This window comes from Mesoplodon bidens (genome assembly GCF_964165515.1).
Source record: "Mesoplodon bidens genome assembly, contig: HAP1_SCAFFOLD_117, whole genome shotgun sequence".
NCBI lineage: Eukaryota > Metazoa > Chordata > Mammalia > Artiodactyla > Ziphiidae > Mesoplodon > Mesoplodon bidens.
Window position 1 is genome coordinate 178365 of NW_027671384.1, and position 72089 is coordinate 250453.

Below are 72089 nucleotides of genomic sequence, written 5' to 3' on the forward strand. Positions count from 1 at the left end.
TTCTAACAGGTGTGAGGTGATACCTCATTGTAGTTTTGATTTGCATTTCTCTAATAATTAGTGATGTTGAGCAGCTTTTCATGTGCGTCTTGGCCATCTCTGTGTCTTCTTTAAAGAAACGTCTCTTTAGATCTTCTGCCCATTTTTGTATTGGGTTGTTTGTTTTTTTAATATTAAGCTGCATGAGCTGTTTATATATATTGGACATTAAACCTTTGTCCATTGATTCGTTTGCAACTATTTTCGCCCCTTCTGAGGGATGCCTTTTTCCATTCCCGTTTTTTTAACCAAAAAAGAAAGAAAGAAAAAGAAGCAGAAAACTAATGTGCATAAAATATGCCTTTTGAAACGGTCGTTTTGAAATATGGACGTCCTTTGAATTTTTTGGTCGATATGTGACCCCAGGATTTGTTTTCAGGGCAGGTGTCATTTACAGGCCTGCAATGATTTTGAATATCCACTGACCATTAGCGCTGGGATTAAAGCTGCTGCTGTGTGAAACGGCCACAAGGTGGCAGCAGTTCTCCCTTACCAATTCTGGTTACTAGGGCAACAGAGCCTCAATGGAAGTCGTGTTCTAGATTGGAATTTAGAATGGAATGTGCCAGGAGAAAGCCCCTCAAGTTTGTCTCCCTACTTCTGGTTCGTGTTTTTAATTTAATTTTTATTTTTTATTACAGCAAGTTTGAGTACAATGTTTGGCTTGTTGGAGGTGTGGAAGATGTGGTTCTTTTACACATATACAGATGTCTGTTTTTCCTGGGATCCTTTTCCCATGTACGTTATGACAGAATGTTGAGTAGTCTTTTGGTATTCCGTAGGTGTTTGGTGATTATATATGTCACCTGTGTTTGTATAAGTCTGTTAACCCCGATATCGTAATGAAACCAATCCTCACACCTTTCCATTGCTGAACCATAAGTTTGTTTAATGAATCTGTGATTGCCCTTCTCCGTGGAAATATCTGCCCTGGTATCCATTTTTAGGTAACACCTATAAGTGATATGATATGATATGTGTCTTTCACTTTCTGACTTACTACATGTCACGTGATTACGTCTAGACTCATCTACGGTGCTGCAAATGGCATTGTGTCCTTTTTTTCCTTGCCTTCTATTCTGACTTAGCGAGGTCCATTTTCAACAATGTGATTCCCTGAGGGTTGTGGATTAGCTGACGTGGGCAGCCTTATCCTGCCGGCCGGCCCTCCCCAGGTGTGCATAATTGAGGTCAATATAAACAGCGCTCCAGGCAGCAATGGCCCCTGAACCTGTGCCTGACTCCATATTCTCTGTCCCGTTAGCAGTCTCGGGTCTGTGCTGGTGGGAGGGAGAGAGGGGCCACAGCTTTGTTGGTGGCCCGGTGTGAGTGGGGTTCTGCTGACCTTTCTGCAGGAGTTGCCAGGCTGCCTCCTGTAAAGAAGAGGATGTGTCACCCATACCTTCCGCTGGAATTTCTCTCCGGACAGAGGTGAGGAAGGAAAAAAGCAGTGGGGGCCGGGACAGGTGGGGTATCTCAGGCAGGACAATGGAAAGCTTCCGGAAGAGCGCCCGGGGCCAGGACCACCCTGGCTGGCCTGCAGGCACCAAGTTGGCCTGCGTGCTGCCGCTGGTGTGGCTCCACAGCCCTTCCTCTAGTCTTTCAAGCCCTTGTACATATTCAGGTGTTTTACCTGGGAAGGGTGGGAACAGTTCAGCAGCAGCTGGCCTGGGGCTCAGCTCACCTTTATTCAGAGATGCCTCGGCACGGTCTCCCAGCTTTGCAATGAGGACGCTCCTTGTGTGGGGGGTGGGTTGCTGGCTGTATGGGTGATGTTTCCCCACCTCTGACCAATTTCAGAATTGTTTACCGCTGGAGCAAGTGCCCTGATAGCGTTTTCCTCTGTATAACTGGTGGGTTCAGGTTTTTCTTCTTTTATGGTTCAAGTTAGCTTTTATTCCTCTTTTATGTATTTATAGATATAAGCATGGAAATAATTCATTCCTATAAATACATCTGTGTGAAGGGAAGAACTTTTTTCTCTTTTATTTTTAAATTTTATTTTTTATAATTTTGAAACATAATTTTATTTATTTTTTATACAGCAGGTTATTATTTGTTATGTATTTTATGCATATACATGTATACAGGTCAATCTCAATCTCCCAACTCATCCCACCACCACCACCCCATGGCTTCCGACACTTGGTGTCCATACGTTTGTTCTCTACCTGTGTGTCTCTATTTCTTCCCTGCAAACCAGTTCATCTGTACCATCTTTTAGGTTCCACATATATGCATTAATATACAATATTTGTTTTCCTCTTTCTGACTTACTTCATTCTGTATGACAGTCTCCAAATCCATCGATGTCTCTACAAATGACCCAGTTTCATTCCTTTTTATGGCCGAGTAATATTCCATTTTATATATGTACCCCAATTTTATCCATTCATCTGTCTGTGGGCATTTAGGTTGCTTCCATTACCTGGCTATTGTAAATAGTGCTGCAATGAACATTGTGGTGAATGTGCCTTTTTGATTTATGGTTTTCTCTGGGTATATGCCCAGAAGTGGGATTGCCGGATCAGATGGTAATTCTATTTCTAGTTTTTTTAAGGAAACTCCATAGTGTTCTCCATAGTGACTGTATAAATTTACATTCCCCCCAATAGTGGAAGAGGGCTCCTTTTGTCCACACCCTCCCCAGAATTTGTTGTTTGTAGATTTTCTGACGATGCCGATTCTAACAGGTGTGAGGTGATACCACATTGTAGTTTTGATTTGCATTTCTCTAATAATTAGTGCTGTTGAGCAGCTTTTCATGTCCGTCTTGGCCATCTCTGTGTCTTCTTTAAAGAAACGTCTCTTTAGATCTTCTGCCCAATTTTGTATTGGGCTGTTTGTTTTTTTAATATTAAGCTGCATGAGCTGTTTATATATATTGGAGATTAAACCTTTGTCCATTGATTCGTTTGCAACTATTTTCGCCCCTTCTGAGGGATGCCTTTTTCCACTTCCGTTTTTTAACCAAAAAAGAAAGAACGAAAAAGAAGCAGAACACTAATGTGCATAAAATATGCCTTTTGAAGCGGTCGTTTTGAAATATGGACGTCCTTTGAATTTTTTGGTCGATATGTGACCCCAGGATTTGCTTCCAGGGCAGGTGTCATTTACAGGCCTGCAATGATTTTGAATATCAACTGACCATTATCGCTGGGATTATAGCTGCTGTTGTGTGAAACGGCCACAAGGTGGCAGCAGTTCTCCCTTACCAAATCTGGTTACTAGGGCAGCAGAGCCTCAATGGAAGTCGTGTTCTAGATTGGAATTTAGAATGGAATGTGCCAGGAGAAAGCCCCTCAAGTTTGTCTCCCTACTTCTTGTTCGTGTTTTTAATTTAATTTTTATTTTTTATTACAGCAAGTTTGATTACAATGTTTGGCTTGTTGGAGTTGTGGAAGATGTGGTTCTTTTACACATATACAGATGTCTGTTTTTCCTGGGATCCTTTTCCCATGTACGTTATGACAGAATGTTGAGTACTCTTTTGGTATTCCGTAGGTGTTTGGTGATTATATATGTCACCTGTGTTTGTATAAGTCTGTTAACCCCGATATCGTAATGAAACCAATCCTCACACCTTTCCATTGGTGAACCGTAAGTTTGTTTAATGAAGCTGTGCTTGCCCTTCTCCGTGGAAATATCTGCCCTGGTATCCATTTTTAGGTAACACCTATAAGTGATATGATATGATATGTGTCTTTCACTTTCTGACTTACTACATGTCACGTGATTACCTCTAGACTCATCTACGGTGCTGCAAATGGCATTGTGTCCTTATTTTCCTTGGCTTCTATTCTGCCTTAGCGAGGTCCATTTTCAACAATGTGATTCCCTGAGGGTTGTGGATTAGCTGACCTGGGCAGCCTTACCCTGCCGGCCGGCCCTCCCAAGGTGTGCCTGGTTGAGGTCAATATAAACAGCGCTCCAGGCAGCAATAGCCCCTGAACCTGTGCCTGACTCCATATTCTCTGCCCCGTCAGTAGTCTCGGGGCTGAGCTGGTGGGAGGGAATGAGGGGCCACAGCTTTGTTGGCGGCCCAGTGTGAGTGGGGCACTGCTGGCCTTTCTGCAGGAGTTGCCAGGCTGCCACCTGTAAAGAAGAGGATGTGTCACCCATACCTTCCACTGGAATTTCTCTCCTGACAGAGGTGAGGAAGGAAAAAAGCAGTGGGGGCCGGGACAGGAGTTGTACCACAGGCAGGACAATGGAAAGCTTCCGGAAGAGTACCCGGGGCCAGGACCACCCTGGCTGGCCTGCAGGCACCAAGTTGGCCTGCGTGCTGTCGCTAGTGTGGCTCCACGGCCCTTCCTCTAGGCTTTCAAGCCCTTGTACATATTCAGGTGTTTTACCTGCGAAGGGTGGGAACAGTTCAGCAGCAGCTGGCCTGGGGCTCAGCTCACCTTTATTCAGAGATGCCTCGGCACGGTCTCCCAGCTTTGCAATGAGGACGCTCCTTGCGTGGGGTGTGGGTGCTAGCTGGATGGGAGATGATTCCACACCTCTGACCAATTTCAGAATTGTTTACCGCTGGAGCAAGTGCCCTGATAGGGTTTTCCTCTGTATTACTGGTGGGTTCAGGTTTTTTTTCGTTTATGGTTCAAGTTAGATTTTATTCCTCTTTTATGTATTTGTAGATATAAGCATGGAAATAATTCATTCCTATAAATACATGTGTGTGAAGGGAAGAACTTTTTTCTGTTTTATTTTTAAATTTTATTTTTTAAAATTTTGAAATTTAATTTTATTTACTTTTTTATACAGCAGGTTATTATCAGTTATGTATTTTATGCATATACATGTATACAGGTCAATCCCAATATCCCAAGTCATCCCACCACCACCAACGTATGCCTTCCCACACTTGGTGTCCATACGTTTGTTCTCTACCTCTGTGTCTCTATTTCTTCCCTGCAAACCAGTTCATCTGTACCATCTTTTAGGTTCCACATATATGCATTAATATACAATATTTGTTTTCCTCTTTCTGACTTACTTCATTCTATATGACAGTCTCTAGATCCATCGATGTCTCTACAAATGACCCAGTTTCATTCCTTTTTATGGCCGAGTAATATTCCATTTTATATATGTACCCCATCTTTATCCATTCATCTGTCTGTGGGCATTTAGGTTGCTTCCATTACCTGGCTATTGTAAATAGTGCTGCAATGAACATTGTGGTGAATGTGCCTTTTTGATTTATGGTTTTCTCTGGGTATATGCCCAGAAGTGGGATTGCTGGATCAGATGGTAATTCTATTTCTAGTTTTTTAAAGGAAACTCCATACTGTTCTCCATAGTGACGGTATCAATTTACATTCCCACCAATAGTGGAAGAGGGCTCCTTTTGTCCACACCCTCCCCAGAATTTGTTGTTTGTAGATTTTCTGATGATGCCGATCCTAACAGGTGTGAGGTGATACCTCATTGTAGTTTTGATTTGCATTTCTCTAATAATTAGTGCTCTTGAGCAGCTTTTCATGTGCGTCTTGGCCATCTCTGGGTCTTCTTTGAAGAAACGTCTCTTTAGAACTTCTGCCCATTTTTGTATTGGGTTGTTTGTTTTTTTACTATTAAGCTGCATGAGCTGTTTATATATATTGGAGATTAAACATTTGTAAATTGATTCGTTTGCAACGATTTTCGCCCAGTCTGAGGGATGCCTTTTTCCATTCCCGTCTTTTTAACCAAAAAAGAAAGAAAGACAAAGAAGCAGAACACTAATGTGCATAAAATATGCCTTTTGAAACGGTCGTTTTGAAATATGGACGTCCTTTGAATTTTTTGGTCGATATGTGACCCCAGGATTTGCTTCCAGGGCAGGTGTCATTTACAGTCCTGCAATGATTTGGAATATCCACTGACCATTAGCGCTGGGATTAAAGCTGCTGTTGTGTGAAACGGCCACAAGGTGGCAGCAGTTCTCCCTTACCAAATCTGGTTACTAGGGCAGCAGAGCCTCAATGGAAGTCGTGTTCTAGATTGGAATTTAGAATGGAATGTGCCAGGAGAAAGCCCCTCAAGTTTGTCTCCCTACTTCTTGTTCGTATTTTTAATTTAAATTTTTATTTTTTATTACAGCAAGTTTGATTACAATGTTTGGCTTATTGTAGGTGTCGAAGATGTGGTTCTTTTACATATATACAGATGTCTCTTCTTCCTGGGATCCTTTTCCCAGGTACGTTATGACAGAATGTTGAGTACTCTTCTCTTGGTATTCCGTAGGTCTTTGGTGATTATATATGTCACCTGTGTTTGTATATGTCTGTTAACACCGATATCGTAATGAAACCAATCCTTACACCTTTCCATTGGTGAACCATAAGTTTGTTTAATGAATCTGTGATTGCCCTTCTCCGTGGAAATATCTGCCCTGGTATCCATTTTTAGGTAACACCTATAAGTGATATGATATGATATGTGTCTTTCACTTTCTGACTTACTACAAGTCACGTGATTACCTCTAGACTCATCTACGGTGCTGCAAATGGCATTGTGTCCTTATTTTCCTTGGCTTCTATTCTGCCTTAGCGAGGTCCATTTTCAACAATGTGATTCCCTGAGGGTTGTGGATTAGCTGACCTGGGCAGCCTTACCCTGCCGGCCGGCCCTCCCCAGATGTGCCTGGTTGAGGTCAATATAAACAGCGCTCCAGTCAGCAATAGCCCCTGAAGCTGTGCCTGACTCCATATTCTCTGCCCCGTCAGCAGTCTCGGGGCTGAGCTGGTGGGAGGGAATGAGGGGCCACAGCTTTGTTGGCGGCCCGGTGTGAGTGGGGCACTGCTGGCCTTTCTGCAGGAGTTGCCAGGCTGCCACCTGTAAAGAAGAGGATGTGTCACCCATACCTTCCGCTGGAATTTCTCTCCGGACAGAGGTGAGGAAGGAAAAAAGCAGTGGGGGCCGGGACAGGAGGGGTATCACAGGCAGGACAAAGGAAAGCTTCCGGAAGAGTACCCGGGGCCAGGACCACCCTGGCTGGCCAGCAGGCACCAAGTAGGCCTGCGTGCTGTCGCTAGTGTGGCTCCACGGCCCTTCCTCTAGGCTTTCAAGCCCTTGTACATATTCAGGTGTTTCACCTGGGAAGGGTGGGAACAGTTCAGCAGCAGCTGGCCTGGGGCTCAGCTCACCTTTATTCAGAGATGCCTCGGCACGGTCTCCCAGCTTTGCAATGAGGACGCTCCTTGCGTGGGGGGTGGGTGCTAGCTGGATGGGAGATGATTCCACACCTCTGACCAATTTCAGAATTGTTTACCGCTGGAGCAAGTGCCCTGATAGGGTTTTCCTCTGTATAACTGGTGGGTTCAGGTTTTTTTTCGTTTATGGTTCAAGTTAGATTTTATTCCTCTTTTATGTATTTATAGATATAAGCATGGAAATAATTCATTCCTATAAATACATGTGTGTGAAGGGAAGAACGTTTTTCTGTTTTATTTTTAAATTTTATTTTTTAAAATTTTGAAATTTAATTTTATTTACTTTTTTATACAGCAGGTTATTATCAGTTATGTATTTTATGCATATACATGTATACAGGTCAATCCCAATCTCCCAACTCATCCCACCACCACCACCGTATGCCTTCCCACACTTGGTGTCCATACGTTTGTTCTCTACCTCTGTGTCTCTATTTCTTCCCTGCAAACCAGTTCATCTGTACCATCTTTTAGGTTCCACATATATGCATTAATATACAATATTTGTTTTCCTCTTTCTGACTTACTTCATTCTATATGACAGTCTCTAGATCCATCGATGTCTCTACAAATGACCCAGTTTCATTCCTTTTTATGGCCGAGTAATATTCCATTTTATATATGTACACCATCTTTATCCATTCATCTGTCTGTGGGCATTTAGGTTGCTTCCATTACCTGGCTATTGTAAATAGTGCTGCAATGAACATTGTGGTGAATGTGCCTTTTTGATTTATGGTTTTCTCTGGGTATATGCCCAGAAGTGGGATTGCTGGATCAGATGGTAATTCTATTTCTAGTTTTTTAAAGGAAACTCCATACTGTTCTCCATAGTGACGGTATCAATTTACATTCCCACCAATAGTGGAAGAGGGCTCCTTTTGTCCACACCCTCCCCAGAATTTGTTGTTTGTAGATTTTCTGATGATGCCGATCCTAACAGGTGTGAGGTGATACCTCATTGTAGTTTTGATTTGCATTTCTCTAATAATTAGTGCCCTTGAGCAGCTTTTCATGTGCGTCTTGGCCATCTCTGTGTCTTCTTTGAAGAAACGTCTCTTTAGAACTTCTGCCCATTTTTGTATTGGGTTGTTTGTTTTTTTACTATTAAGCTGCATGAGCTGTTTATATATATTGGAGATTAAACCTTTGTAAATTGATTCGTTTGCAACGATTTTCGCCCAGTCTGAGGGATGCCTTTTTCCATTCCCGTCTTTTTAACCAAAAAAGAAAGAAAGACAAAGAAGCAGAACACTAATGTGCATAAAATATGCCTTTTGAAACGGTCGTTTTGAAATATGGACGTCCTTTGAATTTTTTGGTCGATATGTGACCCCAGGATTTGCTTCCAGGGCAGGTGTCATTTACAGGCCTGCAATGATTTGGAATATCCACTGACCATTAGCGCTGGGATTAAAGCTGCTGTTGTGTGAAACGGCCACAAGGTGGCAGCAGTTCTCCCTTACCAAATCTGGTTACTAGGGCAGCAGAGCCTCAATGGAAGTCGTGTTCTAGATTGGAATTTAGAATGGAATGTGCCAGGAGAAAGCCCCTCAAGTTTGTCTCCCTACTTCTTGTTCGTATTTTTAATTTAAATTTTTATTTTTTATTACAGCAAGTTTGATTACAATGTTTGGCTTATTGTAGGTGTCGAAGATGTGGTTCTTTTACACATATACAGATGTCTCTTCTTCCTGGGATCCTTTTCCCAGGTACGTTATGACAGAATGTTGAGTAGTCTTCTCTTGGTATTCCGTAGGTCTTTGGTGATTATATATGTCACCTGTGTTTGTATATGTCTGTTAACCCCGATATCGTAATGAAACCAATCCTCACACCTTTCCATTGGTGAACCATAAGTTTGTTTAATGAATCTGTGATTGCCCTTCTCCGTGGAAATATCTGCCCTGGTATCCATTTTTAGGTAACACCTATAAGTGATATGATATGATATGTGTCTTTCACTTTCTGACTTACTACAAGTCACGTGATTACCTCTAGACTCATCTACGATGCTGCAAATGGCATTGTGTCCTTATTTTCCTTGGCTTCTATTCTGCCTTAGCGAGGTCCATTTTCAACAATGTGATTCCCTGAGGGTTGTGGATTAGCTGACCTGGGCAGCCTTACCCTGCCGGCCGGCCCTCCCCAGATGTGCCTGGTTGAGGTCAATATAAACAGCGCTCCAGGCAGCAATAGCCCCTGAAGCTGTGCCTGACTCCATATTCTCTGCCCCGTCAGCAGTCTCGGGGCTGAGCTGGTGGGAGGGAATGAGGGGCCACAGCTTTGTTGGCGGCCCGGTGTGAGTGGGGCACTGCTGGCCTTTCTGCAGGAGTTGCCAGGCTGCCACCTGTAAAGAAGAGGATGTGTCACCCATACCTTCCGCTGGAATTTCTCTCCGGACAGAGGTGAGGAAGGAAAAAAGCAGTGGGGGCCGGGACAGGAGGGGTATCACAGGCAGGACAAAGGAAAGCTTCCGGAAGAGTACCCGGGGCCAGGACCACCCTGGCTGGCCAGCAGGCACCAAGTTGGCCTGCGTGCTGTCGCTAGTGTGGCTCCACGGCCCTTCCTCTAGGCTTTCAAGCCCTTGTACATATTCAGGTGTTTCACCTGGGAAGGGTGGGAACAGTTCAGCAGCAGCTGGCCTGGGGCTCAGCTCACCTTTATTCAGAGATGCCTCGGCACGGTCTCCCAGCTTTGCAATGAGGACGCTCCTTGCGTGGGGGGTGGGTGCTAGCTGGATGGGAGATGATTCCACACCTCTGACCAATTTCAGAATTGTTTACCGCTGGAGCAAGTGCCCTGATAGGGTTTTCCTCTGTATAACTGGTGGGTTCAGGTTTTTTTTCGTTTATGGTTCAAGTTAGATTTTATTCCTCTTTTATGTATTTATAGATATAAGCATGGAAATAATTCATTCCTATAAATACATGTGTGTGAAGGGAAGAACTTTTTTCTGTTTTATTTTTAAATTTTATTTTTTAAAATTTTGAAATTTAATTTTATTTACTTTTTTATACAGCAGGTTATTATCAGTTATGTATTTTATGCATATACATGTATACAGGTCAATCCCAATCTCCCAACTCATCCCACCACCACCACCGTATGCCTTCCCACACTTGGTGTCCATACGTTTGTTCTCTACCTCTGTGTCTCTATTTCTTCCCTGCAAACCAGTTCATCTGTACCATCTTTTAGGTTCCACATATATGCATTAATATACAATATTTGTTTTCCTCTTTCTGACTTACTTCATTCTATATGACAGTCTCTAGATCCATCGATGTCTCTACAAATGACCCAGTTTCATTCCTTTTTATGGCCGAGTAATATTCCATTTTATATATGTACCCCATCTTTATCCATTCATCTGTCTGTGGGCATTTAGGTTGCTTCCATTACCTGGCTATTGTAAATAGTGCTGCAATGAACATTGTGGTGAATGTGCCTTTTTGATTTATGGTTTTCTCTGGGTATATGCCCAGAAGTGGGATTGCTGGATCAGATGGTAATTCTATTTCTAGTTTTTTAAAGGAAACTCCATACTGTTCTCCATAGTGACGGTATCAATTTACATTCCCACCAATAGTGGAAGAGGGCTCCTTTTGTCCACACCCTCCCCAGAATTTGTTGTTTGTAGATTTTCTGATGATGCCGATCCTAACAGGTGTGAGGTGATACCTCATTGTAGTTTTGATTTGCATTTCTCTAATAATTAGTGCCCTTGAGCAGCTTTTCATGTGCGTCTTGGCCATCTCTGTGTCTTCTTTGAAGAAACGTCTCTTTAGATCTTCTGCCCATTTTTGTATTGGGTTGTTTGTTTTTTTAATATTAAGCTGCATGAGCTGTTTATATATATTGGAGATTAAACCTTTGTCCATTGATTCGTTTGCAACGATTTCCGCCCAGTCTGAGGGATGCCTTTTTCCATTCCCGTCTTTTTAACCAAAAAAGAAAGAAAGACAAAGAAGCAGAACACTAATGTGCATAAAATATGCCTTTTGAAACGGTCGTTTTGAAATATGGACGTCCTTTGAATTTTTTGGTCGATATGTGACCCCAGGATTTGCTTCCAGGGCAGGTGTCATTTACAGGCCTGCAATGATTTTGAATATCCTCTGACCATTAGCGCTGGGATTAAAGCTGCTGTTGTGTGAAACGGCCACAAGGTGGCAGCAGTTCTCCCTTACCAAATCTGGTTACTAGGGCAGCAGAGCCTCAATGGAAGTCGTGTTCTAGATTGGAATTTAGAATGGAATGTGCCAGGAGAAAGCCCCTCAAGTTTGTCTCCCTACTTCTTGTTCGTATTTTTAATTTAAATTTTTATTTTTTATTACAGCAAGTTTGATTACAATGTTTGGCTTATTGTAGGTGTCGAAGATGCGGTTCTTTTACACATATACAGATGTCTCTTCTTCCTGGGATCCTTTTCCCAGGTACGTTATGACAGAATGTTGAGTAGTCTTCTCTTGGTATTCCGTAGGTCTTTGGTGATTATATATGTCACCTGTGTTTGTATATGTCTGTTAACCCTGATATCGTAATGAAACCAATCCTCACACCTTTCCATTGGTGAACCATAAGTGTGTTTAATGAATCTGTGATTGCCCTTCTCCGTGGATATATCTGCCCTGGTATCCATTTTTACGTAACACCTATAAGTGATATGATATGATATGTGTCTTTCACTTTCTGACTTACTACAAGTCACATGATTACCTCTAGACTCATCTACGGTGCTGCAAATGGCATTGTGTCCTTATTTTCCTTGGCTTCTACTCTGCCTTAGCGAGGTCCATTTTCAACAATGTGATTCCCTGAGGGTTGTGGATTAGCTGACCTGGGCAGCCTTACCCTGCCGGCCGGCCCTCCCCAGGTGTGCCTGGTTGAGGTCAATATAAACAGCACTCCAGGCAGCAATAGCCCCTGAAGCTGTGCCTGACTCCATACTCTCTGCCCCGTCAGCAGTCTCGGGGCTGAGCTGGTGGGAGGGAATGAGGGGCCACAGTTTTGTTGGCGGCCCGGTGTGAGTGGGGCACTGCTGGCCTTTCTGCAGGAGTTGCCAGGCTGCCACCTGTAAAGAAGAGGATGTGTCACCCATACCTTCCGCTGGAAATTCTCTCCGGGCAGAGGTGAGGAAGGAAAAAAGCAGTGGGGGCCGGGACAGTAGGGGTATCACAGGCAGGACAATGGAAAGCTTCCGGAAGAGTATCCGGGGCCAGGACCACCCTGGCTGGCCTGCAGGCACCAAGTTGGCCTGTGTGCTGTCACTAGTGTGGCTCCACGGCCCTTCCTCTAGGCTTTCAAGCCCTTGTACATATTCAGGTGTTTTACCTGCGAAGGGTGGGAATAGTTCAGCAGCAGCTGGCCTGGGGCTCAGCTCACCTTTATTCAGAGATGCCTCGGCACGGTCTCCCAGCTTTGCAATGAGGACGCTCCTTGCGTGGGGGGTGGGTGCTAGCTGGATGGGAGATGATTCCACACCTCTGACCAATTTCAGAATTGTTTACCGCTGGAGCAAGTGCCCTGATAGGGTTTTCCTCTGTATAACTGGTGGGTTCAGTTTTTTTTCATTTATGGTTCAAGTTAGATTTTATTCCTCTTTTATGTATTTATAGATATAAGCATGGAAATAATTCATTCCTATAACTATATGTGTGTGAAAGGAAGAACTTTTTTCTGTTTTATTTTTAAATTTTATTTTTTAAAATTTTGAAATTTAATTTTATTTACTTTTTTATACAGCAGGTTATTATCAGTTATGTATTTTATGCATATACATGTATACAGGTCAATCCCAATCTCCCAACTCATCCCACCACCACCACCGCATGCCTTCCCACACTTGGTGTCCATACGTTTGTTCTCTACCTCTGTGTCTCTATTTCTTCCCTGCAAACCAGTTCATCTGTACCATCTTTTAGGTTCCACATATATGCATTAATATACAATATTTGTTTTCCTCTTTCTGACATACTTCATTCTATATGACAGTCTCTAGATCCATCGATGTCTCTACAAATGACCCAGTTTCATTCCTTTTTATGGCCGAGTAATATTCCATTTTATATATGTACCCCATCTTTATCCATTCATCTGTCTGTGGGCATTTAGGTTGCTTCCATTACCTGGCTATTGTAAATAGTGCTGCAATGAACATTGTGGTGAATGTGCCTTTTTGATTTATGGTTTTCTCTGGGTATATGCCCAGAAGTGGAATTGCTGGATCAGATGGTAATTCTATTTCTAGTTTTTTAAAGGAAACTCCATACTGTTCTCCATAGTGACGGTATCAATTTACATTCCCACCAATAGTGGAAGAGGGCTCCTTTTGTCCACACCCTCCCCAGAATTTGTTGTTTGTAGATTTTCTGATGATGCCGATCCTAACAGGTGTGAGGTGATACCTCATTGTAGTTTTGATTTGCATTTCTCTAATAATTAGTGCCCTTGAGCAGCTTTTCATGTGCGTCTTGGCCATCTCTGTGTCTTCTTTGAAGAAACGTCTCTTTAGAACTTCTGCCCATTTTTGTATTGGGTTGTTTGTTTTTTTAATATTAAGCTGCATGAGCTGTTTATATATCTTGGAGATTAAACCTTAGTCCATTGATTCGTTTGCAATGATTTTCGCCCAGTCTGAGGTATGCCTTTTTCCATTCCCGTCTTTTTAACCAAAAAAGAAAGAAAGACAAAGAAGCAGAACACTAATGTGCATAAAATATGCCTTTTGAAACGGTCGTTTTGAAATATGGACGTCCTTTGAATTTTTTGTTCGATATGTGACCCCAGGATTTGCTTCCAGGGCAGGTGTCATTTACAGGCCTGCAATGATTTTGAATATCCAATGACCATTAGCGCTGGGATTAAAGCTGCTGTTGTGTGAAACGGCCACAAGGTGGCAGCAGTTCTCCCTTACCAAATCTGGTTACTATGGCAGCAGAGCCTCAATGGAAGTCGTGTTCTAGATTGGAATTTAGAATGGAATGTGCCAGGAGAAAGCCCCTCAAGTTTGTCTCCCTACTTCTTGTTCGTATTTTTAATTTAAATTTTTATTTTTTATTACAGCAAGTTTGATTACAATGTTTGGCTTATTGTAGGTGTAGAAGATGCGGTTCTTTTACACATATACAGATGTCTCTTCTTCCTGGGATCCTTTTCCCAGGTACGTTATGACAGAATGTTGAGTAGTCTTCTCTTGGTATTCCGTAGGTCTTTGGTGATTATATATGTCACCTGTGTTTGTATATGTCTGTTAACCCCGATATCGTAATGAAACCAATCCTCACACCTTTCCATTGGTGAACCATAAGTTTGTTTAATGAATCTGTGATTGCCCTTCTCCGTGGATATATCTGCCCTGGTATCCATTTTTAGGTAACACCTATAAGTGATATGATATGATATGTGTCTTTCACTTTCTGACTTACTACAAGTCACATGATTACCTCTAGACTCATCTACGGTGCTGCAAATGGCATTGTGTCCTTATTTTCCTTGGCTTCTATTCTGCCTTAGCGAGGTCCATTTTCAACAATGTGATTCTCTGAGGGTTGTGGATTAGCTGACCTGGGCAGCCTTACCCTGCCGGCCGGCCCTCCCCAGGTGTGCTGGTTGAGGTCAATATAAACAGCGCTCCAGGCAGCAATAGCCCCTGAAGCTGTGCCTGACTCCATACTCTCTGCCCCGTCAGCAGTCTCGGGGCTGAGCTGGTGGGAGGGAATGAGGGGCCACAGCTTTGTTGGCGGCCCGGTGTGAGTGGGGCACTGCTGGCCTTTCTGCAGGAGTTGCCAGGCTGCCACCTGTAAAGAAGAGGATGTGTCACCCATACCTTCCGCTGGAATTTCTCTCCGGACAGAGGTGAGGAAGGAAAAAAGCAGTGGGGGCCGGGACAGGAGTTGTACCACAGGCAGGACAATGGAAAGCTTCCGGAAGAGTACCCGGGGCCAGGACCACCCTGGCTGGCCTGCAGGCACCAAGTTGTCCTGCGTGCTGTCGATAGTGTGGCTCCACGGCCCTTCCTCTAGGCTTTCAAGCCCTTGTACATATTCAGGTGTTTTACCTGGGAAGGGTGGGAACCGTTCAGCAGCAGCTGGCCTGGGGCTCAGCTCACCTTTATTCTGAGATGCCTCGGCACGGTCCCCCAGCTTTGCAATGAGGACGCTCCTTGTGTGGGGTGTGGGTTGCTGGCTGTATGGGAGATGATTCCCCACCTCTGACCAATTTCAGAATTGTTTACCGCTGGAGCAAGTGCCCTGATGGGGTTTTCCTCTGTATAACTGGTGGGTTCAGGTTTTTTTTCGTTTATGGTTCAAGTTAGATTTTATTCCTCTTTTATGTATTTATAGATATAAGCATGGAAATAATTCATTCCTATAAATACATGTGTGTGAAGGGAAGAACTTTTTTCTGTTTTATTTTTAAATTTTATTTTTTAAAATTTTGAAATTTAATTTTATTTACTTTTTTATATAGCAGGTTATTATCAGTTATGTATTTTATGCATATACATGTATACAGGTCAATCCCAATCTCCCAACTCATCCCACCACCACCACCCTATGCCTTCCCACACTTGGTGTCCATACGTTTGTTCTCTACCTCTGTGTCTCTATTTCTTCCCTGCAAACCAGTTCATCTGTACCATCTTTTAGGTTCCACATATATGCATTAATATACAATATTTGTTTTCCTCTTTCTGACTTACTTCATTCTATATGACAGTCTCTAGATCCATCGATGTCTCTACAAATGACCCAGTTTCATTCCTTTTTATGGCCGAGTAATATTCCATTTTATATATGTACCCCATCTTTATCCATTCATCTGTCTGTGGGCTTTTAGGTTGCTTCCATTACCTGGCTATTGTAAATAGTGCTGCAATGAACATTGTGGTGAATGTGCCTTTTTGATTTATGGTTTTCTCTGGGTATATGCCCAGAAGTGGGATTGCTGGATCAGATGGTAATTCTATTTCTAGTTTTTTAAAGGAAACTCCATACTGTTCTCCATAGTGACGGTATCAATTTACATTCCCACCAATAGTGGAAGAGGTCTCCTTTTGTCCACACCCTCCCCAGAATTTGTTGTTTGTAGATTTTCTGATGATGCCGATCCTAACAGGTGTGAGGTGATACCTCATTGTAGTTTTGATTTGCATTTCTCTAATAATTCGTGCCCTTGAGCAGCTTTTCATGTGCGTCTTGGCCATCTCTGTGTCTTCTTTGAAGAAACGTCTCTTTAGAACTTCTGCCCATTTTTGTATTGGGTTGTTTGTTTTTTTAATATTAAGCTGCATGAGCTGTTTATATATATTGGAGATTAAACCTTTGTCCATTGATTCGTTTGCAACGATTTTCGCCCAGTCTGAGGGATGCCTTTTTCCATTCCCGTCTTTTTAACCAAAAAAGAAAGAAAGACAAAGAAGCAGAACACTAATGTGCATAAAATATGCCTTTTGAAACGGTCGTTTTGAAATATGGACGTCCTTTGAATTTTTTGGTCGATATGTGACCCCAGGATTTGTTTTCAGGGCAGGTGTCATTTACAGGCCTGCAATGATTTTGAATATCCACTGACCATTAGCGCTGGGATTAAAGCTGCTGTTGTGTGAAACGGCCACAAGGTGGCAGCAGTTCTCCCTTACCAAATCTGGTTACTAGGGCAGCAGAGCCTCAATGGAAGTCGTGTTCTAGATTGGAATTTAGAATGGAATGTGCCAGGAGAAAGCCCCTCAAGTTTGTCTCCCTACTTCTTGTTCGTATGTTTAATTTAAATTTTTATTTTTTATTACAGCAAGATTGATTACAATGTTTGGCTTATTGTAGGTGTCGAAGATGTGGTTCTTTTACACATATACAGATGTCTCTTCTTCCTGGGATCCTTTTCCCAGTACATTATGACAGAATGTTTAGTAGTCTTCTCTTGGTATTCCGTAGGTCTTTGGTGATTATATATGTCACCTGTGTTTGTATATGTCTGTTAACCCCGATATCATAATGAAACCAATCCTCACACCTTTCCATTGTTGAACCATAAGTTTGTTTAATGAATCTGTGATTGCCCTTCTCCGTGGAAATATCTGCCCTGGTATCCATTTTTAGGTAACACCTATAAGTGATATGATATGATATGTGTCTTTCACTTTCTGACTTACTACAAGTCACATGATTACCTCTAGACTCATCTACGGTGCTGCAAATGGCATTGTGTCCTTATTTTCCTTGGCTTCTATTCTGCCTTAGCGAGGTCCATTTTCAACAATGTGATTCCCTGAGGGTTGTGGATTACCTGACCTGGGCAGCCTTACCCTGCCGGCCGGCCCTCCCCAGGTGTGCCTGGTTGAGGTCAATATAAACAGCGCTCCAGGCAGCAATAGCCCCTGAAGCTGTGCCTGACTCTATACTCTCTGCCCCGTCAGCAGTCTCGGGGCTGAGCTGGTGGGAGGGAATGAGGGGCCACAGCTCTGTTGGCGGCCCGGTGTGAGTGGGGCACTGCTGGCCTTTCTGCAGGAGTTGCCAGCCTGCCACCTGTAAAGAAGAGGATGTGTCACCCATACCTTCCGCTGGAATTTCTCTCCGGGCAGAGGTGAGGAAGGAAAAAAGCAGTGGGGTCCGGGACAGGAGGGGTATCACAGGCAGGACAATGGAAAGCTTCCGGAAGAGTACCCGGGGCCAGGACCACACTGGCTGGCCTGCAGGCACCAAGTTGGCCTGTGTGCTGTCGCTAGTGTGGCTCCACGGCCCTTCCTCTAGGCTTTCAAGCCCTTGTACATATTCAGGTGTTTTACCTGCGAAGGGTGGGAACAGTTCAGCAGCAGCTGGCCTGGGGCTCAGCTCTCCTTTATTCAGAGATGCCTCGGCACGGTCTCCCAGCTTTGCAATGAGGACGCTCCTTGCGTGGGGGGTGGGTGCTAGCTGGATGGGAGATGATTCCACACCTCTGACCAATTTCAGAATTGTTTACCGCTGGAGCAAGAGCCCTGATAGGGTTTTCCTCTGTATAACTGGTGGGTTCGGTTTTTTTTTTTCTTTTATGGTTCAAGTTAGATTTTATTTCTCTTTTATGTATTTATAGACATAAGCATGGAAATAATTCATTCCTATAAATACATCTGTGTGAAGGGAAAAACTTTTTTCCGTATTATTTTTAAATTTTATTTTTTAAAATTTTGAAATTTAATTTTTTTAATTTTTTTATACAGCAGGTTATTATTAGTTATGTATTTTATGCATATACATGTATGCAGGTCAATCCCAATCTCCCAACTCATCCCACCACCACCACCCCATGGCTTCCCACACTTGGTGTCCATACGTTTGTTCTCTACCTCTGTGTGTCTATTTCTTCCCTGCAAACCAGTTCATCTGTACCATTTTTTAGGTTCCACATATATGCATTAATATACAATATTTGTTTTACTCTTTCTGACTTACTTCATTCTGTATGACAGTCTCTAGATCCATCGATGTCTCTACAAATGACCCAGTTTCATTCCTTTTTATGGCCGAGTAATATTCCATTTTATATATGTACCCCAATTTTATCCATTCATCTGTCTGTGGGCATTTAGGTTGCTTCCATTACCTGGCTATTGTAAATAGTGCTGCAATGAACATTGTGGTGAATGTGCCTTTTTGATTTATGGTTTTCTCTGGGTATATGCCCAGAAGTGGGATTGCTGGATCAGATGGTAATTCTATTTCTAGTTTTTTTAAGGAAACTCCATAGTGTTCTCCATAGTGACTGTATCAATTTACATTCCCACCAATAGTGGAAGAGGGCTCCTTTTGTACACACCCTCCCCAGAATTTGTTGTTTGTAGATTTTCTGATGATGCCGATTCTAACAGGTGTGAGGTGATACCTCATTGTAGTTTTGATTTGCATTTCTCTAATAATTAGTGCTGTTGAGCAGCTTTTCATGTGTGTCTTGGCCATCTCTGTGTCTTCTTTAAAGAAACGTCTCTTTAGATCTTCTGCCCATTTTTGTATTGGGTTGTTTGTTTTTTTAATATTAAGCTGCATGAGCTGTTTATATATATTGGACATTAAACCTTTGTCCATTGATTCGTTTGCAACGATTTTCGCCCCTTCTGAGGGATGCCTTTTTCCATTCCCGTTTTTTTAACGAAAAAAGAAAGAAAGAAAAAGAAGCATAACACTAATGTGCATAAAATATGCCTTTTGAAACGGTCGTTTTGAAATATGGACGTCCTTTGAATTTTTTGGTCGATATGTGACCCCAGGATTTGCTTCCAGGGCAGGTGTCATTTACAGGCCTGCAATGATTTTGAATATCCACTGACCATTAGCGCTGGGATTAAAGCTGCTGTTGTGTGAAACGGCCACAAGTTGGCAGCAGTTCTCCCTTACCAAATCTGGTTACTAGTTCAGCAGAGCCTCAATGGAAGTCGTGTTCTAGATTGGAATTTAGAATGGAATGTGCCAGGAGAAAGCCCCTCAAGTTTGTCTCCCTACTTCTTGTTCGTGTTTTTAATTTAATTTTTATTTTTTATGACAGCAAGTTTGATTACAATGTTTGGCTTGTTGGAGGTGTGGAAGATGTGGTTCTTTTACACATATACAGATGTCTGTTTTTCCTGGGATCCTTTTCCCATGTACGTTATGACAGAATGTTGAGTAGTCTTTTGGTATTCCGTAGGTGTTTGGTGATTATATATGTCACCTGTGTTTGTATAAGTCTGTTAACCCCGATATCGTAATGAAACCAATCCTCACACCTTTCCATTGCTGAACCATAAGTTTGTTTAATGAATCTGTGATTGCCCTTCTCCGTGGAAATATCTGCCCTGGTATCCATTTTTAGGTAACACCTATAAGTGATATGATATGATATGTGTCTTTCACTTTCTGACTTACTACAAGTCACGTGATTACCTCTAGACTCATCTACGGTGCTGCAAATGGCATTGTGTCCTTATTTTCCTTGGCTTCTATTCTGCCTTAGCGAGGTCCATTTTCAACAATGTGATTCCCTGAGGGTTGTGAATTAGCTGACCTGGGCAGCCTTACCCTGCCGGCCGGCCCTCCCCAGGTGTGCCTGGTTGAGGTCAATATAAACAGCGCTCCAGGCAGCAATAGCCCCGGAAGCTGTGCCTGACTCCATATTCTCTGCCCCGTCAGCAGTCTCGGGGCTGAGCTGGTGGGAGGGAATGAGGGTCCACAGGTTTGTTGGCGGCCCAGTGTGAGTGGGGCACTGCTGGCCTTTTGCAGGAGTTGCCAGGCTGCCACCTGTAAAGAAGAGGATGTGTCACGCATACATTCCGCTGGAATTTCTCTCCGGACAGAGGTGAGGAAGGAAAAAAGCAGTGGGGCCCGGGACAAGAGGGGTATCACAGGCAGGACAAAGGAAAGCTTCCGGAAGAGTACCCGGGGCCAGGACCACACTGGCTGGCCTGCAGGCACCAAGTTGGCCTGTGTGCTGTCGCTAGTGTGGCTCCACGGCCCTTCCTCTAGGCTTTCAAGCCCTTGTACATATTCAGGTGTTTTACCTGCGAAGGGTGGGAACAGTTCAGCAGCAGCTGGCCTGGGGCTCAGCTCACCTTTATTCAGAGATGCCTCGGCACGGTCTCCCAGCTTTGCAATGAGGACGCTCCTTGCGTGGGGGGTGGGTGCTAGCTGGATGGGAGATGATTCCACACCTCTGACCAATTTCAGAATTGTTTACCGCTGGAGCAAGTGCCGTGATAGGGTTTTCCTCTGTATAACTGGTGGGTTCAGGTTTTTCTTCTTTTATGGTTCAAGTTAGCTTTTATTCCTCTTTTATGTATTTATAGATATAAGCATGGAAATAATTCATTCCTATAAATACATCTGTGTGAAGGGAAGAACTTTTTTCTGTTTTATTTTCAAATTTTATTTTTTAAAATTTTGAAATTTAATTTTATTTACTTTTTTATACAGCAGGTTATTATCAGTTATGTATTTTATGCATATACATGTATACAGGTCAATCCCAATCTCCCAACTCATACCACCACCACCACCCTATGCCTTCCCACACTTGGTGTCCATACGTTTGTTCTCTAGCTCTGTGTCTCTATTTCTTCCCTGCAAACCAGTTCATCTGTACCATCTTTTAGGTTCCACATATATGCATTAATATACAATATTTGTTTTCCTCTTTCTGACTTACTTCATTCTATATGACAGTCTCTAGATCCATCGATGTCTCTACAAATGACCCAGTTTCATTCCTTTTTATGGCCGAGTAATATTCCATTTTATATATGTTCCCCATCTTTATCCATTCATCTGTCTGTGGGCATTTAGGTTGCTTCCATTACCTGGCTATTGTAAATAGTGCTGCAATGAACATTGTGGTGAATGTGCCTTTTTGATTTATGGTTTTCTCTGGGTATATGCCCAGAAGTGGGATTGCTGGATCAGATGGTAATTCTATTTCTAGTTTTTTAAAGGAAACTCCATAGTGTTCTCCATAGTGACTGTATCAATTTACATTCCCACCAATAGTGGTAGAGGGCTCCTTTTGTCCACACCCTCCCCAGAATTTGTTGTTTGTAGATTTTCTGATGATGCCGATCCTAACAGGTGTGAGGTGATACCTCATTGTAGTTTTGATTTGCATTTCTCTAATAATTAGTGCCCTTGAGCAACTTTTCATGTGCGTCTTGGCCATCTCTGTGTCTTCTTTGAAGAAACGTCTCTTTAGAACTTCTGCCCATTTTTGTATTGGGTTGTTTGTTTTTTTAATATTAAGCTGCATGAGCTGTTTATATATATTGGAGATTAAACCTTAGTCCATTGATTCGTTTGCAAAGATTTTCGCCCAGTCTGAGGGATGCCTTTTTCCATTCCCGTCTTTTTAACCAAAAAAGAAAGAAAGACAAAGAAGCAGAACACTAATGTGCATAAAATATGCCTTTTGAAACGGTCGTTTTGAAATATGGACTTCCTTTGAATTTTTTGGTCGATATGTGACCCCAGGATTTGTTTTCAGGGCAGGTGTCATTTACAGGCCTGCAATGATTTTGAATATCAACTGACCATTAGCGCTGGGATTAAAGCTGCTGTTGTGTGAAACGCCCACAAGGTGGCAGCAGTTCTCCCTTACCAAATCTGGTTACTAGGGCAGCAGAGCCTCAATGGAAGTCGTGTTCTAGATTGGAATTTAGATTGGAATGTGCCAGGAGAAAGCCCCTCAAGTTTGTCTCCCTACTTCTTGTTCGTATTTTTAATTTAAATTTTTATTTTTTATGACAGCAAGTTTGATTACAATGTTTGGCTTATTGTAGGTGTCGAAGATGCGGTTCTTTTACACATATACAGATGTCTCTTCTTCCTGGGATCCTTTTCCCAGTACATTATGACAGAATGTTTAGTAGTCTTCTCTTGGTATTCCGTAGGTCTTTGGTGATTATATATGTCACCTGTGTTTGTATATGTCTGTTAACCCCGATATCATAATGAAACCAATCCTCACACCTTTCCATTGTTGAACCATAAGTTTGTTTAATGAATCTGTGATTGCCCTTCTCCGTGGAAATATCTGCCCTGGTATCCATTTTTAGGTAACACCTATAAGTGATATGATATGATATGTGTCTTTCACTTTCTGACTTACTACATGTCACATGATTACCTCTAGACTCATCTACGGTGCTGCAAATGGCATTGTGTCCTTATTTTCCTTGGCTTCTATTCTGCCTTAGCGAGGTCCATTTTCAACAATGTGATTCCCTGAGGGTTGTGGATTAGCTGACCTGGGCAGCCTTACCCTGCCGGCCGGCCCTCCCCAGGTGTGCCTGGTTGAGGTCAATATAAACAGCACTCCAGGCAGCAATAGCCCCTGAAGCTGTGCCTGACTCCATACTCTCTGCCCCGTCAGCAGTCTCGGGGCTGAGCTGGTGGGAGGGAATGAGGGGCCACAGCTTTGTTGGCGGCCCGGTGTGAGTGGGGCACTGCTGGCCTTTCTGCAGGAGTTGCCAGGCTGCCACCTGTAAAGAAGAGGATGTGTCACTCATACCTTCCGCTGGAATTTCTCTCCGGACAGAGGTGAGGAAGGAAAAAAGCAGTGGGGGCCGGGACAGGAGTTGTACCACAGGCAGGACAAAGGAAAGCTTCCGGAAGAGTACCCGGGGCCAGGACCACCCTGGCTGGCCTGCAGGCACCAAGATGGCCTGCGTGCTGTTGCTAGTGTGGCTCCACGGCCCTTCCTCTAGGCTTTCAAGCCCTTGTACATATTCAGGTGTTTTACCTGCGAAGGGTGGGAACAGTTCATCAACAGCTGGCCTGGGGCTCAGCTCACCATTATTCAGAGATGCCTCGGCACGGTCTCCCAGCTTTGCAATGAGGACGTTCCTTGCGTGGGTTGTGTGTTCCTGGTTGTATGGGATATGATTCCCCACCTCTGACCAATTTCAGAATTGTTTACCACTGGAGCAAGAGCCCTGATAGGGTTTTCCTCTGTATAACTGGTGGGTTCGGTTTTTTTTTTTCTTTTATGGTTCAAGTTAGATTTTATTTCTCTTTTATGTATTTATAGACATAAGCATGGAAATAATTCATTCCTATAAATACATCTGTGTGAAGGGAAAAACTTTTTTCCGTATTATTTTTAAATTTTATTTTTTAAAATTTTGAAATTTAATTTTTTTAATTTTTTTATACAGCAGGTTATTATTAGTTATGTATTTTATGCATATACATGTATGCAGGTCAATCCCAATCTCCCAACTCATCCCACCACCACCACCCCATGGCTTCCCACACTTGGTGTCCATACGTTTGTTCTCTACCTCTGTGTGTCTATTTCTTCCCTGCAAACCAGTTCATCTGTACCATTTTTTAGGTTCCACATATATGCATTAATATACAATATTTGTTTTACTCTTTCTGACTTACTTCATTCTGTATGACAGTCTCTAGATCCATCGATGTCTCTACAAATGACCCAGTTTCATTCCTTTTTATGGCCGAGTAATATTCCATTTGATATGTGTTCCCCAATTTTATCCGTTCATCTGTCTGTGGGCATTTAGGTTGCTTCCATTACCTGGCTATTGTAAATAGTGCTGCAATGAACATTGTGGTGAATGTGCCTTTTTGATTTATGGTTTTCTCTGGGTATATGCCCAGAAGTGGGATTGCTGGATCAGATGGTAATTCTATTTCTAGTTTTTTTAAGGAAACTCCATAGTGTTCTCCATAGTGACTGTATCAATTTACATTCCCACCAATAGTGGAAGAGGGCTCCTTTTGTACACACCCTCCCCAGAATTTGTTGTTTGTAGATTTTCTGATGATGCCGATTCTAACAGGTGTGAGGTGATACCTCATTGTAGTTTTGATTTGCATTTCTCTAATAATTAGTGCTGTTGAGCAGCTTTTCATGTGTGTCTTGGCCATCTCTGTGTCTTCTTTAAAGAAACGTCTCTTTAGATCTTCTGCCCATTTTTGTATTGGGTTGTTTGTTTTTTTAATATTAAGCTGCATGAGCTGTTTATATATATTGGACATTAAACCTTTGTCCATTGATTCGTTTGCAACGATTTTCGCCCCTTCTGAGGGATGCCTTTTTCCATTCCCGTTTTTTTAACGAAAAAAGAAAGAAAGACAAAGAAGCAGAACACTAATGTGCATAAAATATGCCTTTTGAAACGGTCGTTTTGAAATATGGACGTCCTTTGAATTTTTTGGACGATATGTGACCCCAGGATTTGCTTCCAGGGCAGGTGTCATTTACAGGCGTGCAATGATTTTGAATATCAACTGACCATTAGCGCTGGGATTAAAGCTGCTGTTGTTTGAAACGGCCACAAGGTGGCAGCAGTTCTCCCTTAGCAATTCTGGTTACTAGGGCAACAGAGCCTCAATGGAAGTCATGTTCTAGATTGGAATTTAGAATGGAATGTGCCAGGTGAAAGCCCCTCAAGTTTGTCTCCCTACTTCTTGTTCGTGTTTTTAATTTAATTTTTATTTTTTATGACAGCAAGTTTGATTACAATGTTTGGCTTGTTGGAGGTGTGGAAGATGTGGTTCTTTTACACATATACAGATGTCTGTTTTTCCTGGGATCCTTTTCCCATGTACGTTATGACAGAATGTTGAGTAGTCTTTTGGTATTCCGTAGGTGTTTGGTGATTATATATGTCACCTGTGTTTGTATAAGTCTGTTAACCCCGATATCGTAATGAAACCAATCCTCACACCTTTCCATTGCTGAACCATAAGTTTGTTTAATGAATCTGTGATTGCCCTTCTCCGTGGAAATATCTGCCCTGGTATCCATTTTTAGGTAACACCTATAAGTGATATGATATGATATGTGTCTTTCACTTTCTGACTTACTACAAGTCACGTGATTACCTCTAGACTCATCTACGGTGCTGCAAATGGCATTGTGTCCTTATTTTCCTTGGCTTCTATTCTGCCTTAGCGAGGTCCATTTTCAACAATGTGATTCCCTGAGGGTTGTGAATTAGCTGACCTGGGCAGCCTTACCCTGCCGGCCGGCCCTCCCCAGGTGTGCCTGGTTGAGGTCAATATAAACAGCGCTCCAGGCAGCAATAGCCCCGGAAGCTGTGCCTGACTCCATATTCTCTGCCCCGTCAGCAGTCTCGGGGCTGAGCTGGTGGGAGGGAATGAGGGTCCACAGGTTTGTTGGCGGCCCAGTGTGAGTGGGGCACTGCTGGCCTTTTGCAGGAGTTGCCAGGCTGCCACCTGTAAAGAAGAGGATGTGTCACGCATACATTCCGCTGGAATTTCTCTCCGGACAGAGGTGAGGAAGGAAAAAAGCAGTGGGGCCCGGGACAAGAGGGGTATCACAGGCAGGACAAAGGAAAGCTTCCGGAAGAGTACCCGGGGCCAGGACCACACTGGCTGGCCTGCAGGCACCAAGTTGGCCTGTGTGCTGTCGCTAGTGTGGCTCCACGGCCCTTCCTCTAGGCTTTCAAGCCCTTGTACATATTCAGGTGTTTTACCTGCGAAGGGTGGGAACAGTTCAGCAGCAGCTGGCCTGGGGCTCAGCTCACCTTTATTCAGAGATGCCTCGGCACGGTCTCCCAGCTTTGCAATGAGGACGCTCCTTGCGTGGGGGGTGGGTGCTAGCTGGATGGGAGATGATTCCACACCTCTGACCAATTTCAGAATTGTTTACCGCTGGAGCAAGTGCCGTGATAGGGTTTTCCTCTGTATAACTGGTGGGTTCAGGTTTTTCTTCTTTTATGGTTCAAGTTAGCTTTTATTCCTCTTTTATGTATTTATAGATATAAGCATGGAAATAATTCATTCCTATAAATACATCTGTGTGAAGGGAAGAACTTTTTTCTGTTTTATTTTCAAATTTTATTTTTTAAAATTTTGAAATTTAATTTTATTTACTTTTTTATACAGCAGGTTATTATCAGTTATGTATTTTATGCATATACATGTATACAGGTCAATCCCAATCTCCCAACTCATACCACCACCACCACCCTATGCCTTCCCACACTTGGTGTCCATACGTTTGTTCTCTAGCTCTGTGTCTCTATTTCTTCCCTGCAAACCAGTTCATCTGTACCATCTTTTAGGTTCCACATATATGCATTAATATACAATATTTGTTTTCCTCTTTCTGACTTACTTCATTCTATATGACAGTCTCTAGATCCATCGATGTCTCTACAAATGACCCAGTTTCATTCCTTTTTATGGCCGAGTAATATTCCATTTTATATATGTTCCCCATCTTTATCCATTCATCTGTCTGTGGGCATTTAGGTTGCTTCCATTACCTGGCTATTGTAAATAGTGCTGCAATGAACATTGTGGTGAATGTGCCTTTTTGATTTATGGTTTTCTCTGGGTATATGCCCAGAAGTGGGATTGCTGGATCAGATGGTAATTCTATTTCTAGTTTTTTAAAGGAAACTCCATAGTGTTCTCCATAGTGACTGTATCAATTTACATTCCCACCAATAGTGGTAGAGGGCTCCTTTTGTCCACACCCTCCCCAGAATTTGTTGTTTGTAGATTTTCTGATGATGCCGATCCTAACAGGTGTGAGGTGATACCTCATTGTAGTTTTGATTTGCATTTCTCTAATAATTAGTGCCCTTGAGCAACTTTTCATGTGCGTCTTGGCCATCTCTGTGTCTTCTTTGAAGAAACGTCTCTTTAGAACTTCTGCCCATTTTTGTATTGGGTTGTTTGTTTTTTTAATATTAAGCTGCATGAGCTGTTTATATATATTGGAGATTAAACCTTAGTCCATTGATTCGTTTGCAAAGATTTTCGCCCAGTCTGAGGGATGCCTTTTTCCATTCCCGTCTTTTTAACCAAAAAAGAAAGAAAGACAAAGAAGCAGAACACTAATGTGCATAAAATATGCCTTTTGAAACGGTCGTTTTGAAATATGGACTTCCTTTGAATTTTTTGGTCGATATGTGACCCCAGGATTTGTTTTCAGGGCAGGTGTCATTTACAGGCCTGCAATGATTTTGAATATCAACTGACCATTAGCGCTGGGATTAAAGCTGCTGTTGTGTGAAACGCCCACAAGGTGGCAGCAGTTCTCCCTTACCAAATCTGGTTACTAGGGCAGCAGAGCCTCAATGGAAGTCGTGTTCTAGATTGGAATTTAGATTGGAATGTGCCAGGAGAAAGCCCCTCAAGTTTGTCTCCCTACTTCTTGTTCGTATTTTTAATTTAAATTTTTATTTTTTATGACAGCAAGTTTGATTACAATGTTTGGCTTATTGTAGGTGTCGAAGATGCGGTTCTTTTACACATATACAGATGTCTCTTCTTCCTGGGATCCTTTTCCCAGTACATTATGACAGAATGTTTAGTAGTCTTCTCTTGGTATTCCGTAGGTCTTTGGTGATTATATATGTCACCTGTGTTTGTATATGTCTGTTAACCCCGATATCATAATGAAACCAATCCTCACACCTTTCCATTGTTGAACCATAAGTTTGTTTAATGAATCTGTGATTGCCCTTCTCCGTGGAAATATCTGCCCTGGTATCCATTTTTAGGTAACACCTATAAGTGATATGATATGATATGTGTCTTTCACTTTCTGACTTACTACATGTCACATGATTACCTCTAGACTCATCTACGGTGCTGCAAATGGCATTGTGTCCTTATTTTCCTTGGCTTCTATTCTGCCTTAGCGAGGTCCATTTTCAACAATGTGATTCCCTGAGGGTTGTGGATTAGCTGACCTGGGCAGCCTTACCCTGCCGGCCGGCCCTCCCCAGGTGTGCCTGGTTGAGGTCAATATAAACAGCACTCCAGGCAGCAATAGCCCCTGAAGCTGTGCCTGACTCCATACTCTCTGCCCCGTCAGCAGTCTCGGGGCTGAGCTGGTGGGAGGGAATGAGGGGCCACAGCTTTGTTGGCGGCCCGGTGTGAGTGGGGCACTGCTGGCCTTTCTGCAGGAGTTGCCAGGCTGCCACCTGTAAAGAAGAGGATGTGTCACTCATACCTTCCGCTGGAATTTCTCTCCGGACAGAGGTGAGGAAGGAAAAAAGCAGTGGGGGCCGGGACAGGAGTTGTACCACAGGCAGGACAAAGGAAAGCTTCCGGAAGAGTACCCGGGGCCAGGACCACCCTGGCTGGCCTGCAGGCACCAAGATGGCCTGCGTGCTGTTGCTAGTGTGGCTCCACGGCCCTTCCTCTAGGCTTTCAAGCCCTTGTACATATTCAGGTGTTTTACCTGCGAAGGGTGGGAACAGTTCATCAACAGCTGGCCTGGGGCTCAGCTCACCATTATTCAGAGATGCCTCGGCACGGTCTCCCAGCTTTGCAATGAGGACGTTCCTTGCGTGGGTTGTGTGTTCCTGGTTGTATGGGATATGATTCCCCACCTCTGACCAATTTCAGAATTGTTTACCACTGGAGCAAGAGCCCTGATAGGGTTTTCCTCTGTATAACTGGTGGGTTCGGTTTTTTTTTTTCTTTTATGGTTCAAGTTAGATTTTATTTCTCTTTTATGTATTTATAGACATAAGCATGGAAATAATTCATTCCTATAAATACATCTGTGTGAAGGGAAAAACTTTTTTCCGTATTATTTTTAAATTTTATTTTTTAAAATTTTGAAATTTAATTTTTTTAATTTTTTTATACAGCAGGTTATTATTAGTTATGTATTTTATGCATATACATGTATGCAGGTCAATCCCAATCTCCCAACTCATCCCACCACCACCACCCCATGGCTTCCCACACTTGGTGTCCATACGTTTGTTCTCTACCTCTGTGTGTCTATTTCTTCCCTGCAAACCAGTTCATCTGTACCATTTTTTAGGTTCCACATATATGCATTAATATACAATATTTGTTTTACTCTTTCTGACTTACTTCATTCTGTATGACAGTCTCTAGATCCATCGATGTCTCTACAAATGACCCAGTTTCATTCCTTTTTATGGCCGAGTAATATTCCATTTGATATGTGTTCCCCAATTTTATCCGTTCATCTGTCTGTGGGCATTTAGGTTGCTTCCATTACCTGGCTATTGTAAATAGTGCTGCAATGAACATTGTGGTGAATGTGCCTTTTTGATTTATGGTTTTCTCTGGGTATATGCCCAGAAGTGGGATTGCTGGATCAGATGGTAATTCTATTTCTAGTTTTTTTAAGGAAACTCCATAGTGTTCTCCATAGTGACTGTATCAATTTACATTCCCACCAATAGTGGAAGAGGGCTCCTTTTGTACACACCCTCCCCAGAATTTGTTGTTTGTAGATTTTCTGATGATGCCGATTCTAACAGGTGTGAGGTGATACCTCATTGTAGTTTTGATTTGCATTTCTCTAATAATTAGTGCTGTTGAGCAGCTTTTCATGTGTGTCTTGGCCATCTCTGTGTCTTCTTTAAAGAAACGTCTCTTTAGATCTTCTGCCCATTTTTGTATTGGGTTGTTTGTTTTTTTAATATTAAGCTGCATGAGCTGTTTATATATATTGGACATTAAACCTTTGTCCATTGATTCGTTTGCAACGATTTTCGCCCCTTCTGAGGGATGCCTTTTTCCATTCCCGTTTTTTTAACGAAAAAAGAAAGAAAGACAAAGAAGCAGAACACTAATGTGCATAAAATATGCCTTTTGAAACGGTCGTTTTGAAATATGGACGTCCTTTGAATTTTTTGGACGATATGTGACCCCAGGATTTGCTTCCAGGGCAGGTGTCATTTACAGGCGTGCAATGATTTTGAATATCAACTGACCATTAGCGCTGGGATTAAAGCTGCTGTTGTTTGAAACGGCCACAAGGTGGCAGCAGTTCTCCCTTAGCAATTCTGGTTACTAGGGCAACAGAGCCTCAATGGAAGTCATGTTCTAGATTGGAATTTAGAATGGAATGTGCCAGGTGAAAGCCCCTCAAGTTTGTCTCCCTACTTCTTGTTCGTGTTTTTAATTTAATTTTTATTTTTTATTACAGCAAGTTTGATTACAATGTTTGGCTTGTTGTAGGTGTGGAAGATGTGGTTCTTTTACACATATACAGATGTCTGTTTTTCCTGGGATCCTTTTCCCATGTACGTTATGACAGAATGTTGAGTAGTCTTTTGGTATTCCGTAGGTCTTTGGTGATTATATATGTCACCTGTGTTTGTATATGTCTGTTAACCACGATATCGTAATGAAACCAATCCTCACACATTTCCATTGGTGAACCATAAGTTTGTTTAATGAATCTGTGATTGCCCGTCTCCGTGGAAATATCTGCCCTGGTATCCATTTTTAGGTAACACCTATAAGTGATATGATATGATATGTGTCTTTCACTTTCTGACTTACTTCATGTCACGTGATTACCTCTAGACTCATCTACGGTGCTGCAAATGGCATTGTGTCCTTTTTTTCCTTGCCTTCTATTCTGACTTAGCGAGGTCCATTTTCAACAATGTGATTCCCTGCGGGTTGTGGATTAGCTGACGTGGGCAGCCTTATCCTGCCGGCCGGCCCTCCCCAGGTGTGCCTGTTTGAGGTCAATATAAACAGCGCTCCAGGCAGCAATAGCCCCTGAAGATGTGCCTGACTCCGTATTCTCTGCCCCGTCAGCAGTCTCGGGGCTGTGCTGGTGGGAGGGAGTGAGGGGCCACAGCTTTGTTGGTGGCCCGGTGTGAGTGGGGTTCTGCTGACCTTTCTGCAGGAGTTGCCAGGCTGCCTCCTGTAAAGAAGAGGATGTGTCACCCATAACTTCCGCTGGAATTTCTCTCCGGACAGAGGTGAGGAAGGAAAAAAGCAGTGGGGACCGGGACAGGTGGGGTATCTCAGGCAGGACAATGGAAAGCTTCCGGAAGAGCGCCCGGGGCCAGGACCACCCTGGCTGGCCTGCAGGCACCAAGTTGGCCTGCGTGCTCTCGCTGGTGTGGCTCCACGGCCCTTCCTCCAGTCTCTCAAGCCCTTGTACATATTCAGGTGTTTTACCTGGGAACGGTGGGAACAGTTCAGCAGCAGCTGGCATAGGGCTCTGCACACCTTTATTCAGAGATGCCTCGGCACGGTCCCCCAGCTTTGCAATGAGGACGTTCCTTGTGGGGGGTGGGTTGCTGGCTGTATGGGAGATGATTCCCCACCTCTGACGAATTTCAAAATTGTTTACCGCTGGAGCAAGTGCCCTGATAGGGATTTCCTCTGTATAACTGGTGGGTTCAGGTTTTTCTTCTTTTATGGTTTAAGTTAGCTTTTATTCCTCTTTTATGTATTTATAGATATAAGCATGGAAATAATTCATTCCTCTAAATACATCTGTGTGAAGGGAAGAACTTTTTTCTCTTTTATTCTTAAATTTTATTTTTTATAATTTTGAAATTTAATTTTATTTACTTTTCTATACAGCAGGTTATTATTAGTTATGTATTTTATGCCTATACATGTATACAGGTCAATCTCAATCTCCCAACTCATCCCACCACCACCACCCCATGGCTTCCCACACTTGGTGTCCATACGTTTGTTCTCTACCTGTGTGTCACTATTTCTTCCCTGCAAACCAGTTCATCTGTACCATTTTTTAGGTTCCACATATATGCATTAATATACAATATTTGTTTTCCTCTTTCTGACTTACTTCATTCTGTATGACAGTCTCTAGATCCATCGATGTCTCTACAAATGACCCAGTTTCATTCCTTTTTATGGCCGAGTAATATTCCATTTGATATGTGTACCCCAATTTTATCCATTCATCTGTCTGTGGGCATTTAGGTTGCTTCCATTACCTGGCCATTGTAAATAGTGCTGCAATGAACATTGTGGTGAACGTGCCTTTTTGATTTATGGATTTCTCTGGGTATATGCCCAGAAGTGGGATTGCTGGATCAGATGGTAATTCTATTTCTAGTTTTTTTTAGGGAAACTCCATAGTGTTCTCCATAGTGACTGTATCAATTTACATTCCCACCAATAGTGGAAGAGGGCTCCTTTTGTCCACACCCTCCCCAGAATTTGTTGTTTCTAGATTTTCTGATGATGCCGATTCTAACAGGTGTGAGGTGATACGTCATTGTAGTTTTGATTTGCATTTCTCTAATAATTAGTGCTGTTGAGCAGCTTTTCATGTGCGTCTTGGCCATCTCTGTGTCTTCTTTGAAGAAACGTCTCTTTAGATATTCTGCCAATGTTTGTATTGGGTTGTTTGATTTTTAATATTAAGCTGCATGTGCTGTTTATATATATTGGACATTAAACCTTTGTCCACTGATTCGTTTGCAACGATTTTCGCCCCTTCTGAGGGATGCCTTTTTCCATTCCCGTTTTTTTAACCAAAAAAGAAAGAAAGAAAAAGAAGCAGAAAACTAATGTGCATAAAATATGCCTTTTGAAACGGTCGTTTTGAAATATGGACGTCCTTTGAATTATTTGGTCGATATGTGACCCCAGGATTTGTTTTCAGGGCAGGTGTCATTTACAGGCCTGCAATGATTTTGAATATCCACTGACCATTAGCGCTGGGATTAAAGCTGCTGCTGTGTGAAACGGCCACAAGGTGGCAGCAGTTCTCCCTTACCAATTCTGGTTACTAGGGCAACAGAGCCTCAATGGAAGTCGTGTTCTAGATTGGAATTTAGAATGGAATGTGCCAGGAGAAAGCCCCTCAAGTTTGTCTCCCTACTTCTGGTTCGTGTTTTTAATTTAATTTTTATTTTTTATTACAGCAAGTTTGATTACAATGTTTGGCTTGTTGGAGGTGTGGAAGATGTGGTTCTTTTACACATATACAGATGTCTGTTTTTCCTGGGATCCTTTTCCCATGTACGTTATCACAGAATGTTGAGTAGTCTTTTGGTATTCCGTAGGTGTTTGGTGATTATATATGTCACCTGTGTTTGTATAAGTCTGTTAACCCCGATATCGTAATGAAACCAATCCTCTCACCTTTCCATTGGTGAACCATAAGTTTGTTTAATGAAGCTGTGATTGCCCTTCTCCGTGGAAATATCTGCCCTGGTATCCATTTTTAGGTAACACCTATAAGTGATATGATATGATATGTGTCTTTCACTTTCTGACTTACTACAAGTCACGTGATTACCTCTAGACTCATCTACGGTGCTGCCAATGGCATTGTGTCCTTTTTTTCCTTGCCTTCTATTCTGACTTAGCGAGGTCCATTTTCAACAATGTGATTCCCTGCGGGTTGTGGATTAGCTGACGTGGGCAGCCTTATCCTGCCGGCCGGCCCTCCCCAGGTGTGCCTGGTTGAGGTCAATATAAACAGCGCTCCAGGCAGCAATAGCCCCTGAACCTGTGCCTGACTCCATATTCTCTGCCCGTCAGCAGTCTCGGGGCTGTGCTGGTGGGAGGGAGTGAGGGGCCACAGCTTTGTTGGTGGCCCGGTGTGAGTGGGGTTCTGCTGACCTTTCTGCAGGAGTTGCCAGGCTGCCTCCTGTAAAGAAGAGGATGTGTCACCCATACCTTCCGCTGGAATTTCTCTCCGGACAGAGGTGAGGAAGGAAAAAAGCATTGGGGGCCGGGACAGGTGGGGTATCTCAGGCAGGACAATGGAAAGCTTCCGGAAGAGCGCCCTGGGCCAGGACCTCCCTTGCTGGCCTGCAGGCACCAAGTTGGCCGGCGTGCTGTCGCTGGTGTGGCTCCACGGCCCTTCCTCTAGTCTTTCAAGCCCTTGTACATATTCAGGTGTTTTACCTGGGAAGGGTGGGAACAGTTCAGCAGCAGCTGGCCTGAGGCTCAGCTCACCTTTATTCAGAGATGCCTCGGCACGGTCCCCCAGCTTTGCAATGAGGACGCTCTTTGTGTGGGGGCTGGGTTGCTGGCTGTATGGGAGATGATTCCCCACCTCTGACGAATTTCAGAATTGTTTACCGCTGGAGCAAGTGCCCTGATAGCGTTTTCCTCTGTATAACTGGTGGGTTCAGGTTTTTCTTCTTTTATGGTTCAAGTTAGCTTTTATTCCTCTTTTATGTATTTATAGATATAAGCATGGAAATAGTTCATTCCTATAAATACATCTGTGTGAAGGGAAGATCTTTTTTCTCTTTTCTTTTAAATTTTACTTTTTATAATTTTGAAATTTAATTTTATTTACTTTTTTATACAGCAGGTTATTATTAGTTATGTATTTTATGCATATATATGTATACAGGTCAATCTCAATCTCCCAACTCATCCCACCACCACCACCCCATGGCTTCCCACACTTGGTGTCCATACGGTTGTTCTCTACCTGTGTGTCTCTATTTCTTCCCTGCAAACCAGTTCATCTGTACCATTTTTTAGGTTCCACATATATGCATTAATATACAATATTTGTTTTCCTCTTTCTGACTTACTTCATTCTGTATGACAGTCTCTAGATCCATCGATGTCTCTACAAATGACCCAGTTTCATTCCTTTTTATGGCCGAGTAATATTCCATTTGATATGTGTTCCCCAATTTTATCCGTTCATCTGTCTGTGGGCATTTAGGTTGCTTCCATTACCTGGCTATTGTAAATAGTGCTGCAATGAACATTGTGGTGAATGTGCCTTTTTGATTTATGGTTTTCTCTGGGTATATGCCCAGAAGTGGGATTGCTGGATCAGATGGTAATTCTATTTCTAGTTTTTTTAAGGAAACTCCATAGTGTTCTCCATAGTGACTGTATCAATTTACATTCCCACCAATAGTGGAAGAGGGCTCCGTTTGTCCACACCCTCCCCAGAATTTGTTGTTTCTAGATTTTCTGATGATGCCGATTCTAACAGGTGTGAGGTGATACCTCATTGTAGTTTTGATTTGCATTTCTCTAATAATTAGTGCTGTTGAGCAGCTTTTCATGTGCGTCTTGGCCATCTCTGTGTCTTCTTTAAAGAAAAGTCTCTTTAGATCTTCTGCCCATTTTTGTATTGGGTTGTTTGTTTTTTTAATATTAAGCTGCATGAGCTGTTTATATATATTGGAGATTAAACCTTTGTCCATTGATTCGTTTGCAACGATTTTCGCCCCTTCTGAGGGATGCCTTTTTCCATTCCCGTTTTTTTAACCAAAAAAGAAAGAAAGAAAAAGAAGCAGAAAACTAATGTGCATAAAATATGCCTTTTGAAACGGTCGTTTTGAAATATGGACGTCCTTTGAATTTTTTGGTCGATATGTGACCCCAGGATTTGTTTTCAGGGCAGGTGTCATTTACAGGCCTGCAATGATTTTGAATATCCACTGACCATTAGCGCTGGGATTAAAGCTGCTGCTGTGTGAAACGGCCACAAGGTGGCAGCAGTTCTCCCTTACCAATTCTGGTTACTAGGACAACAGAGCCTCAATGGAAGTCATGTTCTAGATTGGAATTTAGAATGGAATGTGCCAGGAGAAAGCCCCTCAAGTTTGTCTCCCTACTTCTGGTTCGTGTTTTTAATTTAATTTTTATTTTTTATTACAGCAAGTTTGATTATAATGTTTGGCTTGTTGGAGGTGTGGAAGATGTGGTTCTTTTACACATATACAGATGTCTGTTTTTCCTGGGATCCTTTTCCCATGTACGTTATCACAGAATGTTGAGTAGTCTTTTGGTATTCCGTAGGTGTTTGGTGATTATATATGTCACCTGTGTTTGTATAAGTCTGTTAACCCCGATATCGTAATGAAACCAATCCTCTCACCTTTCCATTGGTGAACCATAAGTTTGTTTAATGAAGCTGTGATTGCCCTTCTCCGTGGAAATATCTGCCCTGGTATCCACTTTTAGGTAACACCTATAAGTGATATGATATGATATGTGTCTTTCACTTTCTGACTTACTACATGTCACGTGATTACCTCTAGACTCATCTACGGTGCTGCAAATGGCATTGTGTCCTTTTTTTCCTTGCCTTCTATTCTGACTTAGCGAGGTCCATTTTCAACAATGTGATTCCCTGCGGGTTGTGGATTAGCTGACGTGGGCAGCCTTATCCTGCCGGCCGGCCCTCCCCAGGTGTGCCTGGTTGAGGTCAATATAAACAGCGCTCCAGGCAGCAATAGCCCCTGAACCTGTGCCTGACTCCATATTCTCTGCCCCGTCAGCAGTCTCGGGGCTGTGCTGGTGGGAGGGAGTGAGGGGCCACAGCTTTGTTGGTGGCCCGGTGTGAGTGGGGTTCTGCTGACCTTTCTGCAGGAGTTGCCAGGCTGCCTCCTGTAAAGAAGAGGATGTGTCACCCATACCTTCCGCTGGAATTTCTCTCCGGACAGAGGTGAGGAAGGAAAAAAGCAGTGGGGGCCGGGACAGGTGGGGTATCTCAGGCAGGACAATGGAAAGCTTCCGGAAGAGCGCCCTGGGCCAGGACCTCCCTTGCTGTCCTGCAGGCAACAAGTTGGCCAGCGTGCTGTCGCTGGTGTGGCTCCACGGCCCTTCCTCTAGTCTTTCAAGCCCTTGTACATATTCAGGTGTTTTACCTGGGAAGGGTGGGAACAGTTCAGCAGCAGCTGGCCTGGGGCTCAGCTCACCTTTATTCAGAGATGCCTCGGCACGGTCCCCCAGCTTTGCAATGAGGACGCTCTTTGTGTGGGGGCTGGGTTGCTGGCTGTATGGGAGATGATTCCCCACCTCTGACGAATTTCAGAATTGTTTACCGCTGGAGCAAGTGCCCTGATAGCGTTTTCCTCTGTATAACTGGTGGGTTCAGGTTTTTCTTCTTTTATGGTTCAAGTTAGCTTTTATTCCTCTTTTATGTATTTATACATATAAGCATGGAAATAGTTCATTCCTATAAATACATCTGTGTGAAGGGAAGAACTTTTTTCTCTTTTTAAATTTTACTTTTTATAATTTTGAAATTTAATTTTATTTACTTTTTTATACAGCAGGTTATTATTAGTTATGTATTTTATGCATATATATGTATACAGGTCAATCTCAATCTCCCAACTCATCCCACCACCACCACCCCATGGCTTCCCACACTTGGTGTCCATACGGTTGTTCTCTACCTGTGTGTCTCTATTTCTTCCCTGCAAACCAGTTCATCTGTACCATTTTTTAGGTTCCACATATATGCATTAATATACAATATTTGTTTTCCTCTTTCTGACTTACTTCATTCTGTATGACAGTCTCTAGATCCATCGATGTCTCTACAAATGACCCAGTTTCATTCCTTTTTATGGCCGAGTAATATTCCATTTGATATGTGTACCCCAATTTTATCCATTCATCTGTCTGTGGGCATTTAGGTTGCTTCCATTACCTGGCTATTGTAAATAGTGCTGCAATGAACATTGTGGTGAATGTGCCTTTTTGATTTATGGTTTTCTCTGGGTATATGCCCAGAAGTGGGATTGCTGGATCAGATGGTAATTCTATTTCTAGTTTTTTTAAGGAAACTCCATAGTGTTCTCCATAGTGACTGTATCAATTTACATTCCCACCAATAGTGGAAGAGGGCTCCTTTTGTCCACACCCTCCCCAGAATTTGTTGTTTCTAGATTTTCTGATGATGCCGATTCTAACAGGTGTGAGGTGATACCTCATTGTAGTTTTGATTTGCATTTCTCTAATAATTAGTGCTGTTGAGCAGCTTTTCATGTGCGTCTTGGCCATCTCTGTGTCTTCTTTAAAGAAACGTCTCTTTAGATCTTCTGCCCATTTTTGTATTGTCCTGTTTGTTTTTTTAATATTAAGCTGCATGAGCTGTTTATATATATTGGACATTAAACCTTTGTCCATTGATTCGTTTGCAACGATTTTCGCCCCTTCTGAGGGATGCCTTTTTCCATTCCCGGTTTTTTAACCAAAAAAGAAAGAAAGAAAAAGAAGCAGAAAACTAATGTGCATAAAATATGCCTTTTGAAACGGTCGTTTTGAAATATGGACGTCCTTTGAATTTTTTGGTCGATATGTGACCCCAGGATTTGTTTTCAGGGCAGGTGTCATTTACAGGCCTGCAATGATTTTGAATATCCACTGACCATTAGCGCTGGGATTAAAGCTGCTGCTGTGTGAAACGGCCACAAGGTGGCAGCAGTTCTCCCTTACCAATTCTGGTTACTAGGGCAACAGAGCCTCAATGGAAGTCGTGTTCTAGATTGGAATTTAGAATGGAATGTGCCAGGAGAAAGCCCCTCAAGTTTGTCTCCCTACTTCTGGTTCGTGTTTTTAATTTAATTTTTATTCTTTATTACAGCAAGTTTGATTACAATGTTTGGCTTGTTGGAGGTGTGGAAGATGTGGTTCTTTTACACATATACAGATGTCTGTTTTTCCTGGGATCCTTTTCCCATGTACGTTATCACAGAATGTTGAGTAGTCTTTTGGTATTCCGTAGTTCTTTCGTGATTATATATGTCACCTGTGTTTGTATAAGTCTGTTAACCCCGATATCGTAATGAAACCAATCCTCTCAACTTTCCATTGGTGAACCATAAGTTTGTTTAATGAATCTGTGATTGCCCTTCTCCGTGGAAATATCTGCCCTGGTATCCATTTTTAGGTAACACCTATAAGTGATATGATATGATATGTGTCTTTCACTTTCTGACTTACTACATGTCACGTGATTTCCTCTAGACTCATCTACGGTGCTGCAAATGGCATTGTGTCCTTTATTTCCTTGCCTTCTATTCTGACATAGCGAGGTCCATTTTCAACAATGTGATTCCCTGCGGGTTGTGGATTAGCTGACGTGGGCAGCCTTATCCTGCCGGCCGGCCCTCCCCAGGTGTGCCTGGTTGAGGTCAATATAAACAGCGCTCCAGGCAGCAATAGCCCCTGAACCTGTGCCTGACTCCATATTCTCTGCCCCGTCAGCAGTCTCGGGGCTGTGCTGGTGGGAGGGAGTGAGGGGCCACAGCTTTGTTGGTGGCCCGGTGTGAGTGGGGTTCTGCTGACCTTTCTGCAGGAGTTGCCAGGCTGCCTCCTGTAAAGAAGAGGATGTGTCACCCATACCTTCCGCTGGAATTTCTCTCCGGACAGAGGTGAGGAAGGAAAAAAGCAGTGGGGGCCGGGACAGGTGGGGTATCTCAGGCAGGACAATGGAAAGCTTCCGGAAGAGCGCCCTGGGCCAGGACCTCCCTTGCTGGCCTGCAGGCACCAAGTTGGCCGGCGTGCTGTCGCTGGTGTGGCTCCACGGCCCTTCCTCTAGTCTTTCAAGCCCTTGTACATATTCAGGTGTTTTACCTGGGAAGGGTGGGAACAGTTCAGCAGCAGCTGGCCTGGGGCTCAGCTCACCTTTATTCAGAGATGCCTCGGCACGGTCCCCCAGCTTTGCAATGAGGACGCTCCTTGTGTGGGGGGTGGTTTGCTGGCTGTATGGGAGATGATTCCCCTCCTCTGACCAATTTCAGAATTGTTTACCGCTGGAGCAAGTGCCCTGATAGCGTTTTCCTCTGTATAACTGGTGGGTTCAGGTTTTTCTTCTTTTATGGTTCAAGTTAGCTTTTATTCCTCTTTTATGTATTTATAGATATAAGCATGGAAATAATTCATTCCTATAAATACATCTGTGTGAAGGGAAGAACTTTTTTCTCTTTTATTTTTAAATTTTATTTTTTATAATTTTGAAATTTAATTTTATTTACTTTTTTATACAGCAGGTTATTATTAGTTATGTATTTTATGCATATACATGTATACAGGTCAATCTCAATCTCCCAACTCATCCCACCACCACCACCGTATGCCTTCCCACACTTGGTGTCCATACGTTTGTTCTCTACCTGTGTGTCACTATTTCTTCCCTGCAAACCAGTTCATCTGTACCATTTTTTAGGTTCCACATATATGCATTAATATACAATATTTGTTTTCCTCTTTCTGACTTACTTCATTCTGTATGACAGTCTCTAGATCCATCGATGTCTCTACAAATGACCCAGTTTCATTCCTTTTTATGGCCGAGTAATATTCCATTTGATATGTGTACCCCAATTTTATCCGTTCATCTGTCTGTGGGCATTTAGGTTGCTTCCATTACCTGGCTATTGTAAATAGTGCTGCAATGAACATTGTGGTGAATGTGCCTTTTTGATTTATGGTTTTCTCTGGGTATATGCCCAGAAGTGGGATTGCTGGATCAGATGGTAATTCTATTTCTAGTTTTTTTAAGGAAACTCCATAGTGTTCTCCATAGTGACTGTATCAATTTACATTCCCACCAATAGTGGAAGAGGGCTCCTTTTGTCCACACCCTAACCAGAATTTGTTGTTTCTAGATTTTCTGATGATGCCGATTCTAACAGGTGTGAGGTGATACCTCATTGTAGTTTTGATTTGCATTTCTCTAATAATTAGTGCTGTTGAGCAGCTTTTCATGTGCGTCTTGGCCATCTCTGTGTCTTCTTTAAAGAAACGTCTCTTTAGATCTTCTGCCCATTTTTGTATTGTCCTGTTTGTTTTTTTAATATTAAGCTGCATGAGCTGTTTATATATATTGGACATTAAACCTTTGTCCATTGATTCGTTTGCAACGATTTTCGCCCCTTCTGAGGGATGCCTTTTTCCATTCCCGGTTTTTTAACCAAAAAAGAAAGAAAGAAAAAGAAGCAGAAAACTAATGTGCATAAAATATGCCTTTTGAAACGGTCGTTTTGAAATATGGACGTCTTTTGAATTTTTTGGTCGATATGTGACCCCAGGATTTGTTTTCAGGGCAGGTGTCATTTACAGGCCTGCAATGATTTTGAATATCCTCTGACCATTAGCGCTGGGATTAAAGCTGCTGCTGTGTGAAACGGCCACAAGGTGGCAGCAGTTCTCCCTTACCAATTCTGGTTACTAGGGCAACAGAGCCTCAATGGAAGTCGTGTTCTAGATTGGAATTTAGAATGGAATGTGCCAGGAGAAAGCCCCTCAAGATTGTCTCCCTACTTCTGGTTCGTGTTTTTAATTTAATTTTTATTTTTTATTACAGCAAGTTTGATTACAATGTTTAGCTTGTTGGAGGTGTGGAAGATGTGGTTCTTTTACACATATACAGATGTCTGTTTTTCCTGGGATCCTTTTCCCATGTACGTTATCACAGAATGTTGAGTAGTCTTTTGGTATTCCGTAGGTGTTTGGTGATTATATATGTCACCTGTGTTTGTATAAGTCTGTTAACCCCGATATCGTAATGAAACCAATCCTCTCACCTTTCCATTGGTGAACCATAAGTTTGTTTAATGAATCTGTGCCTGCCCTTCTCCGTGGAAATATCTGCCCTGGTATCCATTTTTAGGTAATACCTATAAGTGATATGATATGATATGTGTCTTTCACTTTCTGACTTACTACATGTCACGTGATTTCCTCTAGACTCATCTATGGTGCTGCAAATGGCATTGTGTCCTTTTTTTCCTTGCCTTCTATTCTGACTTAGCGAGGTCCATTTTCAAGAATGTGATTCCCTGCGGGTTGTGGATTAGCTGACGTGGGCAGCCTTATCCTGCCGGCCGGCCCTCCCCAGGTGTGCCTGGTTGAGGTCAATATAAACAGCGCTCCAGGCAGCAATAGCCCCTGAACCTGTGCCTGACTCCATATTCTCTGCCCCGTCAGCAGTCTCGGGGCTGTGCTGGTGGGAGGGAGTGAGGGGCCACAGCTTTGTTGGTGGCCCGGTGTGAGTGGGGTTCTGCTGACCTTTCTGCAGGAGTTGCCAGGCTGCCTCCTGTAAAGAAGAGGATGTGTCACCCATACCTTCCGCTGGAATTTCTCTCCGGACAGAGGTGAGGAAGGAAAAAAGCAGTGGGGGCCGGGACAGGTGGGGTATCGCAGGCAGGACAATGGAAAGCTTCCGGAAGAGCGCCCGGGGCCAGGACCACCCTGGCTGGCCTGCAGGCACCAAGTTGGCCTGCGTGCTGTCGCTGGTGTGGCTCCACGGCCCTTCCTCTAGTCTTTCAAGCCCTTGTACATATTCAGGTGTTTTACCTGGGAAGGGTGGGAACAGTTCAGCAGCAGCTGGCCTGGGGCTCAGCTCACCTTTATTCAGAGATGCCTCGGCACGGTCCCCCAGCTTTGCAATGAGGACGCTCCTTGTGTGGGGGGTGGGTTGCTGGCTGTATGGGAGATGATTCCCCACCTCTGACGAATTTCAGAATTGTTTACCGCTGGAGCAAGTGCCCTGATAGCGTTTTCCTCTGTATAACTGGTGGGTTCAGGTTTTTCTTCTTTTATGGTCCAAGTTAGCTTTTATTCCTCTATTATGTATTTATAGATATAAGCATGGAAATAATTCATTCCTATAAATACATGTGTGTGAAGGGAAGAACTTTTTTCTGTTTTATTTTTAAATTTTAGTTTTTAAAATTTTGAAATTTAATTTTATTTACTTTTTTATACAGCAGGTTATTATTAGTTATGTATTTTATGCATATACAGGTATACAGGTCAATCTCAATCTCCCAACTCATCCCACCACCACCACCCCATGGCTTCCCATTCTTGGTGTCCATACGTTTGTTCTCTACCTGTGTGTCTCTATTTCTTCCCTGCAAACCAGTTCATCTGTACCATATTTTAGGTTCCACATATATGCATTAATATACAATATTTGTTTTCCTCTTTCTGACTTACTTCATTCTGTATGACAGTCTCTAGATCCATCGATGTCTCTACAAATGACCCAGTTTCATTCCTTTTTATGGCCGAGTAATATTCCATTTGATATGTGTACCCCAATTTTATCCGTTCATCTGTCTGTGGGCATTTAGGTTGCTTCCATTACCTGGCTATTGTAAATAGTGCTGCAATGAACATTGTGGTGAATGTGCCTTTTTGATTTATGGTTTTCTCTGGGTATATGCCCAGAAGTGGGATTGCTGGATCAGATGGTAATTCTATTTCTAGTTTTTTTAAGGAAACTCCATAGTGTTCTCCATAGTGACTGTATCAATTTACATTCCCACCAATAGAGGACGAGGGCTCCTTTTGTCCACACCCTCCCCAGAATTTGTTGTTTCTAGATTTTCTGATGATGCCGATTCTAACAGGTGTGAGGTGATACCTCATTGTAGTTTTGATTTGCATTTCTCTAATAATTAGTGCTGTTGAGCAGCTTTTCATGTGCGTCTTGGCCATCTCTGTGTCTTCTTTAAAGAAACGTCTCTTTAGATCATCTGCCCATTTTTGTATTGGGTTGTTTGTTTTTTAATATTAAGCTGCATGAGCTGTTTATATATATTGGAGATTAAACCTTTGTCCATTGATTCGTTTGCAACGATTTTCGCCCCTTCTGAGGGATGCCTTTTTCCATTCCCGTTTTTTTAACAAAAAAGGAAAGAAACAAAAATAAGCAGAACACTAATGTTCGTAAAATATGGCTTTTGAAACAGCCGTTTTGAAATATGGGCGTCCTGTGAATTTTTTGGTCGATATGTGACCCCAGGATATGTTTTCAGGGCAGGTGTCATTTACCGGCCTGCAATGATTTTGAATATCCACTGACCATTAGCGCTGGGATTAAAGCTGCTGCTGTGTGAAACGGCCACAAGGTGGCAGCAGTTCTTCCTTACCAATTCTGGTTACCTGGGCAACAGAGCCTCAATGGAAGTCATGTTCTCGATTGGAATATAGAATGGAATGTGCCAGGTGAAAGCCCCTCATGTTTGTCTCCCTACTTCTTGTTCGTGTTTTTAATTTATTTTTTATTTTTTATTACAGCAAGTTTGATTACAATGTTTGGCTTGTTGTAGGTGTGGAAGATGTGGTTCTTTTACACATATACAGATGTCTGTTTTTCCTGGGATCCTTTTCCCATGTACGTTATGACAGAATGTTGAGTAGACTTTTGGTATTCCGTAGGTCTTTGGTGATTATATATGTCACCTCTGTTTGTATAAGTCTGTTAACCCCGATATCGTAATGAAACCAATCCTCACACCTTTCCATTGGTGAACCATAAGTTTGTTTAATGAAGCTGTGATTGCCCTTCTCCGTGGAAATATTTGCCCTGGTATCCATTTTTAGGTAACACCTATAAGTGATATGATATGATATGTGTCTTTCACTTTCTGACTTACTACATGTCACGTGATTACCTCTAGACTCATCTACGGTGCTGCAAATGGCATTGTGTCCTTTTTTTCCTTGCCTTCTATTCTGACTTAGCGAGGTTCATTTTCAACAATGTGATTCCCTGTGGGTTGTGGATTAGCTGACGTGGGCAGCCTTATCCTGCCGGCCGGCCCTCCCCAGGTGTGCCTGGTTGAGGTCAATATAAACAGCGCTCCAGGCAACAATAGCCCCTGAACCTGTGCCTGACTCCATATTCTCTGCCCCGTCAGCAGTCTCGGGGCTGTGCTGTTGGGAGGGAGTGAGGGGCCACAGCTTTGTTGGTGGCCCGGTGTGAGTGGGGTTCTGCTGACCTTTCTGCAGGAGTTGCCAGGCAGCCTCCTGTAAAGAAGAGGATGTGTCACCCATACCTTCCGCTGGAATTTCTCTCCGGACAGTGGTGAGGAAGGAAAAAAGCAGTGGGGGCCGGGACAGGTGGGGTATCTCAGGCAGGACAATGGAAAGCTTCCGGAAGAGCGCCCGGGGCCAGGACCACCCTGGCTGGCCTGCAGGCACCAAGTTGGCCTGCGTGCTGTCGCTGGTGTGGCTCCACGGCCCTTCCTCTAGTCTTTCAAGCCCTTGTACATATTCAGGTGTTTTACCTGGGAAGGGTGGGAACAGTTCAGCAGCAGCTGGCCTGGGGCTCAGCTCACCTTTATTCAGAGATGCCTCGGCACGGTCCCCCAGCTTTGCAATGAGGACGCTCCTTGTGTGGGGGGTGGGTTGCTGGCTGTATGGGAGATGATTCCCCACCTCTGACCAATTTCAGAATTGTTTACCGCTGGAGCAAGTGCCCTGATAGCGTTTTCCTCTGTATAACTGGTGGGTTCAGGTTTTTCTTCTTTTATGGTCCAAGTTAGCTTTTATTCCTCTATTATGTATTTATAGATATAAGCATGGAAATAATTCATTCCTATAAATACATGTGTGTGAAGGGAAGAACTTTTTTCTGTTTTATTTTTAAATTTTAGTTTTTAAAATTTTGAAATTTAATTTTATTTACTTTTTTATACAGCAGGTTATTATTAGTTATGTATTTTATGCATATACATGTATACAGGTCAATCTCAATCTCCCAACTCATCCCACCACCACCACCCCATGGCTTCCCACACTTGGTGTCCATACGTTTGTTCTCTACCTGTGTGTCTCTATTTCTTCCCTGCAAACCAGTTCATCTGTACCATATTTTAGGTTCCACATATATGCATTAATATACAATATTTGTTTTCCTCTTTCTGACTTACTTCATTCTGTATGACAGTCTCTAGATCCATCGATGTCTCTACAAATGACCCAGTTTCATTCCTTTTTATGGCCGAGTAATATTCCATTTGATATGTGTACACCAATTTTATCCATTCATCTGTCTGTGGGCATTTAGGTTGCTTCCATTACCTGGCTATTGTAAATAGTGCTGCAATGAACATTGTGGTGAATGTGCCTTTTTGATTTATGGTTTTCTCTGGGTATATGCCCAGAAGTGGGATTGCTGGATCAGATGGTAATTCTATTTCTAGTTTTTTTAAGGAAACTCCATAGTGTTCTCCATAGTGACTGTATCAATTTACATTCCCACCAATAGAGGACGAGGGCTCCTTTTGTCCACACCCTCCCCAGAATTTGTTGTTTCTAGATTTTCTGATGATGCCGATTCTAACAGGTGTGAGGTGATACCTCATTGTAGTTTTGATTTGCATTTCTCTAATAATTAGTGCTGTTGAGCAGCTTTTCATGTGCGTCTTGGCCATCTCTGTGTCTTCTTTAAAGAAACGTCTCTTTAGATCTTCTGCCCATTTTTGTATTGGGTTGTTTGTTTTTTTAATATTAAGCTGCATGAGCTGTTTATATATATTGGACATTAAACCTTTGTCCATTGATTCGTTTGCAACGATTTTCGCCCCTTCTGAGGGATGCCTTTTTCCATTCCCGTTTTTTTAACCAAAAAAGAAAGAAAGAAAAAGAAGCAGAAAACTAATGTGCATAAAATATGCCTTTTGAAACGGTCGTTTTGAAATATGGACGTCCTTTGAATTTTTTGGTCGATATGTGACCCCAGGATTTGTTTTCAGGGCAGGTGTCATTTACAGGCCTGCAATGATTTTGAATATCCACTGACCATTAGCGCTGGGATTAAAGCTGCTGCTGTGTGAAACGGCCACAAGGTGGCAGCAGTTCTCCCTTACCAATTCTGGTTACTAGGGCAACAGAGCCTCAATGGAAGTCCTGTTCTAGGTTGGAATTTAGAATGGAATGTGCCAGGAGAAAGCCCCTCAAGTTTGTCTCCCTACTTCTGGTTCGTGTTTTTAATTTAATTTTTATTTTTTATGACAGCAAGTTTGATTACAATGTTTGGCTTGTTGGAGGTGTGGAAGATGTGGTTCTTTTACACATATACAGATGTCTGTTTTTCCTGGGATCCTTTTCCCATGTACGTTATCACAGAATGTTGAGTAGTCTTTTGGTATTCCGTAGGTGTTTGGTGATTATATATGTCACCTGTGTTTGTATAAGTCTGTTAACCCCGATATCGTAATGAAACCAATCCTCTCACCTTTCCATTGGTGAACCATAAGTTTGTTTAATGAAGCTGTGATTGCCCTTCTCCGTGGAAATATCTGCCCTGGTATCCACTTTAAGTAACACCTATAAGTGATATGATATGATATGTGTCTTTCACTTTCTGACTTACTACATGTCACGTGATTACCTCTAGACTCATCTACGGTGCTGCAAATGGCATTGTGTCCTTTTTTTCCTTGCCTTCTATTCTGACTTAGCGAGGTCCATTTTCAACAATGTGATTCCCTGCGGGTTGTGGATTAGCTGACGTGGGCAGCCTTATCCTGCCGGCCGGCCCTCCCCAGGTGTGCCAGGTTGAGGTCAATATAAACAGCACTCCAGGCAGCAATAGCCCCTGCAGCTGTGCCTGACTCCATATTCTCTGCCCCGTCAGCAGTCTCGGGGCTGTGCTGGTGGGAGGGTGTGAGGGTCCACGGCTTTGTGGGTGGCCCTGTGTGAGTGGGGCTCTGCTGGACATTCGGCAGGAGTTGCCAGGCTGCCACCTGTAAAGAAGAGGATGTGTCACCCATAACTTCCACTGGAATATCTCTCCGGGCTGAGGTGAGTAAGGAAAAAAAGGAGTGGGGGCCGGGACAGGAGGGGTATATCAGGCAGGGCAATGGAAAGCTTCCAGAAGAGCACCCGTGGCCAGGACCATCCTGGCTGACCTGCAGGCACCAAGTTGGCCTGCGTGCTGTCGCTGGTGTGGCTCCACGGCCCTTCCTCTAGGCTTTCAAGCCCTTGTACATATTCAGGTGTTTCACCTGGGAAGGGTGGGAACTGTTCAGCAGCATCTGGCCTGGGGCTCAGCTCACGTTTACTCACAGAGGCCTCGGCACAGTCTCCCAGCTTTGCAATAAGGACGCTCCTTGCGTGGGCGGGCGGGGCTGCTGGCTGTATGGGAGATGATTCCCCACCTCTGACAAATTTCAGAATTGTTTACCACTGGAGCAAGTGCCTTGGTAGTGTTTTCCTCTGTATAACTGTTAGGTTCAGTTTTTTTTTTCTTTTTTGGTTCAAGTTAGATTTTATTCCTCTTTTATGTATTTATAGATATAAGCATGGAAATAATTCATTCTTATAAATACATCAGTGTGAATGGAAGAACTTTTTTTCTGTTTTATTTTTACATTTTATTTTTAAAAATTTTGAAATTTAATTTTATTTATTTTTTTATACAGTAGGTTATTATTAGTTATCTATTTTATGCATAGACATGTATACAGGTCAATCCCAATCTCCCAACTCATCCCACCACCACCACCCCATGGCTTCCCCCACTTTGTGTCCATACGTTTGTTCTCTACCTCTGTGTCTCTATTTCTGCCCTGCAAACCAGTTCATCTGTACCATTTTTCTAGGTTCCACATATAGGCATTAATATACAATATTTGTTTCTCTCTTTCTGACTTACTTCACTCTGTATGACAGTCTCTAGATCCATCAACTTCTCTACAAATGACCCAGTTTCATTCCTTTTTATGGCTGAGTAATATTCCATTTTATATATGTACCACATCTTTATCCATTCGTCTGTCTGTGGGCATTTAGGTTGCTTCCATTACCTGGCTATTGTAAATAGTGCTGCAATGAACATTGTGGTGAATGTGTCTGTGTGATTTATGGTTTTCTCTGGGTATATGCCCAGAAGTGCGATTGCTGGATCCTATGGTAATTCTCTTTTTAGTTTTTTAAAGGAACCTCCATACTGTTCTCCATAGTGACTGTATCAATTTACATTCCCACCAATAGCGGAAGAGGGTTCCTTTTGTCCACAACCTCCCCAGAATTTGTTGTTTGTAGATTATCTGATGATGCCAATTCTAACTGGTGTGAGGTCTTACCTCATTGTAGTTTGTTTTTCATTTCTCTAATAATTAGTGATGTTGAGCAGCTTTTCATGTGCGTCTTGGCCATCTCTGTGTCTTCTTTGAAGAAACGTCTATTTAGATCTTCTGCCCATTTTTGTATTGGGTTGTTTGTTTTATTAATATTAAGCTGCATGAGCTGTTTATATATATTGGAGATTAAACCTTTGTCCATTGATTCGTTTGTGAACGTTTTCGCCCATTCTGAGGGTTGCCTTTTTCCATTCCCGTTTTTTTAACAAAGAAAGGAAGAAAGCAAAAGAAGCAGAACACTAATGTGCGTGAAATATGCCTCTTGAAACTGTCGTTTTGAAATATGGACGTCTTTTGAAGTTTTTGGTCGATATATGACCCCAGGATTTGTTTTCAGGGCAGGTGTCATTTATAGGCCTGTAATGATTTTGAATATCCACTGACCTTTAGCGCTGGGATTAAAGCTGCTGTTGTGTGAAATGGCCACAAGGTGGCAGCAGTTCTCCCTTACCAAATCTGGTTACTAGGGCAGCAGAGCCTCAATGGAAGTCACGTTCTAGATTGGAATGTAGAACGGAATGTGCCAGGAGAAAGCCCCTCAAGTGTGTCTCACTACTTCTTGTTCGTGTTTTTAATTTAATTTTTCTTTTATTACAACAAGTTTGCGTACAACGTTTAGCTTGTTGTAGGTGTGCAAGAGGTGGTTCTTTTACACATATACATATGTCTGTTCTTCCTGGGATCCTTTTCCCATGTACGTTATGACAGAGTGTTGAGTAGTCTTCTCTTGGTACTCCGTAGGTCTTGGGAGATTATATACGTCTACTGTGTTTGTATATGTCTGTTAACCCCAATATCGTAATGAATTCAATCCTCACACCTTTCCTTTGGTGAACCATAATTTGTTTAATGAATCTGTGATTGCCCTTCTCCGTGGAAATATCTGCCCTGGTATCAATTTATAGGTAACACCTATAAGTGATATGATATGATATGTATCTTTCACTTTCTGACTTAGTCCAAGTCACGTGATTACCTCTAGACTCATCAAGGTGCTGCAAATGGCATTGTGTCCTTTTTTTCCTTGGCGAATATTCTGTCTTAGTGAGGTCCATTTTCTGCAATGTGATTCCCTGAGGGCTGAGGATTAGCTGACCTGGGCAGCCTGACGCTGCCGGCAAGCCCTCCCCAGGTGTGCCTGGGTTGAGGTCAATATAAACAGCACTCCAGGCAGCAATAGCCCCTGCAGCTGTGCCTGACTCCATATTATCTGCCCCGTCAGCAGTCTCGGGGCTGTGCTGGTGGGAGGGTGTGAGGGTCCACGGCTTTGTGGGTGGCCCGGTGTGAGTGGGGCTCTGATGGACATTCGGCAGGAGTTGCCAGGCTGCCACCTGTAAAGAAGAGGATGTGTCACCCATAACTTCCACTGGAATATCTCTCCGGGCTGAGGTGAGGAAGGAAAAAAAGGAGTGGGGCCCGGGACAGGAGGGGTATCTCAGGCAGGGCAATGGAAAGCTTCCAGAAGAGCGCCCGGGGCCAGGACCACCCTGGCTGGCCTGCAGGCACCAAGTTGGCCTGCGTGCTGTCGCTGGTGTGGCTCCACGGCCCTTCCTCTAGGCTTTCAAGCCCTTGTACATATTCAGGTGTTTCACCTGGGAAGGGTGGGAACTGTTCAGCAGCATCTGGCCTGGGGCTCAGCTCACGTTTACTCACAGAGGCCTCGGCACGGTCTCCCAGCTTTGCAATAAAGACGCTCCTTGCATGGGCGGGCGTGGCTGCTGGCTGTATGGGAGATGATTCTCCACCTCTGACCAATTTCAGAATTGTTTACCAGTGGAGCAAGTGCCTTGGTAGTGTTTTCCTCTGTATAACTGTTAGGTTCAGTTTTTTTTTTCTTTTTTGGTTCAAGTTAGATTTTATTCCTGTTTTATGTATTTATAGATATAAGCATGGAAATAATTCATTCTTATAAATACATCAGTGTGAATGGAAGAACTTTTTTTCTGTTTTACTTTTACATTTTATTTTTAAAAATTTTGAAATTTAATTTTATTTATTTTTTTATACAGTAGGTTATTATTAGTTATTATTTTATGCATATACATGTATACCGGTCAATCCCAATCTCCCAACTCATCCCACCACCACCACCCCATGGCTTCCCCCACTTTATGTCCAAACGTTGGTTCTCTACCTCTGTGTCCCTATTTCTGTCCTGCAAACCAGTTCATCTGTACCATTTTGCTAGGTTCCACATATAGGCATTAATATACAATATTTGTTTTTCTCTTTCTGACTTACTGCCCTCTGTATGACAGTCTCTAGATCCATCAACTTCTCTACAAATGACCCAGTTTCATTCCTTTTTATGGCTGAGTAATATTCCATTTTATATATGTACCACATCTTTATCCATTCGCCTGTCTGTGGGCATTTAGGTTGCTTCCATTACCTGGCTATTGTAAATAGTGTTGCAATGAACATTGTGGTGAATGTGTCTTTGTGATTTATGGTTTTCTCTGGGTATATGCCCAGAAGTGGGATTGCTGGATCCTATGATAATTCTCTTTTTAGTTTTTTAAAGGAACCACCATACTGTTCTCCATAGTGACTGTATCAATTTACATTCCCACCAATAGCGGAAGAGGGTTCCTTTTGTCCCCACCCTCCCCAGAATTAGTTGTTTGTGGATTATCTGATGATGCCGATTCTAACAGGTTTGAGGTCTTACCTCATTGTAGTTTGATTTGCATTTCTCTAATAATTAGTGATGTTGAGTAGCTTTTCATGTGCTTCTTGGCCATCTCTGTGTCTTCTTTGGAGAAACGTCTATTTAGATCTTCTGCCCATTTGTGTATTGGGTTGTTGGTTTTATTTATATTAAGCTGCATGAGCTGTTTATATATATTGGAGATTAAACCTTTGTCCATTGATTCTTTTGTGAATGTTTTCGCCCATTCTGACGGTGGCCTTTTCCCATTCCCGTTTTTTTAACAAAGAAAGAAACAATGCAAAAGAAGCAGAACACTAATGTGCGTGAAATATGCCTCTTGAAACTGTCGTTTTGAAATATGGACGTCTTTTGAATTTTTTGGTCGATATATGACCCCAGGATTTGTTTTCAGGGCAGGTGTCATTTACAGGCATGTAATGATTTGGAATATCCACTGACCATTAGCGCTGGGATTAAAGCTGCTGTTGTGTGAAACGGCCACAAGGTGGCAGCAGTTCTCCCTTACCAAATCTGGTTACTAGGGCAGCAGAGCCTCAATGGAAGTCGCGTTCTAGATTGGAATGTAGAATGGAATGTGCCAGGAGAAAGCCCCTCAAGTGTGTCTCACTACTTCTTGTTCGTGTTTTTAATTTAATTTTTTATTTTTTATTACAGCAAGTTTGAGTACAACGTTTAGCTTGTTGTAGGTGTGCAAGAGGTGGTTCTTTTACACATATACATATGTCTGTTCTTCCTGGGATCCTTTTCCCATGTACGTTATGACAGAATGTTGAGTAGTCTTCTCTTGGTACTCCGTAGGTCTTTGGTGATTATATACGTCTACTGTGTTTGTATATGTCTGTTAACCCCAATATCGTAATGAATTCAATCCTCACACCTTTCCTTTGGTGAACCATAAGTTTGTTTAATGAATCTGTGATTGCCCTTCTCCGTGGAAATATCTGCCCTGGTATCAATTTATAGGTAACACCTATAAGTGATATGATATGATATGTGTCTTTCACTTTCTGACTTACTCCAAGTCACGTGATTACCTCGAGACTCATGTACGGTGCTGCAAATGGCATTGTGTCCTTTTTTTCCTTGGCGAATATTCTGTCTTAGTGAGGTCCATTTTCTGCAATGTGATTCCCTGAGGGCTGAGGATTAGCTGACCTGGGCTGCCTGACCCTGCCCGCAAGCCCTCCCCAGGTGTGCCTGCTTTGAGGTCAATATAAACAGCACTCCAGGCAGCAATAGCCCCTGCAGCTGTGCCTGACTCCATATTCTCTGCCCCGTCAGCAGTCACGGGGCTGTGCTGGTGGGAGGGTGTGAGGGTCCACGGCTTTGTGGGTGGCCCAGTGTGAGTGGGGCTCTACTGGACACTCGGCAGGAGTTGCCAGGCTGCCACCTGTAAAGAAGAGAATGTGTCACCCATAACTTCCACTGGAATATCTCTCCGGGCTGAGGTGAGGAAGGAAAAAAAGGAGTGGTGCCCGGGACAGGAGGGGTATCTCAGGCAGGACAATGGAAAGCTTCCAGAAGAGCGCCCGCGGCCAGGACCATCCTGGCTGACCTGCAGGGACCAAGTTGGCCTGCGTGCTGTCGCTGGTGTTGCTCCACGGCCCTTCCTCTAGGCTTTCAAGCCCTTGTACATATTCAGGTGTTTCACCTGGGAAGGGTGGGAAGAGTTCAGCAGCATCTCGCCTGGGGCTCAGCTCACGTTTACTCACAGAGGCCTCTGCACGGTCCCACAGCTTTGCAATAAGGACGCACCTTGCGTGGGCGGGCGGGGCTGCTGGCTGTATGGGGGATGATTCCCCACCTCTGACCAATTTCAGAATTGTTGACCACTGGAGCAAGTGCCTTGGTTGTGTTTGCCTCTGTATAACTGTTAGGTTCAGCTTTTTTTTTCTTTTTTGGTTCATGTTAGATTTTATTTCTCTTTTATGTATTTATGGATATAAGCATGGAAATAATTCATTCTTATAAATACATCAGTGTGAATGGAAGAACTTTTTTCTGTTTTATTTTTACATTTTATTTTTAAAAATTTTGAAATTTAATTTTATTTATTTTTTTATACAGTAGGTTATTATTAGTTATCTATTTTATGCATAGACATGTATACAGGTCAATCCCAATCTCCCAACTCATCCCACCACCACCACCCCATGGCTTCCCCCACTTTGTGTCGATACGTTTGTTCTCTGCCTCTGTGTCTATATTTCTGCCCTGCAAACCAGTTCATCTGTACCATTTTTCTAGGTTCCACATATAGGCATTAATATACAATATTTGTTTTTCTCTTTCTGACTTACTTCACTCTGTATGACAGTCTCTAGATCCATCAACTTCTCTACAAATGACCCTGTCTCATTCCTTTATATGGCTGAGTAATATTCCATTTCATATATGTACCACATCTTTATCCATTCGCCTGTCTGTGGCCATTTAAGTTGCTTCCATTACCTGGCTATTGTAAATAGTGCTGCAATGAACATTGTGGTGAATGTGTCTCTGTGATTTATGGTTTTCTCTGGGTAAATGCCCAGAAGTGGAATTGCTGGATCCTATGGTAATTCGCTTTTTAGTTTTTTTAAAGGAACCTCCATACTGTTCTCCTTAGTGACTGTATCAATTTACATTCCCACCAATAGTGGAAGAGGGTTCCTTTTGTCCACACCCTCCCCAGAATTTGTTGTTTGTAGATTATCTGATGATGCCGATTCTAACAGGTGTGAGGTCTTACCTCATTGTAGTTTTGATTTGCATTTCTCTAATAATTAGTGATGTTGAGCAGCTTTTCATGTGCGTCTTGGCCATCTCTGTGTCTTCTTTGAAGAAACGTCTATTTAGATCTTCTGCCCATTTTTGTATTGGGTTGTTTGTTTTATTAATATTAAGCTGCATGAGCTTTTTATATATAGTGGAGATTAAACCTTTGTCCACTGATTCTTTTGTGAACGTTTTCGCCCATTCTGAGGGTTGCCTTGTTCCATTCCCGTTTTTTTAACAAAGAAAGAAAGAAAGCAAAAGAAGCAGAACACTAATGTGCGTGAAATATGCCTCTTGAAACTGTCGTTTTGAAATATGGACGTCTTTTGAATTTTTTGGTCTATATATGACCCCAGGATTTGTTTTCAGGGCAGGTGTCATTTACAGGCCTGTAATGATTTGAAATATCCACTGACCATTAGCGCCTGGATTAAAGCTGCTGTTGTGTGAAACGGCCACAAGGTGGCAGCAGTTCTCCCTTACCAAATCTGGTTACTAGGGCAGCAGAGCCTCAATGGAAGTCGCGTTCTAGATTGGAATGTAGAACGGAATGTGCCAGGAGAAAGCCCCTCAAGTTTGTCTCCCTACTTCTTGTTTGTGTTTTTAATTTAATTTTTTATTTTTTATTACATCAAGTTTGAGTACGTTTAGCTTGTTGTAGGTGTGCAAGAGGTGGTTCTTTTACACATATACATATGTCTGTTCTTCCTGGGATCCTTTTCCCATGTACGTTATGACAGAAGGTTGGGTAGTCTTCTCTTGGTACTCCGTAGGTCTTTGGTGATTATATACGTCTACTGTGTTTGTATATGTCTGTTAACGCCAATATCGTAATGAATTCAATCTTCACACCTTTCCTTTCGTGAACCATAAGTTTGTTTAATGAATCTGTGATTGCCCTTCTCCGTGGAAATATCTGCCCTGGTATCAATTTATACGTAACACCTATAAGTGATATGATATGATATGTGTCTTTCACTTTCTGACTTACTCCAAGTCACGTGATTACCTCTAGACTCATCTAGGGTGCTGCAAATGGCATTGTGTCCTTTTATTCCTTGGCGAATATTCTGTCTTAGCGAGGTCCATTTTCTGCAATGTGATTCCCTGAGGGCTGAGGATTAGCTGACCTGGGCAGCCTGACCCTGCCGGCAAGCCCTCCCCAGGTGTGCCTGGGTTGAGGTCAATATAAACAGCACTCCAGGCAGCAATAGCCCCTGCAGCTGTGCCTGACTCCATATTCTCTGCCCCGTCAGCAGTCTCGGGGCTGTGCTGGTGGGAGGGTGTGAGGGTCCACGGCTTTGTGGGTGGCCCGGTGTGAGTGGGGCTCTGCTGGACTTTCTGCAGGAGTTGCCAGGCTGCCACCTGTAAAGAAGAGGATGTGTCACACATAACTTCCACTGGAATATCTCTCCGGGCTGAGGTGAGGAAGGAAAAAAAGGAGTGGGGGCCGGGACAGGAGGGGTATCTCAGGCAGGACAATGGAAAGCTTCCAGAAGAGCGCCCGTGGCCATGACCATCCTGGCTGGCCTGCAGGCACCAAGTTGGCCTGCGTGCTGTCGCTGGTGTGGCTCCACGGCCCTTCCTCTAGGCTTTCAAGCCCTTGTACATATTCAGGTGTTTCACCTGGGAAGGGTGGGAACAGTTCAGCAGCAGCTGGCCTGGGGCTCAGCTCACGTTTACTCACAGAGGCCTCGGCACGGTCTCCCAGCTTTGCAATAAGGATGCTCCTTGCGTGGGCGGGCGGGGCTGCTGGCTGTATGGAGATGATTCCCCACCTCTGACCAATTTCAGAATTGTTTACCACTGGAGCAAGTGCCTTGGTAGTGTTTTCCACTGTATAACTGTTAGGTTCAGGTTTTTTTTTCTTTTTTGGGTCAAGTTAGATTTTATTCCTCTTTTATGTATTTATAGATATAAGCATGGAAATAATTCATTCTTATAAATACATCAGTGTGAATGGAAGAACTTTTTTTCTGTTTTATTTTTAAAAATTTTGAAATTTAATTTTATTTATTTTTTTATACATTAGGTTATTATTAGTTATCTATTTTATGCATATACATGTATACAAGTCAATCCCAATCTCCCAACTCATCCCACCACCACCACCCCATGGCTTCCCCCACTTTGTGTCCATACGTTTGTTCTCTACCTCTGTGTCTCTATTTCTGCCCTGCAAACCAGTTCATCTGTACCATTTTTCTAGGTTCCACATATAGGCATTAATATACAATATTTGTTTTTCTCTTTCTGACTTACTTCACTCTGTATGACAGTCGCTAGATCCATTAACTTCTCTACAAATGACCCAGGTTCATTCCTTTTTATGGCTGAGTAATATTCCATTTTATATATGTACCACATCTTTATCCATTTGTCTCTCTGTGGGCATTTAGGTTGCTTCCATTACCTGGCTATTGTAAATAGTGCTGCAATGAACATTGTGGTGAAAGTGTCTCTGTGATTTATGGTTTTCTCTGGGTATATGCCCAGAAGTGGGATTGCTGGATCCTATGGTAATTCTCTTTTTAGTTTTTTAAAGGAACCTCCATACTGTTCTCCATAGTGACTGTATCAATTTACATTCCCACCAATAGCGGAAGAGGGTTCCTTTTGTCCACACCCTCCCAGAATTTGTTGTTTGTAGATTATCTGATGATGCCGATTCTAACAGGTGTGAGGTCTTACCTCATTGTAGTTTTGATTTGCATTTCTCTAATAATTAGTGATATTGAGCAGCTTTTCATGTGCGTCTTGGCCATCTCTCTGTCGTCTTTGAAGAAACGTCTATTTAGAACTTCTGCCCATTTTTGTATTGGGTTGTTTGTTTTATTAATATTAAGCTGCATGAGCTGTTTATATATATTGGAGATTAAACCTTTGTCCATTGATTCGTTTGTGAACATTTTTGCCCATTCTGAGGGTTGCCTTTTTCCATTCCCGTTTTTTTAACCAAGAAAGAAAGAAAGAAATCAAAAGAAGCAGAACACTAATGTGCGTGAAATATGCCTCTTGAAACTGTCGTTTTGAAATATGGACGTCTTTTGAATTTTTTGGTCGATATATGACCCAAGGATTTGTTTTCAGGGCAGGTGTCATTTACAGGCCTGTAATGATTTGGAATATCCACTGACCATTAGCGCTGGGATTAAAGCTGCTGTTGTGTGAAACGGCCACAAGCTGGCAGCAGTTCTCCCTTACCAAATCTGGTTACTAGGGCAGCAGAGCCTCAATGGAAGTCGCGTTCTAGATTGGAATGTAGAACGGAATGTGCCAGGAAAAGCCCCTCAAGTTTGTCTCACTACTTCTTGTTCGTGTTTTTAATTTAATTTATTATTTTTTATTACAGCAAGTTTGAGTACAACGTTTAGCTTGTTGTAGGTGTGCAAGAGGTGGTTCTTTTACACATATACATATGTCTGTTCTTCCTGTGATCCTTTTCACATGTACGTTATGACAGAATGTTGAGTAGTCTTCTCTTGGTACTCCGTAGGTCTTTGGTGATTATATACGTCTACTGTGTTTGTATATATCTGTTAACCCCAATATCGTAATGAATTCAATGCTCACACCTTTCCTTTGGTGAACCATAAGTTTGTTTAATGAATCTGTGATTGCCCTTCTCCTTGGAAATATCTGCCCTGGTATCAATTTATAGGTAACACCTATAAGTGATATGATATGATATGTGTCTTTCACTTTCGGACTTACTCCAAGTCACGTGATTACCTCGAGTCTCCTCTACGGTGCTGCAAATGGCATTGTGTCCTTTTTTTCCTTGGCGAATATTCTGTCTTAGCGAGGTCCATTTTCTGCAATGTGATTCCCTGAGGGCTGAGGATTAGCTGACCTGGGCAGCCTGACCCTGCCGGCAAGCCCTCCCAGGTGTGCCTGGGATGAGGTCAATATAAACAGCACTCCAGGCAGCAATAGCCCCTGCAGCTGTGCCTGACTCCATATTCTCTGCCCCGTCAGCAGTCTCGGGGCTGTGCTGGTGGGAGGGTGTGAGGGTCCATGGCTTTGTAGGTGGCCCGGTGTGAGTGGGGCTCTGCTGGACTTTCGGCAGGAGTTGCCAGGCTGCCACCTGTAAAGAAGAGGATGTGTCACCCATAACTTCCACTGGAATATCTCTCCGGGCTGAGGTGAGGAAGGAAAAAAAGGAGTGGGGGCCGGGACAGGAGGGGTATCTCAGGCAGGGCAATGGAAAGCTTCCAGAAGAGCGCCCGCGGCCAGGACCATCCTGGCTGACCTGCATGGACCAAGTTGGCCTGCGTGCTGTCGCTGGTGTTGCTCCACGGCCCTTCCTCTAGGCTTTCAAGCCCTTGTACATATTCAGGTGTTTCACCTGGGAAGGGTGGGAAGAGTTCAGCAGCAGCTCGCCTGGGGCTCAGCTCACGTTTACTCACAGAGGCCTCTGCACGGTCCCACAGCTTTGCAATAAGGACGCACCTTGCGTGGGCGCGCGGGGTTGTTGGCTGTATGGGGGATTATTCCCCACCTCTGACCAATTTCAGAATTGTTGACCACTGGAGCAAGTGCCTTGGTTGTGTTTCCCTCTGTATAACTGTTAGGTTCAGCTTTTTTTTTCTTTTTTGGTTCATGTTAGATTTTATTCCTCTTTTATGTATTTATGTATATAAGCATGGAAATAATTCATTCTTATAAATACATCAGTGTGAATGGAAGAACTTTTTTTCTGTTTTATTTTTACATTTTATTTTTAAAAATTTTGAAATTTAATTTTATTTATTTTTTTATACAGTAGGTTATTATTAGTTATCTATTTTATGCATAGACATGTATACAGGTCAATCCCAATCTCCCAACTCATCCCACCACCACCACCCCATGGCTTCCCCCACTTTGTGTCCATACGTTTGTTCTCTGCCTCTGTGTCTATATTTCTGCCCTGCAAACCAGTTCATCTGTACCATTTTTCTAGGTTCCACATATAGGCATTAATATACAATATTTGTTTTTCTCTTTCTGACTTACTTCACTCTGTATGACAGTCTCTAGATCCATCAACTTCTCTACAAATGACCCAGTTTCATTCCTTTTTATGGCTGAGTAATATTCCATTTCATATATGTACCACATCTTTATCCATTCGTCTGTCTGTGGCCATTTAAGTTGCTTCCATTACCTGGCTATTGTAAATAGTGCTGCAATGAACATTGTGGTGAATGTGTCTCTGTGATTTATGGTTTTCTCTGGGTAAATGCCCAGAAGTGGGATTGCTGGATCCTATGGTAATTCGCTTTTTAGTTTTTTTAAAGGAACCTCCATACTGTTCTCCTTAGTGACTGTATCAATTTACATTCCCACCAATAGTGGAAGAGGGTTCCTTTTGTCCACACCCTCCCCAGAATTTGTTGTTTGTAGATTATCTGATGATGCCGATTCTAACAGGTGTGAGGTCTTACCTCATTGTAGTTTTGATTTGCATTTCTCTAATAATTAGTGATGTTGAGCAGCTTTTCATGTGCGTCTTGGCCATCTCTGTGTCTTCTTTGAAGAAACGTCTATTTAGATCTTCTGCCCATTTTTGTATTGGGTTGTTTGTTTTATTAATATTAAGCTGCATGAGCTGTTTATATATAGTGGAGATTAAACCTTTGTCCACTGATTCTTTTGTGAACGTTTTCGCCCATTCTGAGGGTTGCCTTTTTCCATTCCCGTTTTTTTAACAAAGAAAGAAAGAAAGCAAAAGAAGCAGAACACTAATGTGCGTGAAATATGCCTCTTGAAACTGTCGTTTTGAAATATGGACGTCTTTTGAATTTTTTGGTCTATATATGACCCCAGGATTTGTTTTCAGGGCAGGTGTCATTTACAGGCCTGTAATGATTTGGAATATCCACTGACCATTAGCGCTGGGATTAAAGCTGCTGTTGTGTGAAACGGCCACAAGGTGGCAGCAGTTCTCCCTTACCAAATCTGGTTACTAGGGCAGCAGAGCCTCAATGGAAGTCGCGTTCTAGATTGGAATGTAGAATGGAATGTGCCAGGAGAAAGCCCCTCAAGTTTGTCTCCCTACTTCTTGTTTGTGTTTTTAATTTAATTTTTTATTTTTTATTACATCAAGTTTGAGTACGTTTAGCTTGTTGTAGGTGTGCAAGAGGTGGTTCTTTTACACATATACATATGTCTGTTCTTCCTGGGATCCTTTTCCCATGTACGTTATGACAGAATGTTGGGTAGTCTTCTCTTGGTACTCCGTAGGTCTTTGGTGATTATATACGTCTTCTGTGTTTGTATATGTCTGTTAACGCCAATATCGTAATGAATTCAATCTTCACACTTTTCCTTTCGTGAACCATAAGTTTGTTTAATGAATCTGTGATTGCCCTTCTCCGTGGAAATATCTGCCCTGGTATCAATTTATACGTAACACCTATAAGTGATATGATATGATATGTGTCTTTCACTTTCTGACTTACTCCAAGTCACGTGATTACCTCTAGACTCATCTAGGGTGCTGCAAATGGCATTGTGTCCTTTTATTCCTTGGCGAATATTCTGTCTTAGCGAGGTCCATTTTCTGCAATGTGATTCCCTGAGGGCTGAGGATTAGCTGACCTGGGCAGCCTGACCCTGCCGGCAAGCCCTCCCCAGGTGTGCCTGGGTTGAGGTCAATATAAACAGCACTCCAGGCAGCAATAGCCCCTGCAGCTGTGCCTGACTCCATATTCTCTGCCCCGTCAGCAGTCTCGGGGCTGTGCTGGTGGGAGGGTGTGAGGGTCCACGGCTTTGTGGGTGGCCCGGTGTGAGTGGGGCTCTGCTGGACTTTCTGCAGGAGTTGCCAGGCTGCCACCTGTAAAGAAGAGGATGTGTCACACATAACTTCCACTGGAATATCTCTCCGGGCTGAGGTGAGGAAGGAAAAAAAGGAGTGGGGGCCGGGACAGGAGGGGTATCTCAGGCAGGACAATGGAAAGCTTCCAGAAGAGCGCCCGTGGCCATGACCATCCTGGCTGGCCTGCAGGCACCAAGTTGGCCTGCGTGCTGTCGCTGGTGTGGCTCCACGGCCCTTCCTCTAGGCTTTCAAGCCCTTGTACATATTCAGGTGTTTCACCTGGGAAGGGTGGGAACATTTCAGCAGCAGCTGGTCTGGGGCTCAGCTCACGTTTACTCACAGAGGCCTTGGCACGGTCCCCCAGCTTTGCAATAGGGATGCTCCTTGCGTGGGTGGGCGGGGCTGCTGGCTGTATGGGAGATGATTCCCCACCTCTGACCAATTTCAGAATTGTTTACCACTGGAGCAAGTGCCTTGGTAGTGTTTTCCTCTGTATAACTCTTAGGATCAGTTTTTTTTTTCTTTTTTGGTTCAAGTTAGATTTTATTCCTCTTTTAGGTATTTATAGATATAAGGATGGAAATAATTCATTCTTATAAATACATCAGTGTGAATGGAAGAACTTTTTTTCTGTTTTATTTTTAAAAATTTTGAAATTTAGTTTTATTTATTTTTTTTATACATTAGGTTATTATTAGTTATCTATTTTATGCATATACATGTATACAAGTCAATCCCAATCTCCCAACTCATCCCACCACCACCACCCCATGGCTTCCCCCACTTTGTGTCCATACGTTTGTTCTCTACCTCTGTGTCTCTATTTCTGCCCTGCAAACCAGTTCATCTGTACCATTTTTCTAGGTTCCACATATAGGCATTAATATACAATATTTGTTTTTCTCTTTCTGACTTACTTCACTCTGTATGACAGTCGCTAGATCCATTAACTTCTCTACAAATGACCCAGGTTCATTCCTTTTTATGGCTGAGCAATATTCCATTTTATATATGTACCACATCTTTATCCATTTGTCTGTCTGTGGGCATTTAGGTTGCTTCCATTACCTGGCTATTGTAAATAGTGCTGCAATGAACATTGTGGTGAATGTGTCTCTGTGATTTATGGTTTTCTCTGGGTATATGCCCAGAAGTGGGATTGATGGATCCTATGGTAATTCTCTTTTTAGGGTTTTAAAGCAACCTCCATACTGTTCTCCATAGTGACTGTATCAATTTACATTCCCACCAATAGCGGAAGAGGGTTCCTTTTGTCCACACCCTCCCAGAATTTGTTGTTTGTAGATTATCTGATGATGCCGATTCTAACAGGTGTGAGGTCTTACCTCATTGTAGTTTTGATTTGCATTTCTCTAATAATTAGTGATATTGAGCAGCTTTTCATGTGCGTCTTGGCCATCTCTCTGTCTTCTTTGAAGAAACGTCTATTTAGAACTTCTGCCCATTTTTGTATTGGGTTGTTTGTTTTATTCATATTAAGCTGCATGAGCTGTTTATATATATTGGAGATTAAACCTTTGTCCATTGATTCGTTTGTGAACATTTTTGCCCATTCTGAGGGTTGCCTTTTTCCATTCCCGTTTTTTTAACCAAGAAAGAAAGAAAGAAATCAAAAGAAGCAGAACACTAATGTGCGTGAAATATGCCTCTTGAAACTGTCCTTTTGAAATATGGACGTCTTTTGAATTTTTTGGTCGATATATGACCCCAGGATTTGTTTTCAGGGCAGGTGTCATTTACAGGCCTGTAATGATTTGGAATATCCACTGACCATTAGCGCTGGGATTAAAGCTGCTGTTGTGTGAAACGGCCACAAGGTGGCAGCAGTTCTCCCTTACCAAATCTGGTTACTAGGGCAGCAGAGCCTCAATGGAAGTCGCGTTCTAGATTGGAATGTAGAACGGAATGTGCCAGGAAAAGCCCCTCAAGTTTGTCTCACTACTTCTTGTTCGTGTTTTTAATTTAATTTATTATTTTTTGTTACAGCAAGTTTGAGTACAACGTTTAGCTTGTTGTAGGTGTGCAAGAGGTGGTTCTTTTACACATATACATATGTCTGTTCTTCCTGGGATCCTTTTCCCATGTACGTTATGACAGAATGTTGAGTAGTCTTCTCTTGGTACTCTGTAGGTCTTTGGTGATTATATAAGTCTACTGTGTTTGTATATATCTGTTAACCCCAATATCGTAATGAATTCAATCTTCACACCTTTCCTTTCGTGAACCATAAGTTTGTTTAATGAATCTGTGATTGCCCTTCTCCGTGGAAATATCTGCCCTGGTATCAATTTATAGGTAACACCTATAAGTGATATGATATGATATGTGTCTCTCACTTTCTGACTTACTCCAAGTCACGTGATTACCTCTAGACTCATCTAGGGTGCTGCAAATGGCATTGTGTCCTTTTATTCCTTGGCGAATATTCTGTCTTAGCGAGGTCCATTTTCTGTAATGTGATTCCCTGAGCGCTGAGGATTAGCTGACCTGGGCAGCCTGACCCTGCCGGCAAGCCCTCCCCAGGTGTGCCTGGGTTGAGGTCAATATAAACAGCACTCCAGGCAGCAATAGCCCCTGCAGCTGTGCCTGACTCCATATTCTCTGCCCCGTCAGCAGTCTCGGGGCTGTGCTGGTGGGAGGGTGTGAGGGTCCACGGCTTTGTGGGTGGCCCGGTGTGAGTGGGGCTCTGCTGGACTTTCTGCAGGAGTTGCCAGGCTGCCACCTGTAAAGAAGAGGATGTGTCACCCATAACTTCCACTGGAATATCTCTCCGGGCTGAGGTGAGTAAGGAAAAAACGGAGTGGGGGCCGGGACAGGAGGGGTATCTCAGGCAGGACAATGGAAAGCTTCCAGAAGAGCGCCCGTGGCCATGACCATCCTGGCTGGCCTGCAGGCACCAAGTTGGCCTGCGTGCTGTCGCTGCTGTGGCTCCACGGCCCTTCCTCTAGGCTTTCAAGCCCTTGTACATATTCAGGTGTTTCACCTGGGAAGGGTGGGAACATTTCAGCAGCAGCTGGTCTGGGGCTCAGCTCACGTTTACTCACAGAGGCCTTGGCACGGTCCCCCAGCTTTGCAATAGGGACGCTCCTTGCGTGGGTGGGCGGGGCTGCTGGCTGTATGGGAGATGATTCCCCACCTCTGACCAATTTCAGAATTGTTTACCACTGGAGCAAGTGCCTTGGTAGTGTTTTCCTCTGTATAACTCTTAGGATCAGTTTTTTTTTTCTTTTTTGGTTCAAGTTAGATTTTATTCCTCTTTTATGTATTTATAGATATAAGCATGGAAATAATTCATTCTTATAAATACATCAGTGTGAAGGGAAGAACTTTTTTCTGTTTTATTTTTACATTTTATATTTAAAAATTTTGAAATTTAATTTTATTTATTTTTTTATACAGTAGGTTATTATTAGTTATCTATTTTATGCATAGGCATGTATACAGGTCAATCCCAATCTCCCAACTCATCCCACCACCACCACCCCATGGCTTCCCCCACTTTGTGTCCATACGTTTGTTCTCTACCTCTGTGTCTCTATTTCTGCCCTGCAAACCAGTTCATCTGTACCATTTTTCTAGGTTCCATATATAGGCATTAATATAGAATATTTGTTTTTCTCTTTCTGACTTACTTCACTCTGTATGACAGTCTCTAGATCCATCAACTTCTCTACAAATGACCCAGTTTCATTCCTTTTTATGGCTGAGTAATATTCCATTTTATATATGTACCACATCTTTATCCTTTCGCCTATCTGTGGGCATTTATGTTGCTTCCATTACCTGGCTATTGTAAATAGTGCTGCTATGAACAATGTCGTGAATGTGTCTTTGTGATTTATGGTTTTCTCTGGGTATATGCCCAGAAGTGGGATTGCTGGATCCTATGGTAATTCTATTTTTAGTTTTTTAAAGGAACCTCCATACTGTTCTCCATAGTGACTGTATGAATTTACATTCCCACCAATAGCGGAAGAGGGTTCCTTTTGTCCACACCCTCCCCAGAATTTGTTGTTTGTAGATTATCTGATGATGCCGATTCTAACAGGTGTGAGGTCTTACCTCATTGTAGTTTTGGTTTGCATTTCTCTAATAATTAGTGATGTTGAGCAGCTTTTCATGTGCGTCTTGGCCATCTCTGTGTCTTCTTTGAAGAAACGTCTATTTAGATCTTCTGCCCATTTTTGTATTGGGTTGTTTGTTTTATTAATATTAAGCTGCATGAGCTGTTTATATATATTGGAGATTAAACCTTTGTCCATTGATTCGTTTGTGAACGTTTTCGCCCATTCTGAGGGTTGCCTTTTTCCATTCCCGTTTTTTAACAAAGAAAGAAAGAAAGCAAAAGAAGCAGAACACTAATGTGCGTGAAATATGCCTCTTGAAACTGTCGTTTTGAAATATGGACGTCTTTTGAATTTTTTGGTCGATATATGACCCCAGGATTTGTTTTCAGGGCAGGTGTCATTTACAGGCCTGTAATGATTTGGAATATCCACTGACCTTTAGCGCTGGGATTAAAGCTGCTGTTGTGTGAAACGGCCACAAGGTGGCAGCAGTTCTCCCTTACCCAATGTGGTTACTAGGGCAGCAGAGTCTCAATGGAAGTCGCATTCTAGATTGGAATGTAGAACGGAATGTGCCAGGAGAAAGCCCCTCAAGTGTGTCTCACTACTTCTTGGTCGTGTTTTTAATTTAATTTTTTATTTTTTATTACAGCAAGTTTCAGTAAAACGTTTAGCTTGTTGTAGGTGTGCAAGAGGTGGTTCTTTTACACATATACATATGTCTGTTCTTCCTGGGATCCTTTTCCCATGTACGTTATGAGAGAATGTTCAGTAGTCTTTCTTGGTACTCCGTAGGTCTTTGGTGATTATATACGTCTACTGTGTTTGTATATGTCTGTTAACCCCAATATCGTAATGAATTCAATCCTCACACCTTTCCTTTGGTGAACCATAAGTTGTTTAATGAATCTGTGATTGCCCTTCTCCGTGGAAATATCTGCCCTGGTATCAATTTATAGGTAACACCTATAAGTGATATGATATGATATGTGTCTTTCACTTTCTGACTTACTCCAAGTCACGTGATTACCTCGAGACTCCTCTACGGTGCTGCAAATGGCATTGTGTTCTTTTTTTCCTTGGCGAATATTCTGTCTTAGCGAAGTCCATTTTCTGCAATGTGATTCCCTGAGGGCTGAGGATTAGCTGACCTGGGCAGCCTGACCCTGCCGGCAAGCCCTCCCTAGGTGTGCCTGGGTTGAGGTCAATATAAACAGCACTCCAGGCAGCAATAGCCCCTGCAGCTGTGCCTGACTCCATATTCTCTGCCCCGTCAGCAGTCTCGGGGCTGTGCTGGTGGGAGGGTGTGAGTGTCCACGGCTATGTGGGTGGCCCGGTGTTAGTGGGGCTCTGCTGGACTTTCGGCAGGAGTTGCCAGGCTGCCACCTCTAAAGAAGAGGATGTGTCACCTATAACTTCCACTGGAATATCTCTCCGGGCTGAGGTGAGTAAGGAAAAAAAGGAGTGGGGGCCGGGACAGGAGGGGTATCTCTGGAAGGGCAATGGAAAGCTTCCAGAAGAGCGCCCGTGGCCAGGACCATCCTGGCTGACCTGCAGGCACCAAGTTGCCCTGCGTGCTGTCGCTAGTGTGGCTCCTCGGCCCTTCCTCTAGGCTTTCAAGCCCTTGTACATATTCAGGTGTTTCACCTGGGAAGGGTGGGAACAGTTCAGCTGCAGCTGGCCTGGGGCTCAGCTCACGTTTACTCACAGAGGCCTCGGCACGATCCCCCAGCTTTGCAATAAGGATGCTCCTTGCGTGGGCGGGCGGGGCTGCTGGCTGTATGGGAGATGATTCTCCACCTCTGACCAATTTCAGAATTGTTTACCACTGGAGCAAGTGCCTTGGTAGTGTTTTCCTCTGTATAACTGTTAGGTTCGGTTTTTTTTTCTTTTTAGGTTCAAGTTAGATTTTATTCCTGTTTTATGTATTTATGGATATAAGCATGGAAATAATTCATTCTTATAAATACATCAGTGTGAATGGAAGAACTTTTTTTCTGTTTTATTTTTACATTTTATTTTTAAAAATTTTGAAATTTAATTTTATTTATTTTTTTATACAGTAGGTTATTATTAGTTATCTATTTTATGCATATACATGTATACCGGTCAATCCCAATCTCCCAACTCATCCCACCACCACCACCCCATGGCTTCCCCCACTTTGTGTCCATACGTTTGTTCTCTACCTCTGTGTCTCTATTTCTGCCCTGCAAACCAGTTCATCTGTACCATTTTTCTAGGTTCCACATATAGGCATTAATATACAATATTTGTTTTTCTCTTTCTGACTTACTTCACTCTGTATGACAGTCTCTAGATCCATCAACTTCTCTACAAATGACCCAGTTTCATTCCTTTTTATGGCTGAGTAATATTCCATTTTATATATGTACCAGATCTTTATCCATTCGCCGGTCTGTGGGCATTTAGGTTGCTTCCATTACCTGGCTATTGTAAATAGTGCTGCAATGAACATTGTGGTGAATGTGTCTTTGTGATTTATGGTTTTCTCTGGGTATATGCCCAGAAGTGGGACTGCTGCATCCTATGGTAATTCTCTTTTTAGTATTTTAAAGGAACCTCCATACTGTTCTCCATAGTGACTGTATCAATTTACATTCCCACCAATAGCGGAAGAGGGTTCCTTTTGTCCACACCCTCCCCAGAATTTGTTGTTTGTAGATTATCTGATGATGCCGATTCTAACAGGTGTGAGGTCTTACCTCATTTTAGTTTTGATTTGCATTTCTCTAATAATTAGTGATGTTGAGCAGCTTTTCATGTGCGTCTTGGCCATCTCTGTGTCTTCTTTGAAGAAACGTCTATTTAGATCTTCTGCCCATTTTTGTATTGGGTTGTTTGTTTTATTAATATTAAGCTGCATGAGCTGTTTATATATATTGGAGATTAAACCTTTGTCCATTGATTCGTTTGTGAACGTTTTCGCCCATTCTGAGGGTTGCCTTTTTCCATTCCCGTTTTTTTAACAAAGAAAGAAAGAAAGCAAAAGAAGCAGAACACTACTGTGCGTGAAATATGCCTCTTGAAACTGTCGTTTTGAAATATGGACGTCTTTTGAATTTTTTGGTCGATATATGACCCCAGGATTTGTTTTCAGGGCAGGTGTCATTTACAGGCCTGTAATGATTTGGAATATCCACTGACCATTAGCGCTGGGATTAAAGCTGCTGTTGTGTGAAACGGCCACAAGGTGGCAGCAGTTCTCCCTTACCAAATCTGGTTACTAGGGCAGCAGAGCCTCAATGGAAGTCGCGTTCTAGATTGGAATGTAGAATGGAATGTGCCAGGAGAAAGCCCCTCAAGTGTGTCTCACTACTTCTTGTTCGTGTTTTTAATTTAATTTTTTATTTTTTATTACAGCAAGTTTGAGTACAACGTTTAGCTTGTTGTAGGTGTGCAAGAGGTGGTTCTTTTACACATGTACATATGTCTGTTCTTCCTGGGATCCTTTTCCCATGTACGTTATGAGAGAATGTTGAGTAGTCTTCTCTTGGTACTCCGTAGGTCTTTGGTGATTATATACGTCTTCTGTGTTTGTATATATCTGTTAACCCTAATATCGTAATGAATTCAATCCTCACACCTTTCCTTTGGTGAACCATAAGTTTGTTTAATGAATCTGTGATTGCCCTTCTCCGTGGAAATATCTGCCCTGGTATCAATATATAGGTAACACCTATAAGTGATATGATATGATATGTGTCTTTCACTTTCTGACTTACTCCAAGTCACGTGATTACCTCTAGACTCATGTACGGTGCTGCAAATGGCATTGTGTCCTTTTTTCCCTTGGCGAATATTCTGTCTTAGGGAGGTCCATTTTCTGCAATGTGATTCCCTGAGGTCTGAGGATTAGCTGACCTGGGCAGCCTGACCCTGCCGGCAAGCCCTCCCCAGGTGTGCCTGGGTTGAGGTCAATATAAACAGCACTCCAGGCAGCAATAGCCCCTGCAGCTGTGCCTGACTCCATATTCTCTGCCCCGTCAGCAGTCTCGGGTATGTGCTGGTGGGAGGGTGTGAGGGTCCATGGCTTTGTGTGTGACCCGGTGTCAGTGGGGCTCTGCTGGACTTTCGGCAGGAGTTGCCAGGCTGCCACCTGTAAAGAAGAGGATGTGTCACCCATAACTTCCACTGGTATATCTCTCCGGGCTGAGGTGAGTAAGGAAAGAAAGGAGTGGGTGCCGGGACAGGAGGGGTATCTCAGGCAGGGCAATGGAAAGCTTCCAGAAGAGCGCCCGTGGCCAGGACCATCCTGGCTGACCTGCAGGCACCAAGTTGGCCTGCGTGCTGTCGCTGGTGTGGCTCCACGGCCCTTCCTCTAGGCTTTCAAGCCCTTGTACATATTCAGGTGTTTCACCTGGGAAGGGTGGGAACTGTTCAGCAGCATCTGGCCTTGGGCTCAGCTCACGTTTACTCACAGAGGCCTCGGCACGGTCTCCCAGCTTTGCAATAAGCACGCTCCTTGCGTGGGCGGGCGGGGCTGCTGGCTGTATGGGAGATGATTCCCCACCTCTAACCAAGTTCAGAATTGTTTACTACTGGAGCAAGTGCCTTGGTAGTGTTTTCCTCTGTATAACTGTTAGGTTCAGTTTTTTTTTTCTTTTTTGGTTCAAGTTAGATTTTATACCTCTTTTATGTATTTATAGATATAAGCGTGGAAATAATTCATTCTTATAAATACATCAGTGTGAAGGGAAGAACTTTTTTCTGTTTTATTTTTACATTTTATATTTAAAAATTTTGCAATTTAATTTTATTTATTTTTTTTATACCGTATGTTATTATTAGTTATCTATTTTATGCATAGACATGTATACAGGTCAATCCCAATCTCCCAACTCATCCCACCACCACCACCCCATGGCTTCCCCCACTTTGTGTCCATACGTTTGTTCTCTACCTCTGTGTCTCTTTTTCTGCCCTGCAAACCAGTTCATCTGTACCATTTTTCTAGGTTCCACATATAGGCATTAATATACAATATTTGTTTTTCTCTTTCTGACTTACTTCACTCTGTATGACAGTCTCTAGATCCATCAACTTCTCTACAAATGACCCAGTTTCATTCCTTTTTATGGCTGAGTAATATTCCATTTTATATATGTACCACATCTTTATCCATTCGTCTGTCTGTGGGCATTTAGGTTGCTTCCATTACCTGGCTATTGTTAATAGTGCTGCAATGAACATTGTGGTGAATGTGTCTTTGTGATTTACGGTTTTCTCTGGGTATATGCCCAGAAGTGGGATTGCTGGATCCTATGGTAATTCTCTTTTTAGTTTTTTAAAGGAACCTCCATACTGTTCTCCATAGTGACTGTATCAATTTACATTCCCACCAATAGCGGAAGAGGGTTCCTTTTGTCCACACCCTCCCCAGAATTTGTTGTTTGTAGATTATCTGATGATGCCGATTCTAACAGGTGTGAGGTCTTACCGCATTGTAGTTTTGATTTGCATTTCTCTAATAATTAGTGATGTTGAGCAGCTTTTCATGTGCGTGTCGGCCATCTCTGTGTCTTCTTTGAAGAAAAGTCTATTTACATCTTCTGCCCATTTTTGTAGTGGGTTTTTTGTTTTATTAATATTAAGCTTCATGAGCTGTTTATATATATTGGAGATTAAACCTTTGTCCATTGATTCGTTTGTGAACGTTTTCGCCCATTCTGAGGGTTGCCTTTTTCCATTCCCGTTTTTTTAACAAAGAAAGAAAGAAAGCAAAAGAAGCAGAACACTAATGTGCGTGAAATATGCCTCTTGAAACTGTCGTTTTGAAATATGGACGTCTTTTGAATTTTTTGGTCGATATATGACCCCAGGATTTGTTTTCAGGGCAGGTGTCATTTACAGGCCTGTAATGATTTGGAATATCCACTGACCATTAGCGCTGGGATTAAAGCTGCTGTTGTGTGAAACGGCCACAAGGTGGCAGCAGTTCTCCCTTACCAAATCTGGTTACTAGGGCAGCAGAGCCTCAATGGAAGTCGCGTTCTAGATTGGAATGTAGAACGGAATGTGCCAGGAGAAAGCCCCTCAAGTGTGTCTCACTACTTCTTGTTCGTGTTTTTAATTTAATTTTTTATTTTTTATTACAGCAAGTTTGAGTACAACGTTTAGCTTGTTGTAGGTGTGCAAGAGGTGGTTCTTTTACACATGTACATATGTCTGTTCTTCCTGGGATCCTTTTCCCATGTGCGTTATGAGAGAATGTTGAGTAGTCTTCTCTTGGTACTCCGTAGGTCTTTGGTGATTATATACGTCTTCTGTGTTTGTATATATCTGTTAACCCTAATATCGTAATGAATTCAATCCTCACACCTTTCCTTTGGTGAACCATAAGTTTGTTTAATGAATCTGTGATTGCCCTTCTCCGTGGAAATATCTGCCCTGGTATCAATATATAGGTAACACCTATAAGTGATATGATATGATATGTGTCTTTCACTTTCTGACTTACTCCAAGTCACGTGATTACCTCCAGACTCATCTACGGTGCTGCAAATGGCTTTGTGTCCTTTTTTCCCTTGGCGAATATTCTGTCTTAGCGAGGTCCATTTTTTGCAATGTGATTCCCTGAGGGCTGAGGATTAGCTGACCTGGGCAGCCTGACCCTGCCGGC